The sequence below is a fragment of the Coregonus clupeaformis genome, chromosome 10, assembly GCF_020615455.1.
Source record: "Coregonus clupeaformis isolate EN_2021a chromosome 10, ASM2061545v1, whole genome shotgun sequence".
NCBI classification, from domain to species: Eukaryota; Metazoa; Chordata; class Actinopteri; order Salmoniformes; family Salmonidae; genus Coregonus; species Coregonus clupeaformis.
Genome location: NC_059201.1, coordinates 31,270,551 through 31,342,639, shown reverse-complemented (window position 1 = coordinate 31,342,639; position 72,089 = coordinate 31,270,551). Strand labels below are relative to the sequence as shown.

The 72,089-nt window shown below is 43.1% G+C and overlaps 3 protein-coding genes across 5 annotated transcripts; 1 reads left to right on the top strand and 2 right to left on the bottom strand.

The window, feature by feature from the left end:
- Positions 1–28,421: 28,421 nt before the first annotated feature.
- Positions 28,422–34,323, bottom strand: fam83d (family with sequence similarity 83 member D). The gene is made up of 4 exons (XM_041887758.1): positions 33,489–34,323; positions 30,173–30,340; positions 29,882–30,006; positions 28,422–29,635 (listed from the first exon to the last, which is right to left on the bottom strand). Exons 1-4 carry the CDS (start codon positions 33,969–33,971, stop codon positions 28,651–28,653), a joined length of 1,761 nt encoding a protein of 586 aa, XP_041743692.1. The 5' UTR covers positions 33,972–34,323; the 3' UTR covers positions 28,422–28,650.
- A 1,068-nt stretch (positions 34,324–35,391) lies between these two features.
- Positions 35,392–52,434, top strand: LOC121575005 (zinc fingers and homeoboxes protein 3-like). 2 transcript variants are annotated; one of them, XM_045222957.1, is made up of 4 exons: positions 35,392–35,615; positions 47,280–47,406; positions 47,625–50,567; positions 51,160–52,434. In XM_045222957.1, exons 3-4 carry the CDS (start codon positions 47,842–47,844, stop codon positions 51,191–51,193), a joined length of 2,760 nt encoding a protein of 919 aa, XP_045078892.1. In that variant the 5' UTR covers positions 35,392–35,615; positions 47,280–47,406; positions 47,625–47,841; the 3' UTR covers positions 51,194–52,434. The 2 variants fall into 2 exon arrangements, with proteins under 2 accessions (XP_045078892.1, XP_045078891.1); XM_045222956.1 differs by lacking the exon at positions 47,280–47,406.
- Positions 52,435–53,809: 1,375 nt separating this feature from the next.
- Positions 53,810–65,702, bottom strand: LOC121575004 (DNA topoisomerase 1). 2 transcript variants are annotated; one of them, XM_041887756.2, is made up of 22 exons: positions 65,576–65,620; positions 65,113–65,137; positions 64,611–64,714; positions 61,986–62,082; positions 61,584–61,710; positions 61,390–61,427; positions 60,514–60,597; positions 60,140–60,218; positions 59,955–60,049; positions 59,629–59,744; positions 59,387–59,508; positions 59,118–59,240; positions 58,731–58,918; positions 57,495–57,639; positions 57,124–57,267; positions 56,857–57,042; positions 56,633–56,701; positions 56,320–56,434; positions 55,952–56,079; positions 55,607–55,701; positions 55,373–55,522; positions 53,810–55,160 (listed from the first exon to the last, which is right to left on the bottom strand). In XM_041887756.2, exons 3-22 carry the CDS (start codon positions 64,678–64,680, stop codon positions 55,058–55,060), a joined length of 2,274 nt encoding a protein of 757 aa, XP_041743690.1. In that variant the 5' UTR covers positions 64,681–64,714; positions 65,113–65,137; positions 65,576–65,620; the 3' UTR covers positions 53,810–55,057. The 2 variants fall into 2 exon arrangements, with proteins under 2 accessions (XP_041743690.1, XP_041743691.1); XM_041887757.2 differs by lacking the exon at positions 64,611–64,714 and having other exon boundaries at positions 65,576–65,702.
- Between the last annotated feature and the right edge of the window lie 6,387 nt (positions 65,703–72,089).

The window sequence follows — 72,089 nt, the reverse complement described above, 5'->3', positions numbered from 1 at the left end:
CACACTTTCATCTGCATAAGCATGTGTTTATTTGTGTGTGTGTGTCTGTGTGTCTGTGTGCACGTGTACGTGCATGTCTGCCTGCATGCGTCACTGTGTTCAGTATGAAGTAGACTGTTGGAAGAGAGGAGACAGCGGTTTGTGGTCCTGTAACACAGCTTGCAGGGTGCCATTGTAAAATCCATTAGCCAGCTCTTTTTCTTTGCATGTGATAGGCTAGTGTGCCTGATGTGGGAGCCCAGCACTTCCCCCTCCTCGCTCGCGGCCTCGCTCTCTGCCACCAACACCCCCACCCCAGACCCACCACCTCAGGCTGATTACTGAGTCAGCAGGAGGAAAAGGTGTCTGCTTCTCTGTGGCGTCAGAGAGAGTTGAAGAGAGTGGAGAGAATGGTGGACAGAGACTATAGACGAGATAAATGGTTCACAAACAGAATATATGGATGGGAAGAACAAGCCAAACAGTGATATATTGAGATAGTTGAGAGCAAAGAGTAGTTGAGAGGGAGGAAAAAATGAAGGAGGGCAATCATCATCAGTCACCTTTACTCCTTTCAATGTCACAAACGGTTAACCTTCATTGATACCAGCAGGTCATCACAGTAGAGTAGACCATTTTAAAGTGTCACCATCAGTTATTACTGTTGGTTTAGTTGTATTTGTAATGTAATACATATCAATAGACTGTTTAACTTAACTCTATTACTCAATAAAAATGCGTAAACGCAGGTGACAACATTCATTTACGGATACTGTTCTCGGTTGTAGTGATGGTGACTGTGAGATGGGGTTTGGGGCAGGCAAATGGAGTCCTGCTTGGCGCTTTGTGCTGGTTTGCAGAGGCATGGCTACTCCACAGTGGGCACTGACAGAGGAATGTCAGAGATGTGCGCCATTGTGTGGGGAGAGGCACAGGAATGCAGGCCGCCAGGCTGCAGTGTTACCAATGAACACAGCCAGGGGCGTCAGTAAAGGAGGGGTGCGGGGCAAAAGGGGCCGTTTCTACTGAAACATGAAGCCTATCCACCACCGCCGTCCTCAGTCATACCCATCATTTAGCTAACCCCATACAACAGAAATGTGAGACCTTCGTATAATATTTGACACATTATAACTAATCCCTCTCCTGCCAACAGTTCCAGTAAAATTATTGTTTCTCATTATTCAACTGCTTGCTGAGGATATTTCTATGAAAGTACCATCCACTGACCAGACATTTGAGCTTTACAGCAGCAGGACGTTACCAGTCAGATCCAGTTATTTCCAACTTAACCATTGTTATTGTGCAATGGATGAGGGTGGTTCAGATGACCTGTCTATCTGTGACTTCACATGAACAGCAGAGCAAAGAGTGGAATAGAGGATGGGATGGAGGGGGGGGTTCCTCTTTCACTTCCTATATGAGGGTCCAGTCAAGTGACTCTTTGTGAGAGCGGGTTGTTTAGTGCAGGAAAATGCAGCTTGGGCGGCTGTGTTTCCGCTCAGGATGTCCAGTCCTATGTGTGCAGAGTTGTGACAGTCTGAATCATGCACAGATTGTGCATGCACACATGCGCTCAAGCACACACACAAACATGTTCACAAACATGTACATTAGGATCATTATTGAAAGTACTGCATGATTCTAAATGTTTTAGTCAAGTCTTAAGTGACACTGTTTTCTCTTGTTCCTATAGCTAGTCCCTTGGGCATACCATAAAATACATGTCTTCAAGCCAAGATGGCCACATCTTGAAGGGTTGTATTATAATTATGATGGCACTACTGTAAATGACCCAGGTTATCACATGACGGCCTTAGCAGGCTTCAGCAGCGGAGACTCATGATCCAGATTAATGTGTAGCTCCAGTGCTGTAATAAAGGTCGCAAGCTATCTGGTTTGATGTAATAGAGCGTCAGGAGACGATACTGTTTTCTGCGTGTTTGCAGGCGTGAGTCACGGAGGATCTGATAAGGATCCCCCCAGTCACGTCTCTCTGAGCACTTCTGAGAGGGATGTGACAAAGTCCTGTCAGATTACTGACCATGGACTTTAGAGACAAAGCAAAGGTGACGTTCTGCATATAATAATTCACAGTTTAAAGGCCCTCAACAACTGTAACAATAATGAAATGGGGTTTATCTATATCATTTGAATATCAGATCAAAATACAGACATGAGCACAATGTAACGGTTAAATCAATTGTACAATTCAGAGACCTAAAATTACCTAGTGTCCAATTCCCACCCTTGTGCTTCTGAAACTCCTGACAGTTATTACATTAAACAGTGCTTTCTCTTTTTTCTATTTATGGAGGTGACATGGCAGTTGATTGGCAGAGAGGGGAACATGAAAGTTAATCCATGTAGTGCTTAATGAACAGAGTGCAGCAGCAGTAAACTAGAGGTCAAAGATTGAAACTGGTCATGTGAGAGATAACAGAGTGAAGAAAGAGAGAGTGGTTGAAGGAGAGTAGAAAAACTAGTAGGAGTTCCTCTGTCCCTCACTCTCGTTCCCCTGCTAGGATTTCCTGCTCTGTTTTATGGGGGTCACGCAGCTGGCAGGCGCCCTCCTGTTTCAGTCCGTAACGATGACAGGCCTCCATTAGTGCCCAGTAGAAACATGAGCCACAGAGGTTAACTCAGGCTGTTCCCCCCCTGACTGCCTCTTCCCTTTTCACAGCCCTGGCACTGGTTCTGGTTCTGTATCTGCACGGCAAGGGCAGAGTTGGGGCTCTCAGTGTTGTTAGCAAAGCACTGCTGATTAAGGGTCAGGCCCATTCAGACGCCAGTCTGCACCCTGTTGAGTTAAACACAAACTGCAAAGCAAGTCACAAAACTGTGTGGCCTTATGCACAGCTGTTTAGTGTTTGAAGTAATGAGACTGACATCCTGAAGTCACTGAGGTGTTTGGTTATTGGTAAGTAGGCTGTTGTTGTAAAGCTAAATAGCTGTTTCCTCATGGTTCAATAATAAAGCAGGACTCTGATTAAGATTAGGATGATGTGAGAGTGAGAATGAATAAGAAGGGAGAGTGTCACAACAAATGTTACTATGTGTGACTGCCTGGTGTATGTGCATGTCTGTTTGTGTGTTTGGAACATGGTTAGATCCTTCTCTGCTGCTGGGGTTAGCTATCCTGGATGGTGGCTTACATGTCTTGTCAGTTGTTTATCCTAAAGGCTACATTCACATATACAGTTGTGGTCAAAAGTTTTGAGAATGACACAAGTATTGGTCTTCACAAAGTTTGCTGCTTCAGTGTTATGAAATATTTTTGTCAGATGTTACTATGGTATACTGAAGTATAATTACAAGCATTCCATAAGTGTCAAAGGCTTTTATTGACAATTACATTAAGTTTATGCAAAGAGTCAATATTTGCAGTGTTGACCCTTCTTTTTCAAGACCTCTGCAATCCGCCCTGGCATGCTGTCAATTAATTATTATTTATTTTTAGCTTAATCAGCTTAATATTGCAGATAGATTGTATCTTCTATCAATGTAATTGTCTGCATCACTTCCAATCCCCCATGTTTTTTATATATATACTCCCCTTTATTACTTTTCAACCCCGCCATCCTTTCCCTACTTGGGGTAAATTAGTGAACAACAATGCTTAGGCCTCTACTTCCAGCTTATACTTACTATCTACATTTTATGGACACAGTCAATTTTACAATAATTCTATTTTATTAGTTTTTGCTCCTGAACTTCTTCTACTCTCAACCTCTCTGATCATTTTCATGATGTCCATCCAGTTTGCTTCTATATGCCATATCTTTCTAACTGTGCTCTTTCCCAAAAGCTCCCAACATACAACCTATATACTTATTATGGACACAGTATGCTTACATTATTAGTTATCTTGTTGTTATTTGTTATTAGTCCCATCCTTCAACTCCATTCAACACCTCCCATCTATCTCTTAACACCATCCATATAGGATTTCTATTTGCAATATATATTTCAACTGTACTGTGATGTTTTACAAAAGTTCTGAACCTTTCTATTCTCATTGCTTCTACAGATTCTGAATTAAAAATAGAAAAAATTCTGATGGCAGCCCATTCTTGCATAATCAATGCTTGGAGTTTGTCAGAATTTGTGGGTTTTTGTATGTCCACCTGCCTCTTGAGGATTGACTACAAGTTCTCAATGGGATTAAGGTCTGGGGAGTTTCCTGGCCATGGACCCAAAATGTCGATGTTTTGTTCCCTGAGCCACTTAGTTATCACTTTTGCCTTATGGCAAGGTGCTCCATCATGCTGGAAAAGGCATTGTTCGTCACCAAACTGTTCTTGGATGGTTGGGAGAAGTTGCTCTCGGAGGATGTGTTGGTACCATTCTTTATTCATAGCTGTGTTCTTAGGCAAAATTGTGAGTGAGCCCACTCCCTTGGCTGAGAAGCAACCCCACACATGAATGGTCTCAGGATGCTTTACTGTTGGCATGACACAGGACTGATGGTAGCGCTCACCTTGTCTTCTCCGGACAAGCTTTTTTCCGGATGCCCCAAACAATCGGAAACGGGATTCATCAGAGAAAATGACTTTACCCCAGTCCTCAGCAGTCCAATCCCTGTACCTTTTGCAGAATATCAGTCTGTCCCTGATGTTTTTCCTGGAGAGAAGTGGCTTCCTCGCTGCCCTTCTTGATACCAGGCCATCCTCCAAAGGTCTTCGCCTCCTGTGCGTGCAGATGCACTCACACCTGCCTGCTGCCATTCCTGAGCAAGCTCCGCACTGGTGGTGCCCCGATCCCGCAGCTGAATCAACTTTAGGAGACGGTCCTGGCGCTTGCTGGACTTTCTTGGGCGCCCTGAAGCCTTCTTCACAACAATTGAACCTCTCTCCTTGAAGTTCTTGATGATCCGATAAATGGTTGATTTAGGTGCAATCTTACTAGCAGCATTATCCTTGCCTGTGAAGCCCTTTTTGTGCAAAGCAATGATGATGGCACGTGTTTCCTTGCAGGTAACCATGGTTAACAGAGGAAGAACAATCATTTCAAGCACCACCCTCCTTTTAAAGCTTCCAGTCTGTTATTCTAACTCAATCAGCATGACAGAATGATCTCCAGCCTTGTCCTCGTCAACACTCTCACCTGTGTTAACGAGAGAATCACTGACATGATGTCAGCTGGTCCTTTTGTGGCAGAGCTGAAATGCAGTGGAAATGTTTTTTTGGGATTAAGTTCATTTTCATGGCAAAGAGGGACTTTGCAATTAATTGCAATTCATCTGATCACTCTTCATAACATGTACAGTGGGGAAAAAAAGTATTTAGTCAGCCACCAATTGTGCAAGTTCTCCCACTTAAAAAGATGAGAGAGGCCTGTAATTTTCATCATAGGTACACGTCAACTATGACAAACAAATTGAGGAAAAAAAATCCAGAAAATCACATTGTAGGATTTGTTATGAATTTATTTGCAAATTATGGTGGAAAATAAGTATTTGGTCACCTACAAACAAGCAAGATTTCTGGCTCTCACAGACCTGTAACTTCTTCTTTAAGAGGCTCCTCTGTCCTCCACTCATTACCTGTATTAATGGCACCTGTTTGAACTTGTTATCAGTATAAAAGACACCTGTCCACAACCTCAAACAGTCACACTCCAAACTCCACTATGGCCAAGACCAAAGAGCTGTCAAAGGACACCAGAAACAAAATTGTAGACCTGCACCAGGCTGGGAAGACTGAATCTGCAATAGGTAAGCAGCTTGGTTTGAAGAAATCAACTGTGGGAGCAATTATTAGGAAATGGAAGACATACAAGACCACTGATAATCTCCCTCGATCTGGGGCTCCACGCAAGATCTCACCCCGTGGGGTCAAAATGATCACAAGAACGGTGAGCAAAAATCCCAGAACCACACGGGGGGACCTAGTGAATGACCTGCAGAGAGCTGGGACCAAAGTAACAAACCTACCATCAGTAACACACTACGCCACCAGGGACTCAAATCCTGCTGTCCCCCTGCTTAAGCCAGTACATGTCCAGGCCCGTCTGAAGTTTGCTAGAGTGCATTTGGATGATCCAGAAGAGGATTGGGAGAATGTCATATGGTCAGATGAAACCAAAATATAACCTTTTGGTAAAAACTCAACTCGTCGTGTTTGGAGGACAAAGAATGCTGAGTTGCATCCAAAGAACACCATACCTACTGTGAAGCACGGGGGTGGAAACATCATGCTTTGGGGCTGTTTTTCTGCAAAGGGACCAGGACGACTGATCCGTGTAAAGGAAAGAATGAATGGGGCCATGTATCGTGAGATTTTGAGTGAAAACCTCCTTCCATCAGCAAGGGCATTGAAGATGAAACGTGGCTGGGTCTTTCAGCATGACAATGATCCCAAACACAACGCCCGGGCAACGAAGGAGTGGCTTCGTAAGAAGCATTTCAAGGTCCTGGAGTGGCCTAGCCAGTCTCCAGATCTCAACCCCATAGAAAATCTTTGGAGGGAGTTGAAAGTCCGTGTTGCCCAGCGACAGCCCCAAAACATCACTGCTCTAGAGGAGATCTGCATGGAGGAATGGGCCAAAATACCAGCAACAGTGTGTGAAAACCTTGTGAAGACTTACAGAAAACGTTTGACCTGTGTCATTGCCAACAAAGGGTATATAACAAAGTATTGAGAAACTTTTGTTATTGACCAAATACTTATTTTCCACCATAATTTGCAAATAAATTCATAAAAAATCCTACAATGTGATTTTCTGGATTTCTTTTTTCTCATTTTGTCTGTCATAGTTGACGTGTACCTATGATGAAAATTACAGGCCTCTCTCATCTTTTTAAGTGGGAGAACTTGCACAATTGGTGGCTGACTAAATACTATTTTTCCCCACTGTATATGCAAATTGCCATCATAAAAACTGAGGCAGCAGACTTTGTGAAAATTAATATTTGTGTCATTCTCAAAACTTTTTACCACGACTGTACAGTACATTAACACTAAGAAGTCTAGTCACTGGCGTCATTTGATTTGTATGACTGTGACACTCTGGCTCTATGGACGTTTATATTGAGCCAGGGTTGTTCATTTTCGTGTGTTTGGGTGTATTTCATTTGGTGGAGTTGGGGATGGGTGAGTTTCATTTTGTTTGTGTCATGTGGTGATTGGTCGATGACTCCCAATCGGAGGTAACGAGTGTCAGCTGTCGGCTCGTTATCTCTGATTGGGAGCCATATATATTCTGTGTGTTTTCTCCTTTGTGTTGTGGGTTATTGGTTCTTTGTTGCTGTTTGTCGTATTTCAGTATAGAACTTCACGTATCGTCTTTTGTTGTTTTTCGTGGTTGCTTTGATTAATAAAGTCATCATGTTCACTCGCAACGCTGCGCATTGGTCCAATCCTTCAGACGATCGTGACAGAATAACCCACCACAAGAGGACCAAGCAGCGCGTCCAGGAGCAAGGGGTCTGGACACAGGAGTTATGGATGCCTCCTAAGGACTTTTGGACATGGGAGGAGATTCGGGCTGGAAAGGGTCCTTGGGCACAACCGGAGGAACATCATCGCCCTCGTGAAGAGCTGGAGGCAGCTGCAGCCGAGAGGAGGTGGTCTGAGGAGGAATATCACCGCCCTCGTGAAGAGCTGGAGGCAGCTGCAGCCGAGAGGAGGTGGTATGAAGAGGAAGCGCGGAGTCGAGGCTGGAAGCCCGTGGTTACTCCCCAAAACATTTTTTGGGGGGCACATGGTTTGGGCGCCTGGGCAGCAGGAGGCTGCCACAGGGAGAAAAGGAGAGAAGGCTATCGGATTACGGGAGCCATTGGCGAGTAGAGGGAGGGAAGTTGTTGTGGCACGGCATGAGAGACTGAAGTGTGTTCCCAGTCTGGTCCGGTCCGTTCTTGATCCCCAGTTAAGGCCAGTGGTGGGTGTTCCCGGTACGGTCAGGCCTGTTCCTACTCCACGCACCAGGTCCACGATGTGCGTCGCCAGCCGGCCTGAACTGGCCGTCTGCCCAACGCCGTCTGAACTGCCCGTCTGCCCAACGCCGTCTGAACTGCCCGTCTGCCCAACGCCGTCTGAACTGCCCGTCTGCCCAACGCCGTCTGAACTGCCCGTCTGCCCAACGCCGTCTGAACTGCCCGTCTGCCCAACGGCGCCTGAACTGCCCGGCTGCCCAACGCCGTCTGAACTGCCCGTCTGCCCAACGCCGTCTGAACTGCCCGTCTGTACTGAGCCTGCAAAGCCGCCCCGTCTGCCATGAGCCTTCAGAGCCGTCCGCCAGACCCGGAGCCGCTAGAGCTCTCCGCCAGACAGGATCAGCCAGAGCCTTCCGCCAGACAGGATCAGCCAGAGCCTTCCGCCAGACAGGATCAGCCAGAGCCTTCCGCCAGACAGGAGCCGCCAGAGCCGTCCAGCCAGGATCCGCCAGAGCCGTCCAGCCAGGATCCGCCAGAGCCGTCCAGCCAGGATCCGCCAGAGCCGTCCAGCCTGGATCCGCCAGAGCCGTCCCGCCAGGATCCGCCAGAGCCGTCCCGCCAGGATCCGCCAGAGCCGTCCCGCCAGGATCCGCCAGAGCCAGCCAGCCAGGATCCGCCATCTAGTCAGGTACTGCCCCTTAGTCCGGTGCTGCCCCTGAGTCCGGTGCTGCCCCTTAGCCCGGTGCTGCCCCTTAGCCCGGTACTGCCCCTTAGTCCTGTACTGCCCTTTAGTCCGGTACTGCCCCGTAGTCCGGTGCTGCCCCTTAGTCCGGTGCTGTCCCTTAGCCCGGTGCTGCCCCTTATCCCGGTGCTGCCCCTTAGGCCGATGCTGCCCCTTAGTCCGGGGTTGCCCCTTAGTCCAGGTGGGGTTAGGTGGAGGGTGGTCATTGGGAGGAGGCTACCGAAGCAGGTTGTGACTGTGGTGGGGTGGGGATCACGACCGGGGCCAGAGCCGCCACCATGGACAGACGCCCACCCAGACCCTCCCCTAGTCCTGATGTTGGTGCGCCCGGAGTTCGCACCTTTAGGGGGGGGTACTGTGACACTCTGGCTCTATGGACGTTTATATTGAGCCAGGGTTGTTCATTTTCGTGTGTTTGGGTGTATTTCATTTGGTGGAGTTGGGGATGGGTGAGTTTCATTTTGTTTGTGTCATGTGGTGATTGGTCGATGACTCCCAATCGGAGGTAACGAGTGTCAGCTGTCGGCTCGTTATCTCTGATTGGGAGCCATATATATTCTGTGTGTTTTCTCCTTTGTGTTGTGGGTTATTGGTTCTTTGTTGCTGTTTGTCGTATTTCAGTATAGAACTTCACGTATCGTCTTTTGTTGTTTTTCGTGGTTGCTTTGATTAATAAAGTCATCATGTTCACTCGCAACGCTGCGCATTGGTCCAATCCTTCAGACGATCGTGACAATGACCAACCCCAGATTTAGGGAGGGGCTTCCTTTAAAGAGCAAATTGTGCAATTTAGAAGTAAAGAGGGAACTTGATCACCATCTGTCATTCTTTGGTAGAAACGAAGGTAAAATATAGATTTACCGGATAATTAATGATCTTCTTACGATAAAGAGTGAATAAGAAACTTCACTTTGCCAGTAAACACGTCTGGAAAAAAACAATATACGGTAATTTAGTGAGTTACTCTGGGTGTCATTACCATGAGTTTGGTCTTGGCGTCTTGCTATATTTTAGATAAAGTTATGTTGGCAGTTGGGTGCTAAGATATACTATCTGGGAATTGGGTGTGTCCTTCCAAGACCAATGTGTCATGTCAACTTCTCCAATGTGTCATACCTCTCCTCTCCCTCCATTGTTATTAGAAGTTTGTGTTTCTCAGAATAGCCGAAAAGGCATCAAGGCCACTCCTCCCTCTGGTTTTTTCTTGACATCGTTCTCCTTCCTCCTTCTCTTCTTCCTACACAGTTATAACATTTACATTTTTACATTTTAGTCATTTAGCAGACGCTCTTATCCAGAGCGACTTACAGTTAGTGAGTGCATACATTATTTTTTTATTTTTCATACTGGCCCCCCCCTTTGGGAATCGAACCCACAACCCTGGCATTGCAAACGCCATGCTCTACCAACTGAGCTACATCCCTGCCGGCCATTCCCTCCCCTACCCTGGACGACGCTGGGCCAATTGTGCGCCGCCCCATGGGTCTCCCGGTCGCGGCCGGCTACGACAGAGCCTGGATATAACAGCTGAAAGGGTTGCTTTTCCCTTCACACACCCATTCTTTGATTCCAAACCCAGTTTTCTCACCATCATTAAAGCTTGGCTAAAACAACTAAAGCAACCAGATGTAAACCAACTCTGTGCTGTGGTCTAACTGCATGGAGGAGGGCTTTTCATTGACACAGCATAGAGCCTATAAGAGTTACATTTAAGGCTAAGCCATCCCTTTATACAGTACGCTCAAGTATTTGTTTTCTCCTTTTGTGGTTGAGATACAGGAAGTACTTTGTTCTGGGATTTTAACGACAGAGAGAAGAAGAAGCCCAAGCAGTATTTTCCCAGAGTAGGAAAATGAATGTTAAGATTAAAAGTTGAATGACCATGTTCTTTCGAAGTGGTAAACAGATTTTTGGGAAAACAGTTGAAATATTCATTCAATGTTCTTCTCCCCTTCATTTTTATTTATCTCCACTGTCCACTTTTCTTTTCGTATGCTATCTTACTTGATAGCATGCGCATACACAAGATACAAAGCCTCATTCGTGTTAATACAAATCTGTTGACATGACAAAGGATGTGCTAGAATAGAGAAGGGAGAGAGGTCTGTTTAAGGGGATACCATGCCTACATGTGGCTGAGCAGTGATCAAATGTTTGGGGTTTTAGGCTGGGTTTCTGTACAGCACTTCGAGATATTAGCTGATGTAAGAAGGGCTATATAAAATAAAATTGATTGATTGATTGAAATCAAATCACATTTTATTTGTCACATACACGTGTTTAGCAGATGTTATTGCGGGTGTAGCGAAATGCTTGTGCTTCTAGCGCCGACAAAGCAGTAATATCTAACAAATAATATCTAACAATTTCACAACATATACCTAATACACACAAATCTAAGTAAGGAATGGAATTTAAGAATATATACATGGACAAGCAATGACAGAGCGGCATGGACTAAGTTAAAGTAGAATATTATAGAATAGAATACAGTATATACATATGAGATGAGTAGTTCAAGATATGTAAACATTATTAAAGTGACTAGTGTTCCATATCTTAAAGTGGCCAGTGATTTCAATAGGCAGCAGCAGCCTCTAATGTGCTAGTGATGGCTATTTAACAGTCTGATGGCCTTGAGATAGAAGCTGTTTTTCATTCTCTCGGTCCCAGCTTTGATGCACCTGTACTGACCTCGCCTTCTGGATGATAGCAGGGTGAACAGGCAGTGGCTCGGGTGGTTGATGTCCTTGATGATATTTTTGGCCTTCCTGTGACATCGGGTGCTGTAGGTGTCCTGGAGGGCGGGTAGTTTGCCCCTGGTAATGCATTCGGCAGACCGCACCACCCTCTGCAGAGCCCTGTGGTTGCGGGCGGCGCAGTTGCCGTACCAGGTGGTGATACAGCCCGACAGGATGCTCTCAATTGATCTCTCACAGACAATATGTTGTGTAACTGTGTAACGGGTTCACAGACCCCTGACATGTGACCCCACACCGTTTGACCTTAACCTATCCGCGTCAGGTGTTCTGGAATGCTCAAGAGGGCTCCATTGTTGTGAGAATTTCCAACTGTCTTCTCCCGTACACTCACTTAACCAGACACACACATAATTGGTGAGACAAATGATGTCCAAGAAGTCAGCCACAGATAGATCAGCCACTAAACAAAACATATGGTACTTTTACCTAACAAAACATATGGTGGGAAAATAATTTGCTGCAGTGGGTATCATAAGTATTCACCCCCCTTGGGGTTATTTCACATATTGTTGCGTTACAAAGTGGTATTGAAATAGATTTCATTGTGATTGATCTACACAAAATACTCCAGAATATCAAAGTGAAAAGAACATTCTACACATTTGTACAAATTAATAACAATTTAATAACTTATAGTCGTTACATAAGTATACACCCCCTTTGTTTAGGCAAGCCAAAATTAGTTCAGGAGTAAAATTTGGCTTAACAAACCACAAAATAAGTTACATGGACTTGAAATAATAGGGGTTGACATGATTTTTGAATGACTACCCCTTCCTCTGTCCCCCAACCATCTCCAACATCTGTAAGGTCCCTCAGCCAAGTATTGAATTTCAAGCACATATTAAACTACAAAGACCAGGGCACATTTCAAAAGCCTCATAAAGAAGGGCAGTAACAAATCAGATATTATCTCTTTAAGGATGGTGAGTTAGTAGTTATACTGTGGATTATGTATTAAACCACCCAGACACATCAAAGATACACTCGTCCTTCTGAACAGAGCTGCAGAACTGGAAGGAAACTGCTCAGAGATGTCACCATGAGGCCATTGGTGATTTTAAAACAGCTACGGCATTCAATGGTAAAGCCTTATGTTTGGGACAAATCCAACACAACACATCACTGAGTAACCTCCTCCCTAATTTCAAGCATGGTGGTGGCTGCATCATGGTATGGGTATGCTTGACATCGGCATAGACTGAGGAGTTTTTCAGGATAAAAATAAATGGGATGGAGCTAGGCACAGGCAAAATGCTTTACACCCCGATCACTCGGTGGCGCGCAACGTGTTCAAGGCAAGAAGGTACGAACGCCGCAAATCCATTTGGGAAGCAAAAAGACAATACAGACTCAAACAACTCAGACTCGCGACGCATGTGACAAGGAATACAGACTGTCACGGACAACAAAGGCAAATCAAGCTGTGTGGTGCCCACCGAAGTCTCCCTCCCAGATGAGGTTAACACATTCTATGCTCGCTTCGAGTCAGACAATACCGAGCCATCCAGGAAGACTCTCGCTGCTCCGACATCTTCAACCTGTCCCTGTCCCAGGCTGTAGTCCCCACCTGCTTCAAGGAGACCACCATCATCCCAGTGCCCAAGAAAAACATGGTGACATGCCCAAATGACTGTTGCCTCATCGCACTCACCCCGGTCATCATGAAGTGCTTTGAGAGGCTGGTCATGGCCCACATCAAGGGGAGCATACCAGGAACACTGGACCCACTCCAATTTGCCTACCGCTCCAACAGATCCACAGAAGATGCCATGTCCATTGCTATTCACATGGCAAAAACAACAACATCACCACTCTTGTCAAGAGGGTGCAACAGAATCTCTACTTCCTAAGGTAGCTGAAGAAATTCGGCAAATACTCTCCAAATACTACCGCTGCACCATTGAGAGCATCCTGACCGGTTGCATCATGGCCTGGAACGGGAATTACTATGTCCACGAACGCAAGGCCCTCCAGCATGTTCCCACCCATCCAGGACATCTAATCGAAACGGTGCCTGAGGAAGGCCCGCAGCATCATCAAGGACCCCACACAACCAAGCCATGAGATGTTCACTCCCTTACCTTTGGGCAGACGGTATCGGAGCATGAGGTCTGATACCAACAGATTCTATCTACAAGCCATCAGACTGCTGAACACTTGAACTGGAGTGACCACCTGCTCTGATTCTCTGCACCTTAGCAGAGATGCACTTACTCATGCACACACCCACACAGACACACACATGAACGCACGCATATGCCCACACACACCAGTGGAGGCTGGTGGGAGGAGCTATTGGAGGATGGGCTAATTGAAATGCTGGTTTCCATATGTTTGATGTGTTTGATACAGTTCTATCAATTCCATTCCAGCCATTACAATGAGCCTGTCATCCTATAGCTCCTCCCACCAGCCTCCACTTACACACACATACACACACTGAGTGTACAGTTGCAACCCCCCTTTTGCCCTCAGAACAGCCCTTAATTCGTCGGAGCATGGACTCTATTAGGTGTCGGAAACGTTCCACAGGGATGCTGGCCCATGTTGGCTCCAATACTTCCCACAGTTGTGTCAAGTTGGCTGGATGTCCGTTTGGTGGTGGACCATTCTTGATACACACGGGAAACGGTTGAGCGTGAAAACCCCAGCAGCGTTGCAGTTCTTGATACACTCAAACCAGTGTGCCTTGCACCTACTACCATACCCTGTTCAATGGCACTTACAGTGCATTCGGAAAGTCTTCAGACTCCTTGACTTTTTACACATTTTGTTACGTTACAGCCTTATTCTAAAATTGATTACATTTGTTTTTCCCTCATCAATCTACACACAATACCCCATAATGACAAAGAAAAAACAGATTTTTAGAATTTTTGCAAATGTATTCAAAATAAACAACTTTTATATCACATTTACATAAGTATTCAGACCCTTTACTTAGTACTTTGTTGAAGCACCTTTGGCAGCGATACAGCCTTGAGTCTTCTTGGGTATGACACTACAAACTTGGCACACCTGTATTTGGGGAGTTTCTCCTATTCTCCTCTGCAGATCCTGTTAAGCTCTGTCAGGTTGGATGGGGAGCGTCGCTGCACAGCTATTTTCAGGTCTCTCCAGAGTTGTTAGATCGGGTTCATGTCCGGGCTCTGGCTGGGCCACTCAAGGCCATTCAGAGACTTGTCCTGAAGCCACTCCTGTGTTGTCTTGGCTGTGTGCTTAGGGTCGTTGTCCTGTTGGAAGGTGAACCTTCGCCCCCAGTCTGAGGTCCTGAGCAGGTTTTCATCAAGGATCTCTCTGTACTTTGCTCCGTTCATATTTCCTTTGATCCTGACTAGTCTCTCAGTCCCTGCCGCTGACAAACATCCCCACAGCGTGCTGCCACCACCATGCTTCACCGTAGGGTTGGTGCCAGGTTTCCTCCAGACATGACGTTTGGCATTCAGGCCAAGTAGTTCAATCTTGGTTTCATCAGACCAGAGAATCTTGTTTCTCATGATTTGAGAGTCCTTTAGGTGCCTTTTGGCAAACTCCAAGCGGGCTGTCATGTGCCTTTTACTGAGGAGTGGCTTCCATCTGGCCACTCTACCATAAAGGCCTGATTGGTGGAGTGCTGCAGAGATGGTTGTCCTTCTGGAAAGTTCTCCCATCTCCACAGAGGAACTCTGGAGCTCTGTCAGAGTGACCATCTGGTTCCTGGTAACCTCCCTGACCAAGGCCCTTCTCCCCCGATTGCGCAGTTTGGCCGGGCGGCCAGCTCTAGGAAGAGTCTTGGTGGTTCAAAACTTCTTCCATTTAAGAATGATGGAGGCCACTGTGTTCTTGGGGACCTTCAATGCTGCAGAAAGTTTTTGGTACCCTCCCCCAGATCTGTGCCTCGACACAATGCTCTACAGACAATTCCTTCGACCTCATGGCTTGGTTTTTGCTCTGACATGCACTGTCAACTGTGGGACCTTATATAGACAGGTGTGTGCCTTTCTAAATCATGTCCAATCAATTTAATTTAACACAGGTGGACTACAATCAAGTTGTAGAAACATCTCAGAGATGATCAATGGAAATAGGATGCACCTGAGCTCAATTTCGAGTCTCATAGCAAAGGGTCTGAATACTTATGTAGATAACGTATTTCTGTTTTTTATTTTTAATACATTTGCAAAAATGTCAAAAAAACTGTTTTCACTTAGTCATTATGGGGTATTGTGTGTAGATTGAGGATAATTTTTATTTATTTAATCCATTTAAGAATAAGTCAAGGGGTCTGAATACTTTCAGAATGCACTGTAAATCTTCACCCTCTGAATGGCACACATACACAATCCATGTCTCAATTGTCTCAAGGCTTAAAAATCTTTATTTAACCTGTTTCCTCCCCTTCATCTACACTGATTGAAGTGGATTTAACAGGTGATATTAATAAGGGATCATAGGTTTCACCTGGATTCACCTGGTCAGTCATGTCATGGAAAGAGCAGGTGATCCTAATGTTTTGTACACTCAGTACATTCATGCTACACAGATTATGGTTGCTAAATGACTGCACAATTTAAACACTTGCCCCCCAAACCCCACTTCCCCAAAACACATGTAAATATTGGACTATAAATTGTGCCTTCCTGTATTATACTTATGCCCCAAAAACTATAATATTCTACTGAGCCATTTACTTTATGTTCGTATTCTTATATTTTATTATTAATTATTGTTGTTACATTGTCGACAAGGACCCTGCAAGTAAACATTTCGTTGGACGGTGTATACCTTGTGTATCCCGTACATGCGCGTAATAAAACTTTAAACTTTAAAATTGAACAACACCAGACACTGGGAGAGGAATTCACCTTTCAGCAGGAAAATAATGTACAACAAGGCCAAATCTACACTGACGTTGCAAACTAAGAAGACAGTGAATGTTCCTGAGTGGCCAAGTTACATTTTTGACTTAAATCTGCTTGAAAATCTATGGCAAGAGAAATTTGCTGTCTAGTCATGATCCACAACACCTTGACAGAGCTTGAAGAATTATGAAAATAATAATGGGCAAATATTGCACAATGCAGGTGTGCAAAGCTCTTATAGACTTTCCCAAGAAGACTTCTAGCTGTAATCGCTGCCAAAGTTGTCTCTAACATGTATTGACTCAGTGAATACTTATCTAATCAAGGTATATTAGTGTTTTATTTTTCATTAATAATAAAAATATATATATATATATATTTTATGTAGATCGTTGACAGTTTTAAACGTGGATGCCAGGAAAGTGGTCATGCCTGGCTTCAAGATCATATTAGGCTCCTTTAGCTGCTTTATGTTTCTCACATGAAGATAAAAATACATTTGAAATCCTGTGGATATTTAGGACAACCCAAAAATGTAATATCCATGTCACCTAACAGGTGAGATACAAACTAGGCTACTCCTAATTGATAACAGGCTTTCATTACAACATGGTTTATATTGATTTTGAGTTAAAATGAACTCCCTCTCGCCTCCCAAATTGTGATTTCTCAATATCCTCATCTTGCTTTGCATTCACTAGTGGACTATGATGACTCGATCTGTGTGGCAGTTGTGGTTTCTGGTGGCAGTGGAAAGCAGGGACATTGGGCTTTCCCACAGGATCAGGGGAGACACTTTGAAATTGGACCAGCCTCTATCACTGATCACTTGATAAACCTGTCCAAATCAACCCCGAGACTCCCCCCACAGGTGGTTGTGACTGGGACTGTCATGTCAACTTTACACATTGACTAGTCACACAAAGGGGAGACAGAGCAGAAGAATACACTTTGAAGGACCCTAATTGAAGTACTAATCCTGTTAAGACTAATCCAAATACCAATTTCAATGAATAAGTAGATCAAATCAAATCAAATCAAATTTTATTGGCCACATGCGCCGAATACAACAGGTGCAGACATTACAGTGAAATGCTTACTTACAGCCCTTAACCAACAGTGCATTTATTTTTTAATAAAAAAGTAGTAAAATAAAACAACAAAAAAGTGTTGAGAAAAAAAGAGCAGCAGTAAAGTAAAATAACAGTAGGGAGGCTATATACAGGGGGGTACCGGTGCAGAGTCAATGTGCGGGGGCACCGGCTAGTTGAGGTAGTTGAAGTAATATGTACATGTGGGTTAAAGTGACTATGCATAAATAATTAACAGAGTAGCAGCAGCATAAAAATATGTGGTGGGGGGGCAGTGCAAATAGTCCGGGTAGCCATGATTAGCTGTTCAGGAGTCTTATGGCCTGGGGGTAGAAGCTGTTGAGAAGTCTTTTGGACCTAGACTTGGCACTCCGGTACCGCTTACCGTGCGGTAGCAGAGAGAACAGTCTATGACTAGGGTGGCTGGAGTCTTTGACAATTTTGAGGGCCTTCCTCTGACACCGCCTGGTATAGAGGTCCTGGATGGCAGGAAGCTTGGCCCCAGTAATGTACTGGGCCGTACGCACTACCCTCTGTAGTGCCTTGCGGTCGGAGGCCGAGCAGTTGCCATACCAGGCGGTGATGCAACCAGTCAGGATGCTCTCGATGGTGAAGCTGTAGAATTTTTTGAGGATCTGAGGACCCATGCCAAATCTTTTCAGTCTCCTGAGGGGGAATAGGCTTTGTCGTGCCCTCTTCACGACTGTCTTGGTGTGTTTGGACCATGATAGTTCGTTGGTGATGTGGACACCAAGGAACTTGAAGCTCTCAACCTGTTCCACTACAGCCCCGTCGATGAGAATGGGGGCGTGCTCAGTCCTCTTTTTTTTCCTGTAGTCCACAATCATCTCCTTTGTCTTGGATAAGGAAACACATCTCTTCATCACTGTGTTTGTTTGAGGAAATGTTGATACACTCATTATTTATTGTATCAACTTAACACCTCACTGATTAGTTTATATATATATATATATATATATATATATATATATATATATATATATATATATATATACACACATTTAAAAAAATAACTGAAACCAGATATGGAAATGTTGTAGTTGTTTTGCTCTCATTCTGTCAGATACATACACCGTCTCCCACACCGTTCATGTTTCCAAACTCACCGGCCACCTCTGCTATTTTGACACACACATACATACCTATCTCTGTCCCTATCTCTTTACAACCTACCAGTATCGGTATCAGCAGTGGGCTGAGGCTGGAGCCTGAGAAACAGGGGAGAGCTCAGTCCTCAGTCCCACAGATAGGGGCTGTCAACTCAGCTGTGACTCCCCTGGATGCGTTATTAACACTGTTAAACAGCCTGTGTGTGTGTGTGTTTCACTGGAAAGGTGGCAGGACGAGCCTTCCCACAGGAGTGGAGAGGGAGCTACAGTCCCACACCTCGCTCCACGGCGTGACAGGTGACTTATCACTGCTTTGATCTAGAGGGCAGATATGGGTCTGTTCTGTCACTCCACGGAGTCGTTTAGGGATTTAAGAGCAGAAACTGCATCCATTGTGGTGTTTAATACAGTTAACGTGCCACTAAGGGTCTCTCTGCTTGTGACCCAAGACAATGCTCTCCTAAATTCTGTCATCACTGCTAAAAACCCTGCTCAAGTACGTTCACACAGGCACTGAAATTGCGCGGCCTCAAAAGTGATGCATTATTCAGTGCTTCAATAACAAACCCCAAAACTGATATTTGGGAAATTAGCCTATTGTTTAATGTGACAAAATGTTATATATTTTTTTGTTTTTTTTATTTCACCTTTATTTAACCAGGTAAGCCAGTTGAGAACAAGTTCTCATTTACAACTGCGACCTGGCCAAGATAAAGCAAAGCAGTGCGATAAAAACAACAATACAAAGTCAAAAAATACAACAGAAAATATATATACAGTGTGTGCAAATGTAGCAAGTTATGGAGGTAAGGCAATAAATAGGCTATAGTGCAAAATAATTACAATTAGTATTAACACTGGAATGCTAGATGTGCAAGAGATTATGTGCAAATAGAGATACTGGGGTGCAAAAGAGCAAAATAAATAACAATATAGGGATGAGGTAGTTGGGTGGGCTAATTTCAGATGGGCTGTGTACAGGTGCAGTGATCGGTAAGGTGCTCTGACAACAGGGACCTGTGACAGAGAAAGACAGAATGCAGACACTTAGCATTAGTTCATCTCACTGGCTATAATGAACTAGCTTTGACTTACACATTTATGGAAATTATTCGTTTTTTACTGGCACTCTCCATTCTCCTTGGCCTTGGCTTGATTTGTGGGGAAAAGCTGTTTGTTTCTACCTCAAGCAACTACAGTCAGTACACACAAACACACTCACAGTCTCTAACATTTGATTCCGGCAAAATGTATAATTAAAGTCCAACAAGAGGACAATAATGGATGAAAGAGAAAGGAGAAAATTAACATTTAACCGTGCGCTGCACTAAGTTCAGAAGATTCTAATAGAGAAACCAGCTGCATCATCAAAGCAGCGATTCCACCTTTCCTAGTCACCCACCATTATAAAGAAGAGTTGACCTTGCCTTTGGCCTCTTGGCTGTCTGACAAAGCACTCCCAATGCTCTATCCTCTAAATGAAAGTAGCTGAGAGGGGAAGGGCAGCGAGGCCTTTGGAATATCAATGTGTGATGCTCTCAATTAAGATTAAAGCTTCCAATAGAAGCCTATGGAGCCGCATCCCTGAGAGATGGTTGACATCGCACCCTTGCTGACTCTGTATAAAATCATTGAGTCAAGAACCACGACTACTACTAACTACGATTACTACTATTACCTGTCCCTCCTCAAATATTAATATTGACTCATAGTCACACTTATTAGACAGACGTAAAATGTATAATTTTACTGCTGCTGGATGATAAGAATATTGAAATATGAGAAATGTTCGGATCAGCAAAATGACAAACTGGAAGGAATATATGAGGCAATCAGAATAAACCTTCAGGCACAAAAATCCCTGCAGCTAGATGGAGAGAGAGAAAGAGGGGGGTGGGTTAGGTTGTTGGGAAAGATTTTCCCAAAATGTCTCTTTGTCTCCTTGTGACAAACTGAAATAGCATAATAGTATCAGACCCGTCCTGCATAAAGGACAGCCCCACAGTCTTTATGCTAAATATTGTTGACAGAGAGGCACACTTGCAGTAGATTAAGGCCTTTAATCAATTAATATATGAATTATATGTGCTCGTTAGGAAATAAAGACCTTGGGAAAATGCATTACATGCATTTTTTCCCCCCACCAAAAACATTTAATCAACATCATCCACACATCATTGTATTACACTAATCCTATCTCATGTGCAGCTACACCACACTGTATTCCACTACTGCTTACTGTAAGTAATAGAGCATAGGATGATTATGGCTACAGTGTAAGAAATGAGAATAAAATGGAGACCAGCATGAAAACCTCCCCCGATAAACAGAATTCCACATCAAGCGCCAACTCTGCAGTTAACTGAATCAATGCAATTCCAGTTGTGCTGATCTTGCAGTCTGTGCCCCTTCCCCCACTCCTGTGCACCCCTCTCCCTACGCAGGTCTACCCATCGTAACACATTAGCAGCGGTAGCCATCACACAATCAAGACAAGCTACTGTATGAGATGTCAGCCCAATTTGTTTTCTTCTTCCAGCAACATCACATTAGCTGGGTGGATGTACCCTTGAGCTAAATCCAAGTTCACACACAGAGACAGTGTGGTGTTGGGCAGAAACTGGCTGCATTGTCAGCATTATTGAGACAGCTGCAGACATGTAACCAGCAGACTGACATGTAGAAAATGCTTAATGGTTAGAAATGGTTGTTTTTGGAGCTCCTCTAACATAATACAACTTAGGGTTATAGCAAGGTTTATACTGTATACTGTATAAAAGGAAAATAAAACCACAGACAATTTGGGTCCTGATTCGATTCATGCAATGAGTGCACCAGATCACTCAAGAATTGGTCACATTTCAGTATTATCTCATGCTTCTCAACCAAGCCCATACTCTTCTGAACCACGTATATAGGACCCCAGGATCAGCAGCTTTATCTGCACCACTTGTTATTATGAAAGACAAATGTTACTGAGAGGCCAGTCAATAGTTCAATTATCCAAGGTCCATCTCAGTTAATTAAACAAATAATTGACATCTAAAGGAGTAATGATAGCAATCCCATTACCGATGAATCCATCCGATACGGCACACCCACTACTTGACCCCACTGTGGATTGACTGGCCTCAGTAGCAGGGTTAGAGTTTATCCCCTGTTAACTGGACTCTCTACTTTCTCAGTGACAGCCTGTTGCCTTAACTAGCCTAGGCCTGTGTCTATGACTGCGATTACACAGGCAGCCCAATTCTGATTTTTTTGTCCAATTATTGGCAAAATATCTGATCTGATTGGTCAAAAAACCAATTAGTGGCAAAAGATCAGAATTGGGCTGCCTGTGTAAACACAGCCATAGACACAGGCCTAGGCTAGTTAAGGCAACAAAAATATAAAAGCAATTATTGTAGTTCTCTGACTTTGTTATTTCACATAACTGGTGACAGAATATCACACCTCTTCTATGAAACCCCTTTATTTTTATTTTATTTTGTCATTTAGCAAAAACTCTTATCCTGGAGCAATTAGGGTTAAGTGCCTTGCTCAAGGGCACATCGACAGATTTTTCACCTAGTTGGCTCGGGGATTAGAACCAGCGACCTTTCGGTTACTGGCACAACGCTCTTAACCACTAAGCTACCTGCCGCCCATTATGTTGATATGTCCATTTCAATCCACTCTCTTCTCAATCCTTTTATCCATGCACTACTCACCATGCCTCGGACTGTGTATGGCTATATCGCACCAACCTTTGGACTTCACCACCACTCACCTTAATAGCTCAGTCTGACTGGTCATTTAAAAGCCAGCTGAAACAGACAGATGGGTAATGGATTGCATGGCAGATCAATGCCTGGATCAATGGAAAGCATGCATCAATACATGGATAGAGAGCTGCTGAAATAGACACCACAGTGGGTGTCACGCGGAACACACAGAATACACTGTTCATTTGCCTTGGCAAAAATAGTTGTCTATTTGTCATTATAAACTGGGTGGTTCGAGCCCTGAATGCTGATTGGCTGACAGCCGTGGTATATCAGACCACGGGTATGACAAAATATTTATATTTACTGCTCTAATTACGTTGGTAACCAGTTTATAATAGCAATAAGGCACCTCTGGGGTTTGTGGTATATGGCCAATATACCACGGCTAAGGGCTGTATCCAGGCACTCCGTGTTGCGTCATACCTAAGAACAGCCCTTAGCCGTGGTATATTGGCCATATACCACACCTCCTCATGCCTTATTGCTTAATTATAAAATAAGAGTATTTGACTGTATTGTGTGTGTGTGTGTGTGCGTGCGTGTGTGTGCATGTGTGTGTTTGTGGTAAGGACTAACTGAATCATCAGGTGTTTCCTTGCCTACCAGAGTGATCATGTATCCTGGTCTCACTGAGAGATGGAGGTTATCGCGAAGCCGGGAACTGGACTGCAGATACAGTATCTGGGAGTGGGGGTGGGGGGTTGAAAGGAATGTAACCTACTATTGCAAAACAAAAAGGTTGTAGTAGGACAAGGAAAGGGAAGCCATATCTCGTCTGCCGGTCATAAACAACACAAGTAGTTTGTTGAATGATTTCTTGGGAACAGGCAGGGCATGCTTAAATACTGTTCTAGTTCTTCTTTGTTATAATAAAGCGTGCTGACCCAGTGAGTGTACTACGCTAACTGACTCATGTCTCCTTGTGCAAGGACTTGTCTGTGGGTGGGATACCATGGAATGACCACAAGTGTGTGACTCGGGTTGGGTCCAGGTGCTGTTGACTCATCATTACTGTGACTGTGTGATATCATATGACAAGTGTTAGAGGTCTACAACACGGTTGTTCCCTGTCTGACGTCAGCAAGTGTGTATCTGCAGAACCGGAGCCAGCACTTCCACGACAGCAAGGACAACGGCAACATAACAACAGTTGCCACTGAGGGCATTCTCCTGATACTTACCCATTACAAATAAAAATTGTAAATGTTGTAAGTTTGAAAATATGTAAAGTATAGGCCTGTACATAGTTTTCATATTCACTTTTCTAATAAGCATCACTATTAATGAGGCCTGACCAATCTGACAAACCAAACATGTGTCCCAACACTACAACTGTTTCACATGGGCTCTTACTATAAATCATTGGTGAATAGCTGGTTAAAGGGTGGTGCAGGGGAGCAGCTGGACTTGTCTAAATATAGCAGTCATGCTGTTGTTGGACAGTGTGTAAATGCAGAGCATGCAGTTAGCATAGAGAGTCTATCAACAATACCCTCCGCCTGAGTCATCAGCATTTGAAGGCAAGGAAGTAACAGAATTTCGTGCATCTGAACCATAATACATGCCACTCTATCTTACTCACCTACCCAAACAACCACAGAACAACAGCATTAAACCTGACTACATGCTTTAGACTCACTATATTTTCCAATGACTTGAACATTTATTATCTACGTTTTGTAGCCCGAGGCAGAACACTCCCTCTCCAGTGCAGTGACTACTCCTGCATCCCTTCATGGAAAACAAAGCAGAGATTATAAACAGGATTAATCATGACAGGGGACACTTAAACAAAGCAGGATTCAGCCAACTGAGCAGGTATTATCAGTGTTTATATGTCAGGGTGTTTTAACAGTTAGTAGCCTTCTGAAATTAAATGCTTAGACCAGAGAGAAGTGTGTGTGTGTGTGTAGAGAGATAATTGGTTAAACATGCAGTAAAAATAAAGATGAAATTCAGTGGCAATTTCAAAAGACAGAATGATGATGCCTGTGGGAATGGCCATTTCTCACAGTCCAACCAACTAGGTCAAGAGCTAACCTCATCAAAAGTGTTCAGAGTAATTGAGAGGTTTACTTTAGGCATCAGGAAAGCCATTTAAATCTGTCACATTAATTAAACACTAGGCAAATCAGAAATTTGTGGCGACCAGAAACTGCCTTAACATTTGTTGGCATTATAAACCCTACATTTTAAACTAGTATTAAAACACTTTTAGTAAAACTGCACAGAGGATGAGTGTGCTTACCTCGCTTTGTGTGCTCTTCAAATCACCCTCTAATGAATGTCATTGCAAATGTGTGACTTAGGCTACAGATAGGAGTCAATACCTCAGCACCCAGGCACCAAGGGAGCCAATACAAATCCACAGGGTGATGGATACAAATCCAATAATCAATGGGGGGGGGGCTGTTACTGTCGGTCTCACCCCCGTCTATGCTGTTCAATAAGGGATCAGTGTGGGGGGGGACATGGTGTGGTTGGTACAGAGATACTTGACAAAAGTAAAGGGCAAGTGCCCCTTGCCAAATACTTTTCTCGCAAGATTTCCTGTGTGAACTTACATTGTTGATGTTATAGGTGAGCGGAATTCCCCAGCACGTGCATACACGCGCATGTGCACACACACACACCTGATCTGAGCTATAAAACAACAATTGAAAAACTGTGACCTATCGGCCAAAAAAAGGTTAATGCACAAAGTATTAGTATGACTGGCATGCATGGTTATAGATAGAATAAAGTGATTATACAGATGTTGCTCTAAAAAAAGACAAGCACAAGGTTAATTATCTTTATATAATTTTTGATTCAAGGTAATACACAATGGCATTCTCTTAGTTACTAATCTAATTACATTTTAATTCAATATGTGTCGGGACTCGTGACACAATGTTACACCTTTTGTCAGCCACTTTGACAGCCAAGATTACTTTACCCAGCATGCTTTTGGTTTAGGAAATATTCTGCCCTCCTGGGATTACAGAAATGACCTGAAAAGGACGTCAAAGGACTCTAATTGTGTACATTGTCTTTTATCTGAGAATCACAAAATCTGGCAATTTATGAACAAGCTAAAATCAAATTCAAGATCAAATGATTGTGTACAGAATGCAGTGTTTTTCTCCATAGGAATAAATGACTACAGTATGAATAGAGCTAGCTGGTCATTCTGAAAATGCATGTATCAAGCCTCCCATGGATTTTAGAAAATGGACTGTGGTGGTAAACAGACGATATGAAATGGTTAAGTCCTCGAGTCTCAAAGGAATTGGAGACCTACACAATAGACCACACCATATGCCATGTTGATATAACCAAGGCTACATCTCTCTCTGGTGGCAGACACATGGTACTGTTGATTCAATGAATCATTAGGAAGATCCCTTTACCCCCATACAGTACCTGTTTCAGACAGCATTCAGCATTAGTTTTAGTCATTAGTAATTTAGTAATTATAGTAGATCATTATAGTCATTCATAATGAATGCTTTGATTGAACATGGTAGAACTTTTACAAGAGACAGTCACAACTGTAAATAAACTTGTTTTCAGTACCTAAATTGCACATCAAGAGCCAGTTTAAACCCTACTGATAATCTCAATCTTTGCATGCCTTTCTTTCCTGTCAAAATAGTTAGCACAACCTAATAATGTAAAACCACTAGTTGTGTCCAAAAGCATCTACCCCAAGTTGTGCCATGTACTGTTGGAAACAAATAAAATATTTTAATAGCAGAAGCCTTTCAGTGTCTGAAAATAGGATATACTTGCAATTGAAAACAAGTTTGTCAATTATACACTAAATTATATAAATTTCATTAATAGTGTTGTGTGTAGCAGGATCTGCACAAACAGGAGGTTGGTGGCACCTTAATTGGGGAGGACGGGCTTGTGGTAATGACTGGAGAGGAATTAGTGGAATGGTATCAAATACATCAAACACATGGTTTCCAGGTGTTTGATGCCATTCCAACTACTCCGTTCCGGCCAATATGAGCCGTTCTCCCCTTAGCAGCCTCCTGTGACACACACTATTTACAAATGAGTAAAAACCTAATAGAAAAAGAGTGCAATGGTATGGAACCCCTGCTGCTTCTTTCATTACAAACACACTGGTTGTCTTAGGCTGCGTTTATACAGGCAGCCCAATTCTGATATTTTTTCACTAATTGGTCTTTTGACCAATCAGATCAGCTCTGAAAAAGACCTGATGTGAAAAGACCTGATGTGATTGGTCAAGACCAATTAGTGGAAAAAATATCAGAATTGGGCTACCTGTGTAGACACAGCCTTACAGCACTTAATTATAATCTAATTTTACCTCACAATACAACCAGTGCATTTACTCACAGATCAATTCCCTTAGGTTGCCCTATTTGCATAAATGAATACAGTGGGTTCTAATATGCTGCCATGTGGGGATATACAAGTCTGAAAGAGAGTTGGTAAAATGCCTGCCTTATTTTGGGAACATAAATTAAGCCTGCTGGCTTCTGATAATGTCATTAAAATAAATAAAAAACATTTGTTGCTGTTAATGTATTTTTCATTGTTATTACTTCAATAATATGGTCATATTTTATGGAGATTATAATTATGAGGCAGTGGGCCTAAAGTGATCATGTTAGCTACAGTTCACACAATAATGAACCACCACTACCTCTGGCCTTCAGCAGGGGTGTTATCATACTTGTAGGTAACTGTACACCATCCAATGTATTCCTTTTGTAAAATTGAATGAACTATATCAAAAGTATCTACAAATAAATATGTTTTATACAAATGTGGTATACAATGGGACATTACAATCAATAAACTGGTTTATAGTGAAGTCTGATACCTAACTTCAGACTGTAAACTTGGGACAAAGTTTAATCCATACTACCCGTCACTGTGTCCCTCCCGTCTGGGTTAATATTTCTAACACAAAACTCTGAGTAACACATTTATGACAAGGGCATTTTTCAAAGGAGCCAAGACATTGGCTTGATCATCGAAGGACCTTTGTGCTCAGATGAGAGAAAAACAACATTTTCTTGCCAAACCCAGATGACGCTCTGAACTATAGCAGTATAGTACAAGGCCTTACATATGATGTCATATGAGATAACTTACACATACCGGAAATACATTAGTGTAATGCATATATTGTTGTTGTATTACTGTATTTGTGCTGCGACTCAGCTTCCCTTGACATATTCTCTGAAAATATTTGCTAGATGAATGTCTACCAAATGTTTTGCTTTACAGAGTGCAGAGTGAAGAGAGATTATTTCCCTTGCAAAGTGGCCCACAAATACCCAGCTGTTAAACTGAGGCCAGTGGCACAATGACTAATAACTATTATATACCAATCATTCAATAAAATAACAATATAAACACAATATTCTTATGAATGAGATTCAAAGAGCTTTTGCCCTCAACATTATCATTCACAAAAAAAGAAATATATTCATAGTGATCACGTCCCATAATACAATGATCAGTAGCTTTAAGCATTGGGCTTCAGGATACACGGTCACTGGTTCGAAGTACTCATTGTGAGGTTGGGAGAGAGTGTAAATGTAATAAGAAAAGTGATAGATGAAAATTGATATTATACATAAAGTACTCCTTTATTTTAAGTGTCAGCAATAAAGTACATCAATTGATATCATAAAACGTAACTGCTTTCTCAGTACTCAGATTAAGTTAGACTGCATGTTAGAATGCATTATAATTAAGTTTTAGTTACAGCAGACAAAATGTCTCGCTTAAAATGTTCATAAAATATCAAATTATGAATTGCACTTAAAATATTTCTCAAATAAATCTTTGGACAATCTTATTGTTTCAATATAATATTTTTCATCAAAGCTATATATAGATTGTGTCTTACTGCACAATGTCTAGGCTTAAAAACATTCCATTTGGTGGCAAATTACATATCCATGGCTATTCTCTTGCCATTTGACGTCAGTTTCTAAAGTAGAAATGTTCAAACAGGGGTCAAACGGACAGATTCACAATATTACATTTACATTTTAGTCATTTAGCAGACGCTCTTATCCAGAGCGACTTACAGGAGCAATTAGGGTTAAGTGCCTTGCTCAAGGGCACATTTACGTCATTTAGCAGACGCTCTTATCCAGAGCGACTACAAATTGGTGCATTCACCCTATAGCCAGTGGGATAACCACTTTACAATTATACTTTTTTTTTCTTTTTTTGGGGGGGGAGGGGTAGAAGGATTACTTTATCCTATCCCAGGTGTTCCTTAAAGAGGTGGGGTTTCAAATGTCTCCGGAAGGTGGTGAGAAAGAAGGCTGCATCACAACACAGAAACAGTGACACACACTTGACATTCTAAACACTAATATTTCATATTGCTCTTTAAACCCATTTGTTTCAAGTAGTGTATACCTACGAAACACAGAACCCTTTCTACAACACCCTGCAGCGATGTAGGTCCCGTTAGTGTAAACATCTGGCCCTTGGCCATGTGCCCATGCCCACACTGTCCATCAGCAGGCCAGGGTTATGCCCCTGCCTCTGCCCTTGTCCCCACTCTTTCTGGGCCTTGCATGCTCTGTGCAGCCCGGGCCCCAGGGCCATGTTGGTGAGGTCCACCAGCTCACGGCGGTGGGACAGCATGGTCACCATGTGCTCCAGCTTGGAGCGGATGGTGGAGTAGTGATACTGACGCTCTTTGGTCAGCTTGCGGAAGCACTCCCTCAGGTTCCCATCGGGGGGTGCGGTACAGTGACGGATTGCAGGGCGACGGTCCACCCCATGGGGGGCGAAGTGCAGCCTGGGGGAGGTAGAGACAGAATCTGAGGAGGAGGCAGCTTCACTCTGGATGTTGTTGGTCTGGGTAGTGGTGGTGGTAATGGGAGTAACTGTAGCCTTGTTGGGGGAGAGGCGGTTAGTGTACTGAGTCAGATCGGTCTGCACTCCACTGTCCACCGCAAGGCAGCTGGTCTGGGTGGAGACATGGCAGCAGGTAGGGATGGGGGGTGTGACCAGCACATCCACTGCGACAGTGGCAGGATCACCTGTGGGCAGGCCCTGGGCAGCACTTCCAGACAGAATCTCGTGCATGTGTTGCTGCTCCATCCAGTCTTCCTCTATGGTGGAGGAGGCCGACACCAGGCTGCTCTTCCCAGTCTCCTCTCTGGGGGGCGGCACTGCCACAGCCTGGGCCTGGCTGGGTGTGCTGGCCAGACAGACAGGCTCGACTGGGGGTCTCTCTTTGGCCGGCTGAGGGGATGAGGTGACAGGGTGTTTGATGAGCAGGTGGTCGTAGATGCCACTGTTTCGGGCACTGGCTGGGCCCCTGGTAATAACAGGCATGGACTGGGCGTACAGAATGCGGAACTCCTCATCAAAGTTCTCAGTGATCTGGCCAGACAGCTCAATCATGTTGCTGCTGTTTAGTTTCCCATCAGTCCAATTGAACCTAAGAATGTAAGCAAAGGGCTTTACAGTTGTATACCGCATATCATATTATTATTATTATTATTATTATTATATTATCAGTCAAATAAGGATGGCAAAGTCACTTACAGTAGCTAGGTTCATACAAGGGGAATGTATTGAGTGTTTTATTGCTTTTTGCTCGGGGGTCTTGTAAAAAAAAAAACAGGGACATTTTTCAATGCTATACTGTCTGTAATACTGTGGTAGTAAAGCAGGAAGTCTTTACCTGTAGGAGCCTGTAGCCACTCTGTTCCCATCAATCAACATGAACCGTTCATGAACCTTCCCAGTAATCTTGGCCCCTGACCTCATGAAGTATGTACCACCAGTTATGGTCCGCACTCGCATTTGCTTTGATGAAGAATGAAACAAAAACAGTATGAAATACAAGCCAGTCACTGGTCACTTATAAAATCCACTTTTTATCCAGAATGATCACGCTACTAAATCAGTAATAAAATATTGGCTTATCGGAGATAGGACATGACACAAAGGTGGAGTCATCACAACCACATACCCTAAGTTCGTCCAGGCGCACATTGATGTTGTTGCACATTTTGAGGAATGCGGGCACACAGGAGTGGTCCAGCAGGATGTAGACTGGAACTCTGCGCCGCGTGCACGCCTCCTGAAGATCCTTAAAGATGTCCAGGTCTGTCAGAGAGTCTGTCACTATGGCGATCACCTGTAATGGTAAATCAATCATTGGTTAGTCAAAGCATCATTGATATAGGCCCAGTTTACAATTTAAAAGAGGCTGCTCTTCTGCCTTACTATTTGTGAGGCAGGGTCACTCTAAACGGGCTCTTATGCATGCTTGTGCCCACAAACCAGGTCTTAATCAAACATTAAGGAGAAAACACTGAGCCGGCTCCTCTATTGGCCACACTCTCTCAGTCATGTGTATTTAGATTAGCCTCCCTCGCAGTCAACTGTGGTCTGTTGCCATGACAGGGACAATCAGGCTCAATGTGGGGTGATTTAATATTTCCTGCCTATGTCTGACATCTTCTTCAGCAGCAGGCTAGAAATTATTTGCATTGATGTTAGGTTTCCTTGATAAAACAGTATTTTCTAGTGCCCTCTCAAGGATAATAACTCAATAGCTTACAGATCAAGAGCCATTTGGGGCATTTCCTAAATTGTTAATCTCAGACGGATACTGAGCAACTATAAGGCCAAAGGTGAAGCATTAAGAAAAGTGCACACCAACACTATTCCATGTGAAAAGCATGTTCAGACACATTCATTAATGTACTATTACTGTAGGCGCTCCTCTGAACCAGCCTTGGAGTTGAGTCTTTTCCTCATTCTCTCCCATTCTGGAACGCTAACTCATGAGTATGGTAAGGAAACTGCATTAAACTGACAGTTCCCAACATGTCCAGAAATGTGTTGAGTTTGAACATGTGACTAACAGGTGTCTTTCTTTCCCCTGACCTTTCAAGTATCTAGTGCTCCTCAAATTGGGTGATAGACTATTCATCTGTGAATTATAAGAAAATGCAACAATGCTTTAAATATTAGTATTGAGAAGAGCATCAAACAGTATAAAGGTTAATCCAGACTTCACAAAGATGTACAGTGCATTCTGCAAGTATTCAGACCGCTTCCCCTTTTCCACATTTTGTTACTGCCTTATTCTAAAATGGATTAAATATTTTTTCCCCCCTCAATCTACACACAATACCCCATAATGACGAAGTGAAAAGATGGCCACTCTTCCTAGAGCTGGCCGCCCGGCCAAACTGAGCAATCGGGGAAGAAAGACCTTGGTCAGGGAGGTGACCAAGAATCCGATGGTCACTCTGACAGAGCTCTAGAGTTCCTCTGTGGAAATGGGAGAACCTTCCAGAAGGACAACCATCTCTGCAGCACTCCACCAATCAGGCCTTTACAGTGCCGTCGGAAAGTATTCAGACCCTTTGACTTTTTCCACATTTTCTCATCAATCTACACACAATACCCCATAATAACAAAGCAAAAACAGGTTGATGTAATTTTTTACAAATGTATTAAAAATAAAAAACAGAAATACCTTATTTATTTTATAAATACCTTAGTATTCAGACCCTTTGCTATGACTCAAAATTGAGCTCCGATGCATCCTGTTTCCATTGATCATCCTTGAGATGTTTCTACAACTTGATTGGAGTCCACCTGTGTTAAATTCAATTGATTGGACATGATTTGGAAAGGCACACACCTGTCTATATAAGGTCCCACAGTTGACAGTGCATGTCAGAGCAAAAACCAAGCCATGAGGTCGAAGGAATTGTCCGTAGAGCTCCGAGACAGGATTGTGTCGAGCCACAGATCTGGGGAAGGGTACCAAAACATTTCTGCAGCATTGAAGATCCCCAAGAACACAGTGGCCTCCATCATTCTTAAAATGGAAGTCGTTTGGAACCACCAAGACTCTTCCTAGAGCTGGCCGCCCAGCCAAACTGAGCAATCGGGGGAGAAGGGCCTTGGTCAGGGAGGTGAACAAGAACCCGATGGTCACTGACAGATCTCTAGAGTTCCTCTGTGGAGATGGGAGAACCTTCCAGAAGGACAACAATCTCTGCAGCACTCCACCAATCAGGCCTTTATGGTAGCGTGGCCAGACGGAAGCCACTCCTCAGTAAAAGGCACATGACAGCCCGCTTGGAGTTTGCCAAAAGGCACCTAAATGACTCTCAGATCATGAGAAACCAAGATGATGAAACCAAGATTGAACTCTTTGGTCTGAATGCCAAGTGTCACGTCTGGAGGAAACCTGGCACCATCCCTACGGTGAAGCGTGGTGGTGGCAGCATCATGCTGTGGGGATGTTTTTCAGCAGCAGGGACTGGGAGACTAATCAGGATTGAGGGAAAGATGAACGGAGCAAAGTACAGAGAGATCCTTGATGAAAACCTGCTGCAGAGCGCTCAGGACCTCAGACTGGGGCGAAGGTTCACCTTCCAACAGGACAACGTCCCTAAGCACACAGCCAAGACAGCGCAGGAGTGGCTTCGGGACAAGTCTCTGAATGTCCTTGAGTGGCCCAGCCAGAGCCCGGACTTGAACCTGATCGAACATCTCTGGAGAGACCTGAAAATAGCTGTGCAGCATCGCTCCCCATCCAACTTGACAGAGCTTGAGAGGATCTGTAGGGAAGAATGGGAGAAACTCCCCAAATACAGGTGTGCCAAGCTTGTAGTGTCATACCCAAGAAGACTTGAGGCTCTAATCGCTGCCAAAGGTGCTTCAACAAAGTACTAAGTAAAGGGTCTGAATACTTATGTAAATGTGATTATTTTTTTTATAAATTTCAAAAAATGTATAAAAACCTGTTTTTGCTTTGTCGTTATGGGGTATTGTGTGTAGATTGATGAGGGGAAAAAACAATTTCATCAATTTTAGAATAAGGCTGTAACATAACAAAATGTGTAAAAAGTCAAGGGGTCTGAATACTTTCCGAATGCACTGTATATAGGCCTAGTATACCAGTCAATCAGTGAGTGAGTGGATGCTTTGAATGATCACGTTTGAGTAAACAGACAAACCCAGGGTCAGGAGCCGATTGACTGACTAACTAAAATCAAACAATCTATACGTGGCTGGTATGGTTTGAATTTTACATCGGAGGTGTACAAAATTTTGTAAAATATAAAATTGAGTAAAATACAAAATGTGTCTTTCCATAGGCTTTAGGCCTAGTCCTGAAACAATCTGTATCAATAAAAAAAAAAAAAAAAAACAACATAAAACACTGTAGTCTACAGGTAGGCGACTAACCTCAACCATTTACTTGATTTTAGTCGGCCAACCTTGGTGACCATTTTAGTGTTTTGTTAATGTATTACCTCCTTGGCACTTTGAATCATTTTTCTCGCAGCTTCCTTGCAACTATAGATGCATTCTCCATAACTGGGTTGGAAGTGGGCGACAGCACGAGTGACTCCTCGGTAAGAGCCCGATGTAAAGGCGGGCCAGCCGATTTCCAACAGCGGTGGCTCCACGTCCGAGACCTCGGGGAAGTAAGTTACAGAGGAGCAGTCCATGGAGCTGTTTACAGACTGTTCAAAATTCACGTCCTCTGCGTGGAGGGACACACAGCGTGGAACCACTGCAGCACTGCCAATGCGTCTGATCTCGTCATCGGAGAGAAAGTTCGGAATTCTCTCTTTTCTTAGAAATCCCAAAAAAGAATCAACTCCACCTGAAATAAGTTCCTCTAACGCCAGTCGGTGCCTTTCGTTGTACAACTCCTTTACATTCAAATCATTTCCCTGCCGTCTTGACGGCCACCTTACAGGTGAATCTTCCAAACATTGCGATAGAGCCATAACGTTAGGTAGACTATTTAGAGTCGACAGTAACCATTCAATTCAGTAGCCCTCCGATACGCGTGATATAATGTAGCCTTGCCAGAAGAAGCACATTTGTATTTTGTGATTCACTCAGTTCCAGCCCATCCGTAGTCGGCATTGGCTACTCGAAGGTTGTCGAACCAGAATATTGTACACAAGCCTGCGCTTTAGACCTGTCACTCTGCTATAAGCGCTCGCTCATTGGCCAGCAGTTTGAATTTGGAGGCAAACAAACCCTATCCAGTATCCACTCTCAAGTAACGACCTCAAATGCCCGGACTAGCCTATTGTAGGCCTACTGTACATTTTGACACTACGAAGAATCAAGGAAGGCCTATAGGTAGGCCTGCCCTAAAGTAGGCTATATCATATGATGATAAAACTAAGCACAAGACTAATCGTCTGACCTGTGACATTTACGTCCCTAATATTTAAATGTTTTACCACAAGTCTATATCCAAGGAGTAAGACCATGAACTTCTAATCTAGTCTAATTGGCTGATTTATCATGACATTGATTCCTAATATTAAAAAATAACACCAGCCCAGCATGTGTTTTAAAGTGATTGATAAGGTCCATGTATTCCTGAATTGAATTCAAAAGATGACACATATTGTTGTTGGCAATCAAAATAATAATTATCTCCTGGAAATGCAAATGATGGACTCAATGTCCCCATATTGCCACATATGGTGCATTCTTTTTACGCAGACGTACTGTATAACCAACCAAGGAGTAAGAGCCTTTGGTATACCTTATTTGTTTAATGGACCAGTGAAGCTAGCTAGCTATGACCTCAGATGGATTGTCCCTCTGTGAATCTGGAGTCAGTAAAGCTGGAAAATGTAAATAGAAATAGGATATGGCGCGTCGGCACGACATATTTGTGGCATGAGCTATCCACCCCTTTACGCGCACTATTCATTACGCTGAGCAGGCCTTGTTGATATTCAGGGACAATCTCTCACTCTCCAACGTTCCTGTGACGAGACGCCAAAACATGCGTTAAATTGGCAAACCAGAGTTACCTAATTATTATGTAGCCTATAGGTTTTCATTAGGCTAGACTGTTTTCATTATGTGGCAGGTAAGACCTTTTCTGATAGGACAGGACGTCAAAATGATTAAGCCTCCTGTCAAAATGATTAAGCCACATCTTCGGCAAATGCTCAAATACACTCTTCAGTTTTCAATAGGCATAGGTTAAGACTGTTCAAAACTCTGACCGACCGTGGTTCGTGTCCAACACTTTCGCTTCGTTCAGAGCCTATCTCTATACATTCACTGTCCAACCCCCGCCCCTCTCCAAAATGTAGATGAAAGGGTTTAGGATGTTGGGTGACGCTCTGAATCACGTGTTCATAGGAAATACACTCCGTATAATTTTTGCCTACCTCGTCCTGCCGCGGACCATAGTTGTTTTCTGTCCATACAGTGTGCGAGGAGAGGTAATGTACCTTGCTGTGGTCATTGTCGGACGGGTTCACGCCAGTTTACCGGGTTCAACTGAGGAGAGGACCCACAACCCTCCTCTCAAAGCGCAACGAACGGAGCTAATCTAATATTATTAATTTCTATATTAATGTCGGATTCCATTTTACCCCTGACCAACTATCAAGGTAAGGCCACTTTTCCTTGTAGCCTACAATATAATAACTCGAATTATATTATGTATAATCCCAGATTGTTTACTCCAATTCTGGCTATTGAATTTGATCTGGTGCTGTAGTCTAGGCAGTATATATGAAGTCGCCAATATATAAAATGGCGACAGTAGGTGGGGGGTGCCGAGTTAGGATTTTGGGGAATATGTTTCATTCTACAGTATGAGTTGAAGATAGTCGCAAATAGCCTAAGCACCGAGCCAATGTTTGCCAACAGGCTACTGGAGTGAAAGGGTTAACTTGAGTTTTTGTTACAGTTTCAAGAATGTAGCCTACACAACGTTGTACTTGCCCTCTCGCACGCTACAATGTGACGTTTCTGATTAATTTATTGCACAACGCTGAATATTTCCTCCTACTTTTTGAGCGAGTCAGTGGTGAATAGTTCAATATCCAAGTTCTAAGGACTTTTTATATAACGAATACATACTCTTATTGGATATGATGTCTGGTAGTCTAATTTAGACGACCCAGATGTCCGGCTCGATTCTCTACCCAAAATGTCCTCCTTTTTAATCTATGAATTTTAAAGCGACGTTAATCCTTCGTTTCAATTCTTCAGTAGGCTAATGTATGATGTTTCATTGCAGACATTATTGGTTTAGCCTATGTATTGAACAATTGTTTTGTTTTCCCTCCTATGTTACCGATTTGCGTTGATGCTTAGAGCTTGGCAATGAACTGCATTTTGGGAGCTGTCATCTTGTTTTGATCTGTCTTTTTTAATGTATGTCAAACTGTCAGAATATTGCACACTGTAAACTCTTCCTCACGACTCCCATCTCACTTAAACAGACAGAACACGCACATTATTCATGTTTAGCCAATTAATTGACACTGTAAAATAACATTTTGTGTTGTCTGTTAACTGGCCATCATGCCTGTGACACAGCAGGCATTCAGGAGGAACCCCAGTGCTGACTAATATTACCTCATCCACTGCTGATGTCCATACACATTATATTGGACCATAACATGGTATCCTACCTCTTGAATGAGCAGCACAAAATATTAATCCAGAAACTATTGGTTTAAATATTCAACCTTCTAATCAGGGGAAATATGTGAGTGATTCATACACATGCAATGAGCCAGAGGCATCGTGCCCATTGGAATTGAAGGAGCACGTCATGCTACCAGTGGTATATGAAATATAATTTAAGGTTATTAAACTAGAATGAATATGCAGACACCTAATTTTACCATTAGTGCCCCCTCAAAATACATAGATGGATGAAGTCCGTAAAATAGCCTTATTCTGCTCCAATGCTTGGCAGACGTCTCTCATTACTGACTAATACAAAGCTAGACAAGCTAGCTGCCACAGCTTGGCTCCTCTGGGCTAGCTAGGTTCAGCCTGGTCCAGTGAGTGTGTCTGTGTAGAGGGTTGCACTCTTCTAGGCGGTTACACTGGGAGAATGTAAATTCCCTTTGTGGATCCCTGGGAACGTTCTTCCATCTCTCTTCTCAGAAATGTTGTAATGAGGCCAGGCATATTGCCTTTAATCCTGACTCCCTACAATTAGGGACGGCTCACAATTTTGGTTATGGCCATAACAGAGAGTGTTTGTATACACAGACACAGTGTAATGGGCAGAGAGTGCCCACCCCACTCTACAAAAAACATCCTTGGATGCCACTCCTTAGTTACTGTACGAATATACCGCTTTGAGGATTATATGTTCTGATGTCTATCGACACCAGTCAGATAATATTTTCACGTCTGTGTCCTAGGTTTCACTGTGCTGTATAGTCATTGCCAGAGCACACTCAAGGAGGTCATATGGTCGTGATTTGCAGTTTTAGCTGACATAGAGTGTATAACATTCCTCATGTTCAGAGAGGAAAATAAGCTATCTAATGCCAACCAGATCTATTTCCCAGCAGTTCTGTACAAACAACCAAATTCATGATAACAGCATACTTCCCCCTCCTCACAAAAATAGTCCCATAAGCATACTACTTACAGAGCTTTGTTAGTCTGAAAGTCTACACCACTCTGTATGGGTTTGGTCTTATTCTCCCCTTTTCATCGTATGGTATTGCTTTTGTCTTAGGAGTATCGAGGCACAAAGCGACCGAAAGCCTCCCTGAGACAGCATGTTTGCTCAGTTCCAACCAAAAGAAACTTCTCTGCACTCGTGGTAGAAAAAAACTGGAGGCTAGAGAGGGGAGAGAGCCCCTGCCACTTTATCTGTCCCGTACAATAAAGGTTTGGTCAGCAGGAGCTGGCATTTGCCAAGCTCTGGCAGTTACAAGAGGCTGTGATGTCAGCCATTTTAGGTTGGACAGGACAATGCGCGATACGCCGCCATTTTTCTTCCTTTTTCTTTTTAAGTTGCCAAATCAATGGCCTGGAGTCCCAGATACAGAACTGAAGGAAAGTTATTCATAAAAAAACACAGAAATAGGCTCCCATTACTCAGGATTCTTTCACACATTTTTGGTCCGTCATTCAGCCAGGCCATAGAGGAAGGCTTTGGTGAACAATATAAGATTGTGATGGATGACATGAAAATGCATTTGAGCAGAACAAGAGATGCTTTGGCAGTGTACATTATACTGTATTACAATACCTCAGTCCTCAGACCTTCTCTGTGCCAATTTTACAAGACAACACTGACAGGATGTCCTTTGCAATGTATATATCCCTTGTTTCTCTTTTATGAGAGGACTGTCACAAACACTTAATCAGTAGAGTGGACTGTGCAGTGGAGCAGGTATGTCTGTATTGTCATTGTGAGGTGTCTTTACCAATGACCCACCCAACCCCAATGGTCCGGAACAGCTAAGCCAAGACTGGCCTTTTCAAAGATGGCACAGCAGGAGGATTAACTTTGTCCTTTGCCTGGCATATAAGGTGGTCATTTATATGTGTGTGTTAGTGTGTGTGTGTGTGTGTGTGTGTGTGTGTGTGTGTGTGTGTGTGTGTGTGCATGCGTCTGGATGCGTGGTGGGTGTAGACGAGAGACTCCTCTGTGTGTGGTGTGGTGGGCAAGGAGAAGAGAGGGGTTGCTATGGCAATGTTAACACATGAGTGGCACCGCCGACTGGTCTCCCAGCGGACCGGGCTGCAGTCATGGAGGTAAGGGGGTGAGGAGGAGACGACTGACAACACCTGCGTCTCTCAGCAGGCATTCACACGTTCACACACACTTACTCACATACTGGTACACACATAAATACATAGAACAGACACACACACACACACACACACACACACACACACACCCTGAAGACACAGTCAAACACAGAATTGAGGGGCATACAAACAAGCAGATACTGAAGACAGATCCACTGTATTAACACAGGGTTAACCACTTACATCCTTGGTAATTCATGTGGATATTATGGACATACAAACACTAACCCATTAGAATACACTTGAATTATGATGTGCCAACTAAGTCGCAGCCATTCAGTCAAACACACATTACTAGACACAGAAATCATAATAGACACAGCAGACATCCAGGAAATGGAACAATGGCAAGTTGACGGTCAGTCTTCTGAATAAGGCTCCCGGTGCTGGATCACGTTTCTCTGATAAATGAGGCGCCATTGTTCCCAACATCTTCCCTGTTCAGGGCAGTAATTGCTATCTGTCTCTGACTTATATTTGGATGTCCAGCTGATCCATTCACATGACTTGAATCTATTTAATGAACATTTGGCATCTATCGTTTAGATGTGTCTATCAGGAGCTGTTCTGTCTATCCCACACCCACTTGCTGTATGCCTGGCGCTGTTTCTGTTGATTTTCAACTCAAAACCAGGGAAGTAGGCTGAGGCTGTCAGCCTTTCAAGACAGCCATGGATCACTGAAATGCTAATATATGTAAAACAAATGTTGTCATAAAACAGCCAAGATTTCTCCTCAGCCCTTGTGTGACTGCAGCATCACAGACTGTTTACTGGAAAGCTTTGGTGTAAAACGATGTAGAAGAGAACAGGAAAGAAGGGTGTGTGTTGTGTGCGTGTGTGTTTTATGTTGTGTGCATGTATTGGAGGAGGTGGAATACTAAAACACTTCATTGCTTTCTGTCATAATCACCCATGGCCTCCTCTCACCCCAGCTGTCTGTCTGGGTCTGCTTTCCCTATGTCCTTCTTCTCTGTCCTCTCACTCCTCAGTCATGTGTCCAGCGACATGGCATTGCAAATACCAATCTGTTTGTAAATGTCAACTGCACGAGTGCCTGTGGGCTATTTTATTGAATGTGTACCACTTCACATCCCTTCAGATATGAAGCCACATTGCTTCTTAACATTTTATTATAAAAAGCCAAACATGAAGTAGTTGCTTGAAATGAAATCATGCTGGCTGAGTTGAGCACACAAGGTAACACGAGGACTTTGCTTGTGAAGAGTGAGCGGAGGTGTTCTGAGAGCTCTGTCACTTTGCCTCAGTTCAGATCAGTACTCCCCAGGTCTACGGAGATGAAACTCTTTTCATCTCAGCCATAGAGCCAGTGCCAGTATCGGGACATACGACACACCGGGAGACGGTGCTCGTCTGAGTCGTTTCCTTCAGCGCTGAAACACGAGGCCCCTCTTTTCAGAGTGCAACATTCATTGGCTCCAGTCCCTGTCTGGAAAGCCCTTGTCTTGTGTCTGATCGCACATCTTGCTCACTAGATAATGCACCCCATTATTTTGATAGGTGACCTGGTTCTTTATGTACCCTTGCTAAACTTTTGGCCTGTCTTGGGTTTGTCATGCAGGGAATTTAATGTTTTCGGAGGAGAGATACCAGGGCAAAGGTTGTCTTGCCACTAGGATATCTCTCAGCACAGTACTCCTGTCCTGGACCACGTCCACACAGGTTACATAAAATAATCTTTTAGTGCTCAGATAACATTATTTTCCATCACATCGTATTTCTGTAAATGGCATGGCCTTTGCATTAAATCAAATCAAATTTTATTTGTCACATACGCCGAATACAACAGGTGTAGACCTTAGAGTGAAATGCTTACTTACAAGCCCTTAACCAACAATGCAGTTTTAAGAAAAAAATGTCTTAAGTAAACAATAGAGAAGTAAAAAATAAAAGCAGTAAAATAACAGTAGCTAAATACAGGGGGTACAGAGTCAATGTGTGGGGGCACAGGTTAGTCGAGGTAATTATGGTAATATGTAGATGTACAGTTGAAGTTTACATACACCTTAGCCAAATACATTTAAACTCAGTTTTTCACAATTCCTGCCATTTTAATCCTAGTACAAAGTCCCTGTCTTAGGTCAGTTAGGATCACCACTTTATTTTAAGATAATTATTTATTTCAGCTTTTATTTATTTCATCACATTGCCAGTGGGTCAGAAGTTTACATACACTCAATTATTATTTGGTAGCATTGCCTTTAAATAGTTTAACTTGGGTCAAACGTTTCGGGTAGCCTTCCACAAGCTTCCCACAATAAGTTGGGTGAATTTTGGCCCATTCCTCCTGACAGAGCTGGTGTAACTGAGTCAAGTTTGTAAGCCTCCTTGCTCGCACACACTTTTTCAGTTCTGCCCAGGGCTTTGTGATGGCCACTCCAATACCTTGACTTTGTTGTCCTTAAGCCATTTTGCCACAACTTTGGAAGTATGCTTGGGGTCATTGTCCATTTGGAAGACCCACTTGCGACCAAGCTTCCTGACTGATATCTTGAGATGTTGCATCAATATATCCACATAATTTTCCTTCCTCATGATGCCATCTATTTAGTGAAGTGCACCAGTCCCTCCTGCAGCAAAGCACCCCCACAGCATGATGCTGCCACCCCCATGCTTCACGGTTGGGATGGTGTTTTTCGGCTTGCAAGCACCCCCTTTTTCCTCCAAACATAACGATGGTCATTATGGCCAAACAGTTTTATTTTTGTTTCATCAGACCAGAGGACATTTCTCCAAAAAGTACGATTATTATCCCAATGTGCAGTTGCAAACCGTAGTCTGGCTTTTTTATGGCGGTTTTGGAGCAGTGGCTTCTTCCTTGCTGAGCAGCCTTTCAGGTTATGTCGATATAGGACTTGTTTTACTGTGAATATAGATACATTTGTACCTGTTTCCTCCAGCATCTTCACAGGGTCCTTTGCTGTTGTTCTGGGATAGATTTGCACTTTTCGCACCAAAGTACGTTCATCTCTAGGAGACAGAACGCGTCTCCTTCCTGAGCGGTATGACGGCTGTGTGATCCCATGGTTTTTATACTTGCGTACTATTGTATGGTCCTCTGTAGCTCAATTGGTAGAGCACGGCGCTTGTAACGCCAGGGTAGTGGGTTCGATCCCCGGGACCACTCATACACAAAAATGTATGCACACATGACTGTAAGTCGCTTTGGATAAAAGCGTCTGCTAAATGTCATATTATTATTATTGTTTGTACAGATGAACGTAGTACCTTCAGGCGTTTGGAAATTGCACCCAAGGATGAACCAGACTTGTGGAGGTCTACAATTTTTTTCTGAGGTCTTGGCTGATTTATTTTGTCAAGCAAAGAGGCACTGAGTTTGAAGTACATCCACAGGTACACCTCCAATTGACTCAAATGATGTAAATTAGCCTATCAGAAGCTTCTAAAGCCATGACATTTTCCAAGCTTTTTAAAGGCACAGTCAACTTAGTGTATGTAAACTTCTGACCCACTGGAATTGTGATACAGTGAATTATAAGTGAAATAATCTGTCTGTAAACAATAGTTGGAAAAATTACTTGTGTCATGCACAAAGTAGATGTCCTAACCGACTTGCCAAAACTATAGTTTGTTAACAAGAAATGTGTGGAGTTGTTGAAAAACAAATTTGAATGACTTCAACCTAAGTGTATGTAAACTTCCGACTTCAACTGTAGGTATAGTTAAAGTGACTATGCATAGATAATTACATTTACATTTACGTCATTTAGCAGACGCTCTTATCCAGAGCGACTTACAGTTAGTAATAATAAACAGAGAGTAGCAGCAGCGTAAAAGAGGAGGTGGGGGGGGGGACAATGCAAATAGTCCGGGTAGCCATTTGATTAGCTGTTCAGGAGTGTTATGGCTTGGGGTAGAAGCTGTTAAGACTTTTGGACCTAGACTTGGCGCTCCGGTACCGCTTGACGTGCAGTAGCAGAGAGAACAGTCTATGACTAGGGTGGCTGTAGTCTTTGACAATTTTTAGGGCCTTCCTCTGACACCGCCTGGTATAGAGGTCCTGGATGACAGGAAGCTTGGCCCAGTGATATACTGGGCCGTACGCACTACCCTCTGTAGCGCTTTGCGGTCGGAGGCCGAGCAGTTGCTATACCAGGCAGTGATGCAACCAGTTAGGATGCGCTCAATGGTGAAGCTGTGTAACTTTTTGAGGATCTGAGGACCCATGCCAAATCTTTTCAGTCTCCTGAGGGGGAATAGGCTTTGTCGTGCCCTCTTCACAACTGTCTTGGTGTGTTTGTTGGTGATGTGGACACCAAGGAACTTGAAGCTCTCAACCTGCTCCACTACAGCCTCGTCGATGAGAATGTGGGCGTGCTGGGTCCTTATTTTCCTGTGGTCCACAATAATCTCCTTTGTCTTGATCACGTTGAGGGAGAGGTTGTTATCCTGGTACCACACAGCCAGGACTCTGACCTCCTCCCTATGAGAATCTATGAGAAGTCTGCGAAATTTCACTCACAATTGTGAAAAATGTTCAGTTAAGATGAAGCAGTAATGGTTAAAGGAAAAATCCACTAAAACTATATTTTGTTTTGCATGTCAGCAGTCAAGTTGTCAAGATATTGGACTTTCAAAAAGCACATTTGCAGCATTCAAAACAACTAGGAACTCGGAAATCTCTGACTTCCGACTTCAGTGTGTTCAAGACAACTTGAAACAGGAAACTGGGAACGATTTTTCAGACTGGGAAAAATAGTTTTGAATGGTCATCCAACTTGGAATTCCAAGCCGGAAACTCAGGCATCTTTCTAGAGCTCTGACGTTCTGACCTGAAGATCACTGACGTCATGATTCAACCTTGTTTTTTTCAGAGTTCCCAGGTGTCTTGAAAACACCATTCGTCACTTGCCACATCATCATGATTGCATCATATAATGCAAAACGCATCATCATGATGATGTGGCAAGTGACACTTTGCTAGTCTGATGGTGCTTTCAAGACAACTGTCATCATTCCTCGCACATGTGCTGATCATCATAATTTTGTTATACTAATTTCAGTTATATTATTTATCATTAAGAGATGGAGTCTAGACAGGCTACTTTAGGAAACTTTTTGAATGGAACTAGCGAACTCACACACGTCCTAAAAGTCTAGATGATAAAAGGCTACACTGAGCACTCGCGCTTGGCTGCCATTTTGGGACAGTATCAACAGTGGACTAATGAAAAAACACCAAAAGATCGTTTTTTTTTGTGTGGATTTGTCCATTAACTACGTTATCATAACTAGTCACTTAACTTGATCGGCTGCCTGTCCCCTGTCCACACTATACTAAAACCATAGCATCACATTTTATTAGATGAGCATGAGAAGACCAGACTCTCTTGCATGAGAGCTGTAGCCTACGTCTCAATGGAATGCACTCACTAAACCTGCTGTCCTCATCAGGGGTTAATTGTGTGCCGTCGGAAAGTATCATGACCTCTCCGCTGGCTAACCATACAGCAAATGCCCACGTCTGGATGCAGCGAGCCGGGATTACTGCATAAAATGCTGGTGACCTAGTTTTTTTGGGTGTTTTTAGTCGAAATAAATAAAAAGAGGCAGTTACAAAAATGACGTCACGGCCCGTCTGGGAACAGCATGTATTGTGGGCAGCCATTTGGGATTTTAAATTCTGGAACAGGTTCATTTTTTATTTACCAACCAGCAGGCCATGGTGAATGCATACATTCACTGGCTGAAGACGTATCGTTTTGTTTTAGGAGTATATCCATGTTCAAGAGAATGTGGATGACTGGTAATAATTTGACTTAAGATTCCTTGAATGTAATAGTGTGCTCATTCTGCATACTGAGCAGTGGGCTAGATTGTAATATATTATGTAATAACACTCCTTGTAATAAATAGTTTAAAGTACTGAGAGCGGCACATGATGATGATGATGATGAACATTTCCCAAAGAGAGACAGGTATCAGCTATCTACCAAAGCATCATGATATCTCTGTAAAAACTAGATGGATCAAGAGCAGTTTTCAACACCACATCAACAAATTCACAGCAAGAGAGTCAGAGAGAGGGAGAGAGAGAGAAAGGGAGAGAACATGTGTGGGGAGGGTAGGGTTCACCAAGAGTGCAGCGAGTAAGAGAAGCAAATTTGTGTTCTCACATTCAGATTCTGTTTTTGTGCTCAGAATGTTGTTAAATATGATAGAGTGCCCAGAGTAACAATCATAATGAGATATTTAGCTACATACAGTGCCTTCGGAAAGTATTCAGACCCCTTTACTTTTTCCACATTTTGTTACATTACAGCCTTATTCTAAAATTGATTAAATAAAATTGAAATCCTCAGCAATCTACCCACAATACCCCATAATGACAAAGTGAAAATAGTTTTTTAGAAATTTTAGCAAATGTATTAAAAGTAAAACAGAAATACCTTATTTACATAAGTATTCAGACCCTTTGCTATGAGACTCATTGTACATCCTTGAGATGTTTCTACAACTTGATTGGAGTCCACCTGTGGTAAATTCAATTGATTGGACATGATTTGGAAAGGCACACACCTGTCTGTATAAGGTCCCACAGTTGACAGTGCATGTCAGAGCAAAAACCAAGCCATGAGGTCGAAGGAATTGTCTGTGACGTGTCACAGATCTGGGGAAGGGTACCAAAAAATGTTTGAAGGTCCCCAAGGACACAGTGGCCTCCATCATTCTTAAATGGAAGAAGTTTGGAACCACCAAGACTCTTCCTAGAGCTCGTAGCCCAGCCAAACGCAGCAATCGGGGGAGAAGGGCCTTGGTCAGGGAGGTGACCAAGAACCCGATGGTCACTCTGATAGAGCTCTAGAGTTCCTCTGTGGAAATGGGATAAACTTCCAGAAGCACAACCATCTCTGCAGCACTCCACCAATCAGGCCTTTATGGTAGAGTGGCCAGACGGAAGCCACTCCTCAGTAAAAGGCCCGCCAAAAGGCACCTTAAGACTCTCAGATCATGAGAAACAAGATTATCTGGTCTGATGAAACCAAGATTGAACACTTTGGCCTGAATGCCAAGCGTCACGTCTGGAGGAAACCTGGCACCATCTATACGGTGAAGCATGGTGGTGGCAGCATCATGCTGTGGGGATGTTCTTCAGCGGCACGGACCGGGAGACTAGTCGGGATCGAGGCAAAGATTAACGGAGCAAAGTACAGAGAGATCCTTGATGAAAACCTGCTCCAGAGCACTCAGGACCTCAGACTGGGGTGAAGGTTCACCTTCCAACAGGATAACAACCCTAAGCACACAGCCAAGACAACGCAGGAGTGGCTTCAGGACAAGTCTCTGAATGTCCTTGAGTGGCCCAGCCAGAGCCCGGACTTGAACCTGATCAAACATCTCTGGAGAGACCTGAAATCAGCTGTGCAGCAACGCTCCCCATCCAACCTGACAGAGTTTAGAGGATCTGCAGAGAAGAATGGGAGAAACTCCCCAAATACAGGTGTGCCAAGCTTGTAGCGTCATACCCAAGAAGACTCGATGCTGTAATCGCTGCCAAATGTTCTTCAACAAGGTACTGAGTGAAGGGTCTGAATACTTATGTAAATGTGATATTTCAGTTTTTTATTTGTAATACATTTGCAAAAATGTATTAAAACCTATTTTTGCTTTGTCATTATGGGGTATTGTGTGTAGATTGAGGAATTAAATAAAAGTTTGGTTTTTTTTAGAATAAAGCTGTAACGGAACAAAATGTGGAAACGGTCAAGTGGTCTGAATACTTTCTGAAGGCACTGTAACTGTAAAAACAGAATAAGCGGAAAACACTGACCTTTGTCCTGAAAAATCTTCAAACTGCATTGTGGTGTGCGTGCATATGTGACATTTTAAGCAATTGTGAGGAACGTCATGCGTGAGTATTTTACAGTACAAAGGGGGTATATTTACAGAGGGGTATTCATGGATGCAGGGGCGTCATGCACCCCACAAATTAGAGGGGCACAAAGTACATGAGGATGGCTGGGGGTCGGTCTGGAAGGGGGATAGGCCCCCAGTCCTGAAGTCTGAGAATTTAGCATCTTTCAAACAGCTTCTTCCTACAATCTAGAGCCATAATCATTATGCTTAATTCAATGCATACTTCTTGAGCTGTCTGTATCCTCCCGACTGGTGGTTCTTTAAAAAAAAAGAAACTAACGATGCTTCTCTGCATCTCTGCAAAAATCTGGGTAAAAGATTGATAAACTTATTCATTACATTTAGTTATTGCTTGCTTTTCTAAAGTCTACCAACCTTGCCAGCAGGCATGCCATCTAAAATAGTTATACAAGCTAGCTACTCTAACTTGATTGATAGCCTGAAATGGCTTCTTGGTAGCTAGTTATGAGGTTGGCAACCTATCTGGGATAGTTAAAGCCAACTTCATAAAATTGCTAGGTGCCTGGTAGTATTACAGAGAGAAAAGTAATTTTAAATAAATACATTTTTCTTAAACAGGAGAAATCTGAGGGTGCATGTGCCCGAGTGTCCCCTATGGGCATGAAGCCTCTGCATGGATGTGTGTGTGTGCCAACACGCATACCATACCTCATCGTAAATATGTGAACAGTGGCTCTCATCCAAGGTGAGGCTCATGATCAGGATACTCATTAGACACTCGCTGATGGTATGGATGGGGGGTTAAAGGACCCATATAGAAGGATAGGATACAACCATCATTTTTTTACTGACAGTGTAAAAATAACTAAAGAACTAAATAGCTAATAACCAATTGTGTGTGGTTGTATTCTTATAATGAATGATTTACCTCATCACATATTTTTTCTGTTTTCTCTCTTATAGGTTCCCAGTGAGCTGCTAAAACAGCCCACTGTCTAACCCTAACTCGTCGTGTGAGAGGAGTCCCAGAAGCTGAGGACAAACATGAAGCAACACTGTGATGTCATCGCGGCTGGCCCATGACACTTAAACTCTCAGCCCTATCCACAAACCACCCACCCTCTGTTACCATACCGGACAACCAGTCAGTCACCCATCATCTACACACAGCTACAATACAATGGCCAGCAAGAGGAAGTCAACAGTGCCCTGTATGATCACATCCAAAAGCAAACACATGCGCGAGGAGATCATACTTGGCTGCCTCCCTGAGCTCCTACCCACAATCCCAGAGGACAGCATCCTCAGTATATCTGGAGAAGACAGAGGTCATTTCTCCCATGATTCCTCCAGACCTGAAAGGGGAGACCGATGGCAGAAAGGTAGCACATACAGCTGCCCACCCTGCCGCTTTGGGTCCAGAGAGCTGAACTACTTTTTGGATCACCTGCACAACTGCCACATAGACTTCAGGGCCCAACCCAGCTTCTCCTGCCTGAACTGTGGTGTGTCAGTGGTCAGGTTTGAGGCTCTGGCCCTGCACAATGCTAAAGCCCACCCTGGGGTGTCAGGGGGCTCTGTCACTGCATCCCTGCATGTCAGGAAGAGAGATGGTGCGACCACCGTGGAGCAGAGCCTGTTCACGACCAATGGGGAGGACTCGAGCGACACAGCAATCTCCCTCACTAAAACTCCTATAGTGAGGGTGATGAAGGCCAAGGGAGAGCACAAGAAGATTGTGGTCTCTCACACGGTGGAGGTGCGGAGGATAGACACTGGGAAGAAAATGGAGCGGGCAGACCCCACCATGTTGACGAATGTGCCTGAACTACAGAATGGGTCTCTCAGTGGGACCGGTGGCGCTGCCATGTTGAGAAACCCTGTCACTCATGTAATAACAACAACAGTGCCCAATCAAGACTATCACCAGCACAGCCCTCCCACCTTCTCATCCTCCGATTCCAGCAAAAACCTTCCAAAGGTGATGATTCCCCTGAGCAGCATCCCCACTTATGATGCTGCCATGGACACCAGCAGCTTTCTCAAGACTTCCTTTGGCAAGTTCCCCTACCCGACCAAAGCTGAGCTCTGCTACCTGACTGTGGTCTCTGATTGGCCAGAGGAGCAGATCAAACTGTGGTTCACTGCCCAGAGACTCAAACAGGGGATCAGCTGGTCCCCTGAGGAGATAGAGGAGGCCAGGAGGAAGATGTTCAACACAGTCTTCCAAGGAGCAGCACCACAAAAACAGCCCCCCAAGCAACGGCACACAAATCACATTGTGACCCATCACACTGTCCATGCCCAACCTGCTCCAGTGGGCCCCAGCCACCAGGCTGCCAGGGTGCCCCATGGCAGTTTAGTGAGCAGGCATACTGGAGTCGTATCCACTTCGGCTTGCATGTCAGCCGATGGTCACCCGGTTACCACTAGGGTCTCTTATGCTGCCCCAACCATGATCCCCCCGAAATATCAGACTGTAGTCAGCAGAACAACACAGGTAGTGGCCAGGAACAATATCCCCACTACTGTGCCCAGCCTGGAGTCTGACAAGACTGTTGCTCTGAGGTTGGGCAACAGTTGTGTCATTAGCACCAGCGGCAGAAGTAGCAGTAATAGTAGTAGTTGCAGTAGCAGCAGCAGCATTAGTAGTAACTCCTCCATTAGTAGTAACGGCGGAGACCATGGCACTAGGAAACCAATCAACAACAGCAGTTCCAGCAACAACATTGTCAGTTGCTCCTCCAACATTGGCAATAAAGATGATTGTAGCACTGACAGCCATGACAAACCAAACAATCAAAGCAACAGACATTTTAGCATACCATCTGTCTTGGAAGGCTTCAGCAGCAGCAGCAACAAAGGTAAAGTGATCATGAGTAACACCAGCAAACCTAACGTTATCACCTATAACATTCATAGCAACGGCAACACAGCTAACCAGGATCAGTACCCATCAACAAAGAGCGATGATAACAGAAGTAACAACAATATCCACAATGGCAGTATTAGCAGTGGCTACTCCAGCACTAGAAATAATGATAGTGTCAACAACCTGAACCTTGCTAGCAAAGCCCAAAATGAAAACACCAGCATCAGTGTCATTAGCAAAAGCAGCAGTAGCAGCATATCTATCATAAAGGATGGCAAATGCATCAAGGAGGTTCCTATGGAAGCTATGTCAGTCCTGCGGCAGCTTATCAAAGAGGATGACCATTTTGGGGACGACAGAACCTGCCCTGAAGTAAAAGTTGACCCCATCAAGATCAACCTGCAGAGGCTCATGGTGAGCGATCCAACTGCCAAACCTGGTTTAGAGGCCTTCCCTCCAGAGCTCAAGTCTGAGACACATGTCTCAGACCCGTCACACCCGTCCAAGAAAAGCCCCCATCAGGTGCACCTTTTGAGGCAGGCATTCACCAGCACACGGTGGCCCAGCAGCCAGCAGTACGAGGAGCTGAGTATCATGACGGGCCTGCCAAATCCAGAGGTGGTCCGCTGGTTCAGCGACAACCGCTACATCCACAATAACGGCCAGCTGAAATGGCTGGAGGGCTACCAGTGCCTACCAGCAGAGGGAGAGGAAGGAAAGGGCCACAGAGACTCCGACGCAGGGTCACTGATCGATCCTCAGGAGGTTAATAGGAAACTAGTGGAGCAGGAGGTGAACAAGCAGCTTGATGGAGGACCTAAGGGGCTGCACTCAGGGCAGCTGGGATTCTGGTGGGGCGCAGACACACAGAGGCCGCTGCTGAGTGCAACAGGGCCAGAGGAGACTGGGCAGAGAGGGAGAGCTGTGGAGACAGGGGAGGCAGAAGGACTACATGGTCACTGGGCAGAGAGGGAGGAGGACCACCCTCAGCCAGTTAGCAGCCAGGCCTTTGGGGAGCAGCAGGCGGAGGCCAGGTGAGTTCTATCAGTTACCGTTGTCTAATGAAAATGACTCATACCTTCATGGAATTCATGTTAGGTCAGTTGTTTGACTCTTTGAGAATGATGATCATTTTTCAAAGGTTATTATTGCTCCTTGGCCATCATATAATATGTCAAAACTATACTGTTGATTTCTACAGTAGCTAAATATTGTTCTGATACAGGATATTATTTATTTAGGGCTTTGTAAACTGAAAAGTTAAGTTAAAGAAAAAATGTAAGTTATGTTTGTAGTTGTTACTGTGTGATGTCTGAAAAATAAACCCGGGGAGGGAGTGTGGGTACTCATACAGAGTAGCTTATACAGACAATCAAAGGTCTGTGTATTAAGAAGCTATTTTTAGAAGAGTTGGAGTCTGGGCCATTGAATTATAGATTAAGAGAGAGTGCTAATATATTTGAATAAATCATGACAATTGTCTTTTGTGAGTCAGCTGTTACCGAAGTCTCTGATTTCCTACTATCTGTTAACGGTGCTGATTCTAAAGATACTTAATATAACATGTATTCATGGAAAATGTAATTTAATCAGAACAATATTGTACTAATGCCTGTTTGTTTTCAGGGATCATCTGAGGATAGAGCTTCTTGAAGTCTGATGGAGTGACCCAAACCTATTGGGGGTAAAGGATGGGTTGGCTGTCCGGCTTTACAGATGGCCATGGTCTGGTGTGTTCATTATGACAGCAGATGTGATTGTAGCTGGACCATTGGACTGTAACTGTGAATACCCCCCCCACACTTTCCTCTTATACCATCACTTCCTGCCATCCTCTAAAGAAAGAACTTCTCACCTTTGAGTCCTGTGATCTTCAAGCCTTTCTTCATGCTTCTTTGTGGTCATGTGGGGAATGGTATGGTGCATATAGAGGGCGGTAAGCCGGATGAGACAGAAAGAAGGCGCACACTGTCTGGACAACTGACTTGAATGAGGGAAGATGGGAGAGGGATAATGAGATGTACAGTATGATTGAAACTGCACTATAGAGGCTTTTTGTTGACTGGACAAAATGAGAAGTGTCTAGGAGATGTTATTGTTGGCTTTGTGATATTTTTTACTTTTTTAGCAACCAGTACTTCAATGCCTTGAATTTTACTTTTCTCCGTACATTATAAAAATACAAAAAATAAATTCTTAATCTTCTTCTATAGTCACTGTAAGTCCAGAAGCAATTGAGCCTTGTTTTATTTAGCTCTGTATAAATGTTGGTGATCACTTAACAGTTCAGCTATACGCAACAAACAATACAATGCACTAGCAGACAGCAATGCTAAAACCACACTGCCCCAGAGTAAAGATATTGACAGAGCGCTGACAAAATCAATAAACTGCCCTGGCTTCATCTGCAAACCCAACCATAAAAGAAGCCTGTCACGCAAACGTTGCCTTAGTCTGTCCATGCATTGATATGACCTGTCTGCCCATCACTTATAGCTTTCCAGCTGCTGTGATCAAAACAAGGTGCCAGTGCATTAAAGTTAAATATGCTGCTTCTGTATTCTTGGAAAACATTCAGCTGTAATAATATAAAATAGAATTACTGGCAAATGTTATAAAATAAAGGTCAATTTGATCAAATGCCCTGGAGGACACAGAGGGTAGATCTTGTGCTAGCTAGAGAGCCAAATGAGATCTTTTCACTCTTCTGAATTTTCATATAAACGTACATAGTCACTACATGAATCCTACAAAGCTGCATCTCTGATAAGCTGCTAAATAGCGAAGAACGGTGCTATACCATCCAAATTGGAGGCGATCTCCTACCAGCAGTGTATGCACTTGTGTTGAATGTTAGCAATTTATTTTGGTTAGAAAAATAAAGATGAATAGAAATCTGGACTTGTGTTATGATCACTTTAACTTTTATGAAATAGTTTGATCATAAAGCACTGTTGTATCATCCTTTCTACACTTCTGAATCTTTACAGAATAAATACTCACTGAGAAACGGTTTACTTGTTTTTACTGCCACATTAAAAGCGATCACACCTGTAGAATGATTATTATAGAACATGAAATTTGCTATTTAATTCAAGGTGCCATTGGATATTTATGTGTGTATTCATTCATTTACATAAATTGCGTTGAAGAATTGGCAAACATGCAAAATTGGCAGGTTTTCTTTTTAACACAGGTAGTGCCATCTACTGGTAGAGGACAAGTTGATACACTTCTCTCTTAACTACATGCCAACAAGAAAAATCAATTGGTTACAGAAATTTAGGTTTGCTGCCATGGCAGCAGATTTGTCTATAATCATTATTTCCAGTGTACTATATTGGCAAGTTGTAATCAGAGCCATACAAAAATTGCTTGTGTAGGCCTATGTCAATATGAACAGCTTGATCTCAGACACCAAAATCTAACAAGGCCTAATCACTAGCTACTTTCGATATGGCATTTCACCCGTCCTTTGAATGACTTTCATACTTAAGTCTAGGGACATGAACAAATGCATAATAGTGGGTTTAAAGATGTAAGATATTTAGATACCTTTTATGATAGAGGATAACAATCCTAAAATCTGCAGATGTTCGCCTTACTGATATGACATTTATTGAATAATGCTTAACCCATTATGCATCATAGAATGGCTACAAAATGATTTTATCAGTCCAGTCAGCCCCAGTTACTGCTCATGTTGAATGGATCCCAGCTCGGAAACATGCCCTCACGCAGAAATTCACCGTCTTGGAAGTCTGCACTCATGTTATACTAAATCTTACGTACATCACTTGTATGGTGCTTGACATCTGCACTCAACTGGTCTCAATATGGTCTTGGTCACCCTGCACACCGCAGTCTGTCAGAGGCACAATTTGCAAGCTTAATCTTTTCATTAAAAATAAAAGATGTCAAGGGTTGATAAATAGATCCAAGGTGTTAATAAAGAAGTCCAAACATGAGAGCCAGGCCTGTGCAAAACCCTGCTTGATCCCTCATAGCGACTGGTCCGAAATCAACAGGCAGTGGTGCTTCCTGGGGCCTGTTGTTCTCAGGACAGACAGACTGAGCTAGTTCAGGGAACACAGGAAGCCTCCTGAAACATTACCACAGAACATATTGAGAAATGTTGAAAAGTGACTGTGAGCAGGCGGAACATACTAGTGACAGATCCAACTTCAGTGGAGGAAGTTTGACAAGAAAAAAACAATCCCTTTGGTGCAAGGCCTATCAGTCAAGTGCAGCAATAACACAAAATAGACCCCAAGTGTGGAGTTGAGGGGTTTTATTCATTTTCAACCTACAATGAGCATAAAACAAGAACATGATTGGAGGCTATGACAGAAGAGGTTGAAAAACAGGAAAAGGAAGTTGAGCTTACCACTATAAACACCGACTTTCCTCTGACACTAGAGTGGAATAAAATTCACATTGAAACTCCTGTTAATGTTCTTCGTCCTCAGTCTTTAACACAATTTAAAAAATAACTGCCTAAATTGTAACAGATTTGTATTTGTTTTTGGCAATGTTGATGTCCCTCACATACCCTTCTGGAAGAAAAAAAACATTTTCCATTAATTAAAAATAGCATTTTTTTTTTTTCAAGTAACAGATATGGGAGTTTTTTTCCTCTCAGAAACAAATCATTAAAAATTATTAAGTTAAAACCAAATGAAGACTATGCAGAAATATTCAGAGGATGCTGGCAATGCAAGGTGTGAAAAATTAAACGATTGGTTCACATTTACATTGAAAATCAGTCCCTGATAGATACTGTAAAACAAATTAATCACATTCTGCCTGCTTATGTAAATATTGACATGGGTGTAGCATTTTCTCCTTGCGTGTCAATGCATCCTCTTTCATGGTACAAAATCAACATAGTCCAGTTTAAAACATCACACTCACCCAAACACAGCTTTCATGTCTCCCCCCCACAACTCACACCTAGAGATCACATTTCATTTCCTCAAAGGCGCGTGGGTGTACATCAGGATTTCATTTGATTTAACTTTTCTCTATTAAAATATAGAATCCATTAATAATACATGGGAGGGCTAAAAATACAGACCAAGTGAACAAAAAAGAATAAATCTAAACGATACACAAAGCAGTCATTTTTTGTTGTTGAATACAGTAGCGATAGGACCCCAGAGTTCAAAGTTCAGACACCTTTAGGTCGTGCATGTGGCTGAAGAGGAAGAGAGAAAAGGTAATCCACTGGTTCTCATCCAATCATTGGGATAACCGCTTCACCTTTGGGTGTGGGTATAGTCCTGCCCTTGAATCTGACCTCCAACCTTCAAAGACTAACCCACATCGTCCCCCCTCCCTCCAGCTCATCTGTAATGGCCTATACATCCTGACACCCGACCTTCTACCTCACCATGCTTGTTGAGTGCACACTCATTATCATTTCCTTGTCAGGCTGGCCATTTGGTGTAATCGGTTAAGCTAAAAACAAGTATCCAATAAAATTACAATACAAATCGCATAATTATAAAACCGCAAACAGGATTTAAAATTCATAGTCGTCATCTGCCATGTCGATAGCCCAGGCAAACTTTTCACGCTGAGTTTTGTTGTAGATCTTCTCGATAGGGATGCTCCACTTCTTACACCTAGGAGACCGCAGAAGCAGAAGGATATTAGAATGATCAACCCTCCAGGAGTTCAGACACTCAAAACTAAACCCCTCAACACACTCACTACTTTTAACTAATCAAAAGACACCCACATATCCTGAGCAACGGAGTATGTGGGCCAAGGAACAAGCAATGGAGAGAGCAAGACATTGTGCATGATGGTCAACAAGTTTGCGGTCGTGTCTCACCAGGCCACAGAGATACGTGGATCCAAGTAGTTGAGTTTGGAGGTGCCCAGGGCAATCTGCTTGTTCTCCTCGCGGTCAGTCGCCTGCACCTCTAGCTTCATCAGCTGCTCTTCTAGCCTCTCCACAGCCTTCTTCTTGGTCTCCACAGCTCTGGGGGAGCAAGGGAGGGAATCAGCTACTTCTACATCCCAGCGCATAAGTACCAGTGGATGACAATCATATCCACATACTTACTTTTTGGACTTCTCGTCTCTCCGTACTTTGAGGTCAGCCTTGGCACTCTTCACATCCCTCTTTGCATCAGAGAGCTGGTCCTTCTTTGCATCAATCTGGTATAAATATTATCAACGTTAATAATCTTGAAACTAAGGCCAAGTATAGCTGGATTCTTACTATGTGGCTATAAAAGACACTGCCAATACAGAGCCAAGTATTCCCAAAATAACAAAGGGAAGAGTATGCCTCCAGCAGACATCAAACAGTTAACTCTAAAAACAAAATCCCAAATCGTAGCAATAGTATTTGTTTCCTTTTTCGCCATCTGTCAGGTCGACTGGCCGTGTCCTCCCCGTGACTCACTTTGGTCTGGAGGTTCTGCATGGACTTCTCAAAGGTCTTGGGCGGGGCCCTCTGATGGTTACACAGGATGGCCACGGCTCTGTTGGCCCTGTTGTACGACAGGATCTTGGCTGGAAGGTTCTCATCAGCTACAAAATAGGGGAGAAAATGGACATTGCTATGACTCTTGCTATAGACTTTACACCATATTACAAGTTACCACCTGCACACAAATATCTACAACATTCTGGAGCTCTCATGTCATCAACACGGCTCCTCCCACCTCTGGTCATACCAATCCAAAATCTGAGATAAATATGTTTTGGGTAGGTTGTGTATTCTTAGAACCTCCGTCCCTGGGTGGGGCTTCATGGCCGTGGGTGACTTACGGCTGGTGAGCTCCTTCAGCTGCTGCTGCAGGGTGATGGAGGCGTTGTAGGTACGGAACACTTTGGCCGTCAGCCCGTCCATCAGCTCCTGAAGGTGCTTGTTCAGAATGGAGGTCTGCAGAGATGGAGGATGGAGAGGAATGCCACCATTAAATATGACTGATGGCAAGAGGGGCAGAATTACAAGACGATATCCAATTCCCACACTTCAGTGTTTTTCCCCTCACAAGGTCCAGCGACATGACTAATACGCTGCAATTCACAAGTAACGTGGATTGAAAGTCCTTCCTCACAAGTATTTTTTTGTTCTTACATTGAGTCGGTCGAAGAGGTCGTCCTCTGGCTGCTTGTTCTCCACGAACAGCTGCAGATTCTTGAATACCTAAGGAGGACAGAATATTTACAACTCGTAAGAATAACAAGGAGCAAGCATTCTCTGAAGTGAGAGTAATCTGGAAACCACTGTAGTTCATATCGAGTGAAAAAGGACACCGAAAATGTTGCGATGAAATGTCAATTCTTCAAGGCCTGCCTTACCCTCTTCTCCACGGGGACTTTGTTGTAGTAGCGGATGGAGTCTTTACCCAGGAAGTCAAACTCCACCACGAACTCCTGGCCGTCCTTCTCGGGGTACAGGTTGATGTGTTCCACCCTGAGGGAGCAGCAGCCCACCGTGTCCGCCGACTCCCCTTCCTCCTTCTCGTTACCTGCTCTCAGAGCCAGCTGCGGCACAGCACCACAGGGAACATGTTACAACCAAACTTGGGGCTGTGTGTGTGTGTGTGTGTGGAGCAGCAGTCTCACCTTGTCGATGAAGTAGAGTGCCACGGCTCTCTGTCGGATCCTCATCTCTTTGGACTTCCAGTCCTCGCGGTACTGGTTCCTTAGCCGGTCTACACACTTCTTCAGATTTCGGGCCGTCTCATACTTCTGCCAGTCCTTCTCTCCCTGAGGACCAACACACACTACCATTACAGCAATCAGGGGGAAGAGACATGGGGCACAACAATGAAAAAATATGTAGGAAATAAACAGAATCGAGAAATGTTTAATGGGATTGCAGCCTTTGGCGTCTCAAGAGTGACTTCATTAAAAGCTAACAATACATCTCCCGCCCCCACAATCACTACATCCACCATGAGCCATAATAAAGATGAACTTGCTAGTCAACCTACCTTGATTCTGGAGCTGGGGTTCAGCATGATGTACTTGATAGAGCCTTGGATGTTCTCTGTCCACGACACCAGCCAGGTCACCTTGTTGTCATGACGCACCTCCTTCCATTTGGTGCCAGGGGGAGGCTTGGGATGCTTGGAGTCCCTGTGGGAGAGAGAAATAATAAAGTGGCTGAGTCAGAGCAAGTATCCACGGCGATACAAACACACACTAATCTGGTCCAAACAAGCAGTCCATCGGTCAATGTAATCAAGAGAAGGGGATAGCACATTGTAAGCCTTTTCTTTCATTATGTTCATATTGCCACCTGCACCTAGGACTAGGAGTATAGCGGTTCACCCACGGTTCGTATGTATTGCGGTTTTGGGGTCATGGTTCGGTTTTGGTACAGTGGGAAAATGAAATGCCAACAGTTACGGTTTACATTTTTATTTTTGAGAGCACCATCAGGAACAACACTTTGTATTTTCTTCAATGAAAACACGATTACTCAACACAAAAAGTACAAAATGCATGTGAAATTAATATGTAACATGGCTCAGACATTGTATAGGGCTACGCTATAATGTTTTCTAACAATAAGAAATGATGCGCTCGTGTGACTCATAGCACGGTAGGCTACTTCTCATTTCCCACTCCAGGGTAATGTGATAGGCTGTCAATGTTAAGTAGCTCTCTGTAGCCCTGGAGGTCCATCCATCTGTACTAAGCGCAACACAGGGTGCAACCGCCAATTCATTGCTATATAAGCAAGCTGAAGTTGTCAAAGGTACTACCCGTTTGCTGAAATGGGTGCGAGTACGAAGTTCGTAAAATGGCCCGAGCACTTTCATGAGGTGCTGAAACCCCTATTCTTCTCAACCACCGAGAACGGGAGCATATCCACGGCTATAAACATACCTATCGCTCTTGTCATTTCTTTGGCCTGGTCAGAATCAGCTGTGAAGGGGATACTAAGTGGTCACAAAAAGATAGTTTGAAATGTGCCAATTAAGACTAGAATTTTGATTACAATGTGCGCATAGGCTCTAGTTGTTTTAACGGAATAGCCTGAAATGTTTTTTTCAGCTCAGATTTACTCAAGAGGCATAGCCTATAGGCCTAGTGTTCTTTTAAATATATATTTTATGTATTCATTCGGGTTCACAGCGCGGACCGAACTGAGGTCCCCATACCGAACGGTTCGGTACGAATACGTGTACCGTTACACCCATACCCAGGACCCTGTCACTCACTTGCTGCAGTTTATGATGATGTCCTCAGGACGGATGCGGCGTTTCAGCATGCCCATCTTGGGGTGGTCTCCTCGGCCACGGAACAGGCCCGGGGGCTCAATGCGAAAGTTAGCAATGCGCTCCTTGTGGTTGTCCATGATGCAGAAGCCATACTCCTGGAGGAGGCGTTCGTTCTCCACTTTGATTTTCTACAAGAAGCAGAGAACCAGAGTCAAACCAGTTAGATCTTGGTACAGTTGTTGGAACACAGGACCAGCCTGAAGATTCAAGGTATTACCACTACTGCCTCATTTAGAACTTCACTGGACAGTCGTTGTCTGAAGGGGGTTATAACATTTGAAAAAGAACAAATGTTTTTAAAAAGCACAAAGTATTGTTCTAGCTCACCAGTTTATCATCTTTAGTCATGGCCTTTCTGGCCTCAGACTGAGCCTTGAAGTATTCCCCCATCTCATTGAAGTTACACTTCTTCAGGTCTGTGATCTTAGACTTCTCCTCTGAGGTCATTTCCTGTAGGAGAGGGAACAAAGGTAGACAAATCATGATCGTGTGTGTGGAATTACAGTTCCAAATCACAATTTCTAAAAAAAATATGAAATAATTCTAAGAATTTAAATTGCAAACCCCCCAGGTCTACAGCCTTGAACATTCCCTACCTTTCTCCAGTCTTTGAAGAAGTTTTTCCGGAAGGCATCCTTGGTAGTGTACTCATGGTCCAGCATTTTGGCAAAGAAGGTGGCCACCTCCTCAGCCTCTGGGCTGAGCTTCATCTGCTTCCCTACAGAGGGATTTCAACAGAGACTTGTTCAACCAGCCAAACCCACCATTTCCACTCAGCAACGCCCACTCATAGATGGACCAAGCGTCATAGAATTAGCAGCACAAGTATTAATCTTACCATCATAGAAAAATCGGACTTTGCTGGGAAGAGGTTCGTATGGTGCTGCCATGACTGGGCCTTTATGTTCCAGAAACCTCCATTTGGAACCGTCTGTTGCCCTCTCCTCTTCCCACCTGTAGTCCAACAGGGTACAACAACGTGAAGTGATGAGAACGAAATGGTTGATGCACAAACTAATTCCTTTTTTCCAACAGAGATACACAGAACATCCATATTTTAACCATCACCATAATGAGCATTCTATAACAAGGAAGCAGTCAGTCAGTGTGCCTTCACAAAAGCTCTGTGCAGCAACACAGCTGGAGGGCATCTATGAAACTCACCATTTCCACTTCTCCTCAGGTTCCTTCTTTGCTTTCTTTTTCCCGTCAGCAACTTCCCCTTTCTTGTTTTTTTGTGTCTTTTTGGGCTTGGTGTCCTTTACAAGAAACAAAGAACGCATGAGTCTCCTTTCTCGCAACGGATCATTGAAATAGACCCAATATAAAATCAAAAGATTTCCACTTACCTCGTCTTGTTTCCTCTTCTTTCCCTTCTTGTCCACTCTGTCATTTTCAATTTTAATTTTTTTGGGCTTGAATTCAGTTCTAAAACAACAAAAACATCTTATAAGGAGGCCTGACTAATGGTAGATTCAACAACTATCTTGGTCTTCTCTACACCAAACTACACAATAGTCATACCGAAAGGCAGCTGTAGAGTTCCTGCAAAGCCAACAATGATCAAACATTGTCATTTCCCAACAGAATGACGAAAAACCAGATGGGGTTGGTCTAAACATGGCAACTACAGCCAACATAATCTTTATTGTACAAATGTAACAGGGCCAAAGACTAAGGAAGAAGTGGGCCAGTTGACAGAGGTCAGTACAGATCTACTCACTCGTCATTGTCACGCTCTCTTTTCAGGGACTTGGGAGAGTGGTAGAAGTCATCATTGTCCGGCTCCGTCTTAATGCGATGAGGGCTGGTGATAGAAATCAAACATTTACATTAATTGTGCATTTGAAATCAAATATATAGGGTTCTATCAAATCTGTTGTGGAAAACACGCACAGAATCCAGACATTATAACAGAATTCAACCATTTTAAGAAATGTATTGAAATTAGTAGGAAATCAACTAAATGTATTGAACTTATTAGAAAACTCATTAATTTGCCCAAGTTAATCATAAGACATGAACAACATGCATCCGTGATTCGTATTTTCCTGCAACGGCACAGGAATGCCCCCATCTGTATGCATGTGTGCAGTGCACACATGTCTACACTGTGTAGACCTTAGCAATTATGCTAATAATAACCTTCTGGTAGAGATGAGACTCTCAAAAACCTTCTCAATTAAATGTTAACTACAAAGTAGCCCATGTCTAACTGGCAGAATTATATTATTTGCATCAATCAAGCAGCAATTTATTTAGTAAACTCTGGAATCACATGAACGCGACAGAAACATTGCTAACCATCGCTGCACTTGAATTAAAGGGTAACTGCACCTAATATTTTTTCAGGACCCCAAAAGTGGTCTCCTGGTGTGGTTTAAGCATTGTTATGGACTTAGAAAAACAACATGGGATGTTCTATTTAAAAAAAAAAGTGTGATTGAGACCAAAAACAAGGAAAAAACTGGGGGAAACAATGTTGGGAAAAACAAAGATTGAGGCAAAATAAATAACACATTTTATAGGGCCCTAGATATGTAACCAGTAATTGTATGCAGCACAAATGTTAAATGTACAATACATAAACTAAACCTACCTGGCAAAGCCATTCTCTTTTTCCTTCTTTGGCTTGATCTGCAAGATGACAACAAAAAGTAAAAAAATGCATATTTTGAAATGTTAAGAGCTATGCATTCAGGTTTTCACTGAGGAAGAGACTGGACAAACTGATTGACACATCTAAACCAAAATGGCAGCAATGCATCCATCTCCATTGGACAATTAGCACACCTTCTCCTCCTTCCTCTGGTCTTTTTCCTTGTGTTTGTCCTTATGTCTGTCTGTGCTGCCATCTTTGTGTTTTATTCTCTCCTTTTCCTTTTCTCTGTGTTTCTTTTCCGAGAACTCCTTATGGTCACTGGAATTTCACAGATTACATAAACATTGCATCAGTTATCAGACCGAACATACCAATAAGGAAATCAACTAAGAGAGTATGTAATACAGCAATAAAACAGTGAGGAGTCTCTTGCCCTATGGCCATTCATACACACCCTGCTTATCAGACAAATGACCATACAAACAGCTACGTTAAAAGCTTGACAAAGCAAATGTGTGGGTGTCAATTACTGCCCCAGTGACGCACTACGTTTCACCTACGCAACCCTGCTTTAAAAAACTGGAGAGTCATACCTGTTGCCATATTTTGATTTCTCACGCTCCTTGTCCTTCTTGTGGTCCTTGTGTTTGTGTTCTTTATCCTTGTACTTATCTTTATGCTTGTGAGAATCTGCAAAAATGAGAAAGTTATTAAAACGAGGACTGACGAAAAAGCTAAATAATGACCATTGTCAACATTTAGGCTACAGAAACATTCTGTAAAAAATATCCACTTTCCCAACCCTTCTCTAAACCCAGCAGGTGAAAACATTCAATACTAAGCACAAAAGAAAACATCTACCTCACCAGGAACAATGAGTAAACACTACTCTTAAGAAACACAAAACAAGTTCAGACAAGATTCCCATGATGAAAACTAAAGTTAGTATAAAAAAAAAAAAAAAGGCAATGTAAGAAAAAAAACATGCATCATACAAATATGTGCACAAAAAGACATGGGAAGATTCTACAGCGTTGTAATGTATGAATGACTGACTAGATAGAGCAGGATAGAGTGCCTCTTGGCTCAGGAAGTGCAAGGCCAGAACACTCATCTAACACCTGGGTGTGAATCTGAATACTGACGTCGGATTGTATGTGCATGCGTGTCAGCTGGAATACATTACTGGTTGGTAGTGGTAACATAGAATAGGACCATCTGCAGTCAACTTGAGGCACATTTGGATTTGGGGCCCTTGTTCACGACAAATCAAACACTTAACAGAATACCCTTCACAAATTAAGTTTAGTCAGACTAGGGCCATGAGGATATACATTGGTGCCAACCTGGGGAGAATATGTGGCATACATGGTAAGACAGCACCTCCTAGTGCCCATTGACAGTTGAGGTTAATTTTTCCTCGGACACAGTATCAACATGGATGAAGAGAGGGAGCAGGTTCTAACAGGCCTAGTCCATCTGCTTTCATTTAACCACACTCCTACAAGCAGCAACAGTAGCTAAATCAATGACAATCTTCTCTCCTTAGTTGACACATACACAAGACAGGTACTTCACACAGTCAAACAAGAGTTGACAGCCAAAGAAACATAATACATTAAATGACTTTCTCCTAGTCCCATCCAGGCATGTTTTGAAAAGTGTGAGTCTTTAAAATAGGGACTCAGTCACAAGGCTCTATGCCCCACAGCAAGCTACTGGTTAAGACACCAATAAACAGATCATGGTATTTACCCTTCCTCATGATCTGACTTCACCTATGGCAGGCAAATGCATTTAAAACCAAAGAGGATACAGATGCAAGATTAAATTAAGATATTTTGGCATCGGTAGAATCTATTAGTTAGGGGTTGCAGTAGGAATGTAGGCTATAGGTCTTCAGAGCCATGAAATAATCAAATCTAAATTTGTATCGTGGTATTTATAAACAAACTCGTCTGAGGATTCTTTGGGACAAGCCCTTGCAGAGCTTGGACTGATGTTTGCCTATAGACCTTGTAATGGATGTGGGTAGTGGGTATATCATTACAGCGTTTCTTGTAGATCTTAAATCTAACAAATAAGAGCAAATCGGTGACTGGCTGCTTTCACTTCAGGGCCCCATGCTCCATTACTGCGGAAGACAAAACAAGGAATAAATATATATTGTATACAGGGACAGCGCTTAACCCCTGAGTCTCCATTGGACCCTTCTATTCTATGTTCTAACAAGGTACCAGGTTTTGTGCTTGACGTAGGCTGTTCTGACCAACAATGGATAGCCTACACTACATTTACATTTTTGTCACTTAGCAGATGCTCTTATTCAGAGCAACTTACAGTAGTGAGTGCATACATTTCCATACCCCCCCCCAATGGGAATCGAACCCACAACCCAGGCGTTGCAAGTACAAACTGAGCCACATGGGACCATATCAGAAGCCCACTATGTGATGTGAGAGCCAAGACGACAAACTAAGATATAGGCCTAGTATTCATACAAAATCGCTGTGAGCAGGGAATTTTTTTGAACCAGGAAAGGCTGTTCCTTGCAGGTTTCAATGCAGTGTTCTGACAACTTTATATTCGAATTGAGACAGCGATCGCTTCTTTACATGTCAAAAGCCCACTCCCTATCTGGACTTTGAAACGGATCCACACAAAACTCATCAGGAAAGATTATTAGTTTGTCCAAAGCTGTAGAATGTTGAGGCAGCCAACCATGCTGTACCAAGGGCTAGGAGTGGAGTCCTTGTCCATAAGAAATACATTGTTGTGTGATTAGTAAACATGAATTGACATTACCTGTTTTGAAATTGTTCAAAAAGAGAATCTTTCAGAAAAAGTGCTTTACTCTGTGGTGAGGGGAAGCATGTAGCTTCTGAAACCTCAAAAAATGTAATTAATACTTGTTAAATACCACTGCTGGGGGTTTAACTTGTTAGGCCTCTGTGGCCATGTGGTTTAGGCCATGCCAACAAAGCTATCAAATCAATAAATTCAGTCATCAAAAATTGTGTTAGTAGTGTATGTCAATGTGTATTGTCAAACTTGCACCACAAATCTGTCAGGGGATGTTATTAAAATCCCGCATTGTAGTCTACAACTAGCTAATGTAAATGTATTTCTATATGATACAAAATTATCCATAATAAATTCGGATAAGACTATACAATAATGTTGTTTAAAAGCAAAACGGGTCCATCAGATGATTTTACTTCCTCCACCGCTGGAAATCATGTCTTGATACAAACGGTCCTGCGTGTTTCCCCTCCATATCACAGCCATCTGCACTTCAGCTATGTTTTCTACAGTCAGACCGCTAGACAGAAAAAAGAAAATGGCGCAGAGACTAAGTTCTCAACCCCCAAACCCTTACTTTTAGACTCGGAATGTGGCATTTTAAGCCGGTCAACAACAAAATCTAATTTGGCATACCAATAAAACACCTCCAGTTCTTTAAGAATTTGTGATCAAGTCTAGATTTTAAAATGTCTAAAAGCTATTAAAGAGCCACCCATTTGAACAATAGGCGCTTGTGAGTGAGGCAGAGGACTTAGTCTCTGGACGCCATTTCTGTCCTTTGCTAAACTAGCTATCTGTCTGTTAGCGAACTAGCCCATGTTAGCAGGTAGATAACGTTAGCTAACTAACTACAGTGCGGACACGTCAGAATTTGGAGAAAATCATTGTGACATTTCAGTTTGACGTTACACTTACCATTGACCCGAGAGCCGGAGTCTATCTGCAAATTGTAAAACAAAGATTGGTTAGCTAGCCATGTTTCTTGATTGATTGCTTACTAGCTGGATAACTTTGAACTTGTTGGCTAGCTTACTGGCTAACGACTAGCTAGCTAGCAACCCTGCTGATGGTTGGCCAATGAGACTAGTCTGATAAAATGGATAACGAGCTAGCGCACAGTGCCTTTGCCATCGTTAGCTAACTACAAAGTTCACAGTTGAATGGACTATCTGAAAATCACAATATTAAAAGTATGACAAAACAAGTATTTCTGTCACATTTGTTGCAATTATATTCACTGTCGATTGGCTAGTTAGCCAAGTTACCTTGCTAGCTAACGTTAGTGTAGCCTGGCTGCTGAGGCAAATAAAACAGCAAGCGAGTTTAATGTTCTACAAAGCTCATTCGCAATGACACGGCAAACGATTACAAATATTACCTGGCTATCGTTGTGGGAATGATCTCCACTCATTTCCAATTATTAATCTGTTAAAAGCAAAGTGTTAAACGTGTTGGAGGAAAACGCCGGCGAGGTGATGCGGGCAGAATGAAGAAAGAAACAGTTGTGTAACAGACTAAGTCCAAATTGTATGTAAGTGCGCATGCGCATGTGTTTTTAAATGGGTGGGTAAAAGCTGTTGGCCCGCTTTTAGCCCCTCCTTCAAAACGTGCTCTTCGTCCCACGCGTTCAGTGGTCCTACGTAGTTTCTACAAAACATGCATACGTACTTAGGCCTATCAGAAATTGTGTAATATAATTTTTGTTAACCTAAAATATTGTCGTATAATTATAAATACAGTTTATACAGGTGTTATACACATTTTCTGTATAAATAGCCTCTAATATATATATAAACAAACCATAAATGTCTCAATGTTTGTTTTATTGAAAAGCTGTTAGTGTTGTAATTAAGCAATAAGGCCCAAGTGGGTGAGCTGTTCTTATGCGCTACGCATCGCGAGGTGCCTGGATACCATGGTATATTATCCATGGTATATTGGCCATATTCCACAACCCCCCGAGGTGTGTTAATGCTATTATAAACTGATTATCAACATAATTATAACAGTAAAAATAAATATTTTGTCAGCCAATCAGCATTCAGGGCTCGAACCACCCAGTTTATAATATCAGTATTTATTGCATTTACAATTTGTCTAAGTCCTATCATCAACCGATTTCAGCCAGTGTCGATTTACTGCATTTTTGGTATGGAATGTTTGCATATTGGCAGTTAATTTGAGAAATTATTGGAATCATTCCACTTGCTAGCTAGCTAATAAACATACTGTGCAGATCAAGTTTCAAGTTTCAAGTTTTATTAATCTTATGTACGGGATATACATGGTATACACAGTCCAATAAAATGCTTACTTGCAGGTTCCTTCTCGACAGTGCAACAACAATAATAAATAATACAACAAGAATACGAACATAAAGTAAATGTCTCAGTAGAATAGAATAGACATTTTAGCATAAGTATAATACAGGAAGGCACAATTTATAGTCCAATATTTACACGTGTTTTGAAGAAGGGGGGATTGGGGGTCAAGTGTTTAAATTGTGCAGAATTAGAAATCATAATAAGAGTCTGGTAGCAGCAATTGTGATGTGTGTGTAGCATGAATGTGTGTGTGTGTGTGTGTGTGTGTGTGGATGTGTGTTTGTCTGTGTGGGTGTGTGCGTGAGTGAGTGCATGTGTGCGGAGAATCAGAGCAGGTGGTCATTCCAGTTCAAGTGTTCAGCAGTCTGATGGCTTGTAGATAGAAACAGTCTCTGAGCCTGTTGGCATCTTGTGGCTGGGGTGTGTGGGGTCCTTGATGATGCTACGGGCCTTCCTCAGGCACCGTTTTGAGTTGATGTCCTGGATGGGTGGAAGCACGGTCCCAGTGATGTACTGGGCCATCTTCACCACCCGCTGGAGGGCCTTGCAGTCGTGGACGGAGCAATTCCCTTACCAGGCCATGATGCAACCGGTCAGGATGCTCTCGATGGTGCAGCGGTAGTATTTGGAGAGGACCCGGGGTGGCATAATCTTCAAATTCATTGTTTTACACAATATCTTATCACAGCACATCGGCTGACCATGGTTTACCAACTCCCTGACCAAAATGGCTGACCTTTACTGTCATAAGACCTTTTATGTCCATTCTAGTATTCTAATTCCTAATTCTATGCAACACAGCACCTAACAGCACACACCAAAGGGCCATTTTTATCAGATAGAGGTTCCGTTGTGCATTTGAACTGAATAGATAAATAGCTGCAACATATATTTTTCTTTAGCAGTGCCAATTTGAGATGCAGAAGCAACTGTGTAGAGCCCATAGGAGATGGAATGGTGATTTGATAAATAAATTGAGGCTGTTCTGGCCCCTGTGGAAATACTGCAGTCCACCACCACTATCTGAGAGAATGTCCATAGGATGGAACTGTCATGACCAGCCAGGTCACCCGTGATACAAGTCAGTATTCGATGTCCATCTATGTCTGAGGACGTTGGGAAATGAAGTGGATACTGGCCACTGATTCACGGGAGCCAGACATGTATAGCCGTAATGGACATTTTGATGACCTTATTTGACCCTTTCTGTTGCTTTTGAGACACGGTTCGATCCCACCTTGGGGCACTACTTGTTGAGTAAATGAAACATGAAACAATCACAATACAATAACTATTGGTCACTCTATTATGTATTATTATTCTAATATGTATTCCTTATAGAATTGTGTCAGTTATTAATGATAAACCTTTAAACTGCACTCTTCCTCCCCTCCCTCCCTATCTCTCCCCATCGCTCTATTTTTCAGCTCAAGATGACAAAACCTGCACACATTCCGAGGGTTGCAGGTCTGCCGACTTCCTCTTGGTCACACATTTTATTCGGAGAAATATCCAATAAACCCCCAAACCAAAGACATTGCTTTAACTGTGAATGTACTTTATTGCAGACATTTTCCTCAAATAAAATGGAGCATACATAAAATAAACAAGTTATTACAATTTATTTACATTGGGTCTAATGTGGGTATGTGAGAGTGAGTGTGAGAGAGAGTCATGTTTTGTAACTCAGACAAAAGCACACAGATATTGTGTGCAGGTGTGGGAGAGCGAGAGAGAGGGAGAGAATATGTGTGTGCATGTTGTATTTTATTTTTCACCATCTCACCTAACCATGACCTCTCCACCAACTGTGAGTAAGCACAACTGCACATGTTCGTTGTGGGAAATGGATAACGCAATCTGTAGGCCTAAATATCTCCAATCCTAAAATAAATGGAGCATACACATAAATAAGTAATTACAATATATTTACATATTTACATTTTTATAGTCATTTAGCAGACGCTCTTATCCAGAGTGAGTGCATACATTTTTCATACTGGCCCCCCGTGGGAAACGAACCCACAACCCTGGCGTTGCAAGCGCCATGCTCTACCAACTGAGCTACAGGGGACCTACATACTAATGTGGGTGTAACATTTATTGACAATTTTGATACCTTCTGGAAACAAAGCTTGTATTATAAGGAGGATGGGATCCACCCAAATCATTTGGGTTCCTGTATCCTTTCACAGCATTATAACATTTACATTTGACATTTACGTCATTTAGCAGACGCTCTTATCCAGAGCGACTTACAAGTTGGTGCATTCACCCTATAGCCAGTGGGATAACCACTTTACAATTTGTATTTTTAATTTAATGTAATTATTTTTTTATTATTTTTTATTTTTGTTGGGGGGGGTAGAAGGATTACTTTATCCTATCCCAGGTATTCCTTAAAGAGGTGGGGTTTCAAATGTCTCCGGAAGGTGGTGAGTGACTCCGCTGTCCTGGCGTCGTGAGGGAGCTTGTTCCACCATTGGGGTGCCAGAGTGGGAACTATGCTTCCGCAGAGGAAGGGGAGCCAGCAGGCCAGAGGTGGATGAACGCAATGCCCTCGTTTGGGTGTAGGGACTGATCAGAGCCCGAAGGTACAGAGGTGCCGTTCCCCTCACAGCTCCATAGGCAAGCACCATGGTCTTGTAACAGATGCGAGCCTCAACTGGAAGCCAGTGGAGTGTGCGGAGGAGCGGGGTGACGTGAGAGAACTTGGGAAGGTTGAACACCAGACGGGCTGCGGCATTCTGGATGAGTTGTAAGGGTTTAATGGCACAGGCAGGGAGCCCAGCCAACAGCGAGTTGCAGTAATCCAGACGGGAGATGACAAGTGCCTGGATTAGGACCTGTGCCGCTTCCTGTGTAAGGCAGGGTCGTACTCTCTGAATGTTGTAGAGCATGAACCTGCAGGATCGGGTCACCGCCTTGATGTTAGCGGAGAACGACAGGGTGTTGTCCAGGGTCACGCCAAGGCTCTTCGCACTCTGGGAGGAGGACACAACGGAGTTGTCAACCGTGATGGCGAGATCATGGAACGGGCAGTCCTTCCCCGGGAGGAAGAGCAGCTCCGTCTTGCCAAGGTTCAGCTTGAGGTGGTGATCCGTCATCCATACTGATATGTCTGCCAGACATGCAGAGATGCGATTCGCCACCTGGTTATCAGAAGGGGGAAAGGAGAAGATTAGTTGGGTATCGTCAGCGTAGCAATGATAGGAGAGGTTGCGTTGAGACAATTACTTATCAATGACCCAAGTCCAGCTCATTTAATCCCTACCATTGTGTCGCTGAGTTGTCATAAGGCTTCAGCAAATGTACATTATCCTATGGGCGTTGGAAGACACAATGTAAATAACCAAATGTATGTCCCTCTTACTGCCCGGAATGCCTCTGCTGATCCTACAGCTATTGTATGCAGTAATCATATGCCTATGAACCAGAGTAAAATGTTTTGCACTGAGGTGGTGTGCCCTAGTAGGAAGTCCACTGTGTGCATCTCACCCTGCACTAATAAAAATAACTTGAGTATGTCTACCTCTGCTAAGCTTCCCAGTAAAGCAAGAAAAATAACCAAGCATCCCAGAAAAGTGTTAAAAATAGCATACATTAACATAAGTAGCTTAAGAAACAAGGTTCATGAAATCAATAATTTGCTAGTAACAGATGACATTCATATTCTGACAATCTCTGAAACTCACTTAGATAATACCTTTGATGATACAGTGGTAGCAATACAAGGTTATAACATTTACAGAAAATACAGAAATGCCAACGGGGGCGATGTTGCGGTCTATATTCAGAACCACATTCCTGTAAAGCTTAGAGAGGATCTCATGTTAAATACTGTTGAAGTAATATGGCTACAGGTTCACCTGCCTCACCAAAGCCCATTCTGGTGGGAAGCTGCTATAGACCACCAAGTGCTAACAGTCAGTATCTGGATAACATGTGTGAAATGCTTGATAATATATGTGATATCAATATGGAGGTATACTTTCTGGGTGATTTAAATATTGACTGTCTTTCATCAGGCTGCCCACTCAAGAGAATGCTTCAAACTGTAACTAGTGCCTGCAACCTGGTTCAGGTTATCAATCAACCTACCAGGGTAGTTACAAACAGTACAGGAATGAAATCATCAACATGTATTGACCATATCTTTACTAATGCTGCAGAAATTTGTTTGAAAGCAGTATCCAAATCCATCGGATGTAGTGATCACAATATAGTAGCCATAGCTAGGAAAATCAAAGTTCCAAAGTCTGGGCCTAATATTGTGTATAAGAGGTCATACAATATGTTTTGTAGTGATTCCTATGTTGTTGATGTGAAGAATATTTGTTGGTCCGTGGTGTGTAATGACGAGCAAACAGACGCTGCACTTGACACAATTTCAGTTACTAATAAGCATGCACCCATGAAGAAAATGACTGTAAAAACTGTTAAATCCCTGTGGATTGATGAGGAATTGAAAAATTGTATAGCTGAGAGGGATGAGGCAAAAGAGATGGCAAATAGGTCTGGCTGTACAACCGATTGGCAAACGTACTGCAAATTGAGAAATCATGTGACTAAACTGAATTAAAAAAAGAAGCTACACAATGAAACAAAGATAAATGACATAAAGAATGATAGTAAAAAGCTTTGGAGCACCTTAAATGAAATTTTGGGCAAAAAGGCTAATTCTGCTCCAACAGTCATTGAATCAGATGGCTCATTCATCACAAAACCCACTGATATTGTCAACTATTTTAATGATTTTTTTCATTGGCAAGATTAGCAAACTTAGGCATGACATGCCAGCAACAAACGCTGACACTACACATCCAAGTATATCTTACCAAATTATGAAAGACAAGTGTCGTATATGATGAATGGTGGTCATTATTGCTGTCAACAAAGAATCCGTTATGCTGTATCGTGTTAGAGGCTTTTATTAAAATCACGAGGTTTACAGCATAAATACAGACCCGCGATGTCCGGAGAACGGCTCCTCCAATTGCTATGGCCGTTCTGACGTCTCATCGTTTAACCCCTATTTATAAACAATGCAAAAAGAGGGGTGACTCCCTCTTCTGGCCAATCACCAGTCTCCCCTGGGGCATCACCCTCCAAACGCTACATTTTAACTAAGATCATAAAACAACATTCTTTGTTCCTCCAAAACATTTAACAAAGGCATAATCTTCAGATACAATACAAGCATTGTAATTTTGAATTCCGTAAAGTAAGTGTGGAAGAGGTGAAAAAAGTATTATTGTCGATCAACAACGACAAGCCACCGGGGTCTGACAAGTTGGATAGAAAATTACTGAGGATAATAGCGGACAATATTGCCACTCCTATTTGCCATATCTTCAATTAAGCCTACTAGAAAGTGTGTGCCCTCAGGCCTGGAGGGAAGAAAAAGTTATTCTCCTACCTAAGAATAGTAAAGCCCCTTTAACTGGCTCAAATAGCTGCCCAATCAGCCTGTTACCAACCCTTAGTAAACTTTTGGAAATAATAGTGTTTGACCAGATAAAATGCTATTTAACAGTAAACATATTGACAACAGATTTCAGCACGCTT

Excerpts from the sequence above, each read along its gene's own strand:
- LOC121575004 (XM_041887756.2), bottom strand. The coding sequence starts at position 64,680 with ATGGCTGTGATATGGAGGGGAAACACGCAGGACCGTTTGTATCAAGAC. Across the intron at positions 60,050-60,139 it reads AGAAGAGGAAACAAGACGAG|GACACCAAGCCCAAAAAGAC; the intron begins GTAAGTGGAAAT and ends TTTCTTGTAAAG. Across the intron at positions 55,523-55,606 it reads AGAGACGAGAAGTCCAAAAA|AGCTGTGGAGACCAAGAAGA; the intron begins GTAAGTATGTGG and ends TTGCTCCCCCAG.
- fam83d (XM_041887758.1), bottom strand. The coding sequence starts at position 33,971 with ATGGCTCTATCGCAATGTTTGGAAGATTCACCTGTAAGGTGGCCGTCA. Across the intron at positions 30,341-33,488 it reads TGATTCAAAGTGCCAAGGAG|GTGATCGCCATAGTGACAGA; the intron begins GTAATACATTAA and ends TTACCATTACAG. Across the intron at positions 29,636-29,881 it reads GTGGCTACAGGCTCCTACAG|GTTCAATTGGACTGATGGGA; the intron begins GTAAAGACTTCC and ends TTACATTCTTAG.
- LOC121575005 (XM_045222956.1), top strand. The coding sequence starts at position 47,842 with ATGGCCAGCAAGAGGAAGTCAACAGTGCCCTGTATGATCACATCCAAA. Across the intron at positions 50,568-51,159 it reads GAGCAGCAGGCGGAGGCCAG|GGATCATCTGAGGATAGAGC; the intron begins GTGAGTTCTATC and ends GTTTGTTTTCAG.